Here is a 72,089-nt window from a genome sequence, read left to right as displayed (position 1 = left end):
GCAAAGTGCCCTGCCAAGCCACATTTGAAATATTTGAATTTTAATTTATCAACCATGTTTCTATTTGGCTTAGCTGCTCCAAAGTTCTTCTTTAACTTGAGCTTGGCAAATATTCTGGAAAGAAATGTAAGATGTTCATCAATATCATCCATATCATCTTGGCTCAAAGAGTCTTCATTTTCTGCTACAAGCCCCTGGCCCTTATTTTCACAGACCTTTGAAGTAGACTCAACAACTTCTATCTTCATCTCCTTCTCTTTCTCTAACTTAGAAACCAATGCAATGGACCCTCCTTTCTTTCTCCCTTTCTCCATTCTTTGATCTTGCTCTATTTCAAGCTCATAAGTCTTTAGAATGCCATACAGTCTCTCTAGTGTAAACTTCTTGTATTCTTGTGAATTTCTCAAGGAGACTGTCATTGGTTTCCATTCTTTTGGAAGGGATCTCAGCAATTTGAGGTTAGAGTCTTTGTTTTGGTAGACTCTTCCATGCAGCTTCAGAGCATTTAGTAGCTTTTGAAATCTACTAAAGATATCAGTGAGAGTTTCACCTTCTTCAAAGTGGAAATGCTCATATTGCTGAATTAGTAACTGCATCTTGTTTTCTCTAACTTGTTCAGTGCCATCACAAATTATTTGAATGGTGTCCCAAACCTCCTTGGTTGTCTTGCAATTGATGATTTTGTCAAACATGTCACCATCAACTCCATTGAACAGAATATTCATGGCCTTCTTTTCTTTCCTGACTTATTCAATATCAGGATCTGACCATTCATGCCTTGGCTTAGGAACTGATGGCTCATTTCCAGTTGCAGCTCTCATTGGTACATGAGGACCTCTCTCTATGCAATCCACATAGGCCTCATCTTGAGAAAGTAAATGAAAATGCATCTTTACCTTCCAGTGATGGTAATTATCCTTGTCCAGAAAAGGAATCTTGACTCCAACATCCTTCTTGTTCATCTTGCTGTTTGTTGTGATCTTTACACTCTTTGTGCTTCAAGAGCTTGCTCTAAAACCAATTGTTAGTCCCTAACAATACAACAAGAATTACAGAAGGGGGGGGGGGGTTGAATGTAATTCTGGCTACTTTTTGAGATTAATTAAAAGTGGTTCTAACTTAATAATATATAAGTGTTTGATTTCCAAAATGCGGAATGAAGAGTTGGATAAATCAAAACACAAGTAATTAAAAACACAAGTCTTTAAAAACTTTCTGGTGGATTTGAATATATCCACCAGATATATAAATATATATATATATATATCAAGAGAACCCTGTGAAGCTTGAATAGCTCACAGCTGCTTACAAATATGAACAACTAAACTTATAGAGAAATGCTACAAGATACAGCTTACAATTGTTTCTCTGAGAATGTATTTTCTTAGTCTTGTTGTTATTCTCTTTGCTACTCTTGGTTTATATATCACCAAGATTACATAGTAATAAGACAAGAAAATAAGACAAAACCTATCAAGTCTAATACCATGCTGTTTCACTACTCTATTCCAGCATCTTGAATATCTTCATGATAGCATGGAAATGGTAATGCTTCTTTGTTCTCAAAAACCCAGTTGAATAGGCTGCCATATTCCTTTTACAAACACTCGATGCATGTGACTGTGTTGTCACTGTCAAAAGATGTTTAAATTGATCATCCGTCGGGTTGCCTTGTTGATCATCCGTCGGGAGCTTAGTTGATCATCCGTCGGTGGCTTTGTTGATCATCCGCCGGGTAGCTATTTGACACTCAACTTCATTTCACTTATGCAGAATTACAAGACATCTTATATTTACAATTAATCAACCTATTCTGCATATCTAATTAAAGTCAACATGACTTATATGCTACTACAGAATCTATACAAAGGTGTTTACAGAAATGTGCTACATGACTTATTGTTACATAAGCTACTCACTCGATGGATGTCAAATCATCATCCATCGGGACTATATCGAGTCATCCGTCGGGACTATATCTGATCATCCATCGAGTGCTACATTTTTCACTAAGTTGAATCTACTAAGGTGTTTTGTTAATGTAATCATCAAGTTCACAACATATTACCAATATAGTACAAATCATATTATTCACAAATCATAAGTTATTACACCTCAAAAGGGTTTTTGAATAAATTTACATGTTCTTTTCCATTATAACAATTCATTGATATAGATAAGTCTATTACATCAAAGTTGAAATCCTAGCCTATGGGTAGCTCCTACCTCAGCCAAGCGGCATCAATGCCTACAGGAAGCTGCCGAACATTTCCAATTTGTTCGTGAATTGGGAGCTTGGTCATGTTCATCTCGCCTAGCTGTCGTTGTGTGATGAAGAAATGAAGCAAGGGTGAGCAAAACAGGTCACCAAAATAACATGTATATTATGATCAATAATATATGAGCATTCTCATAGTATTTATGAAAGTCTTGGTAAAGCAAAAATGAACAAAGTTGATATCTTAACGCGATGAAGTTGCAAAATACTCAATATATATATATATACTTTCAAAATATATATAGTTTGTTCAATACTGCAAAGTATCTTTATCGATAACTTTCTGAAAATATTTTAATGCATAAGATAATCATTTACTAGATATAAGTTTAAAAGATGAAGTTACAAAATACTCCAATATACGTGTATCATTTTCGAATACTAATTGAACTACCACTGTTCAAAGTATAATTAGTTTCAAAAGTTCATCACATAGATGAAGCTACAAGATAAAACTTGTATAGGATCAATCTTTGAAATAACATTTAAAAGAAATGAAGTTACGAGATACTTTATTATGTCCGTATATATATCTATATATCTTTCATACACTCCTTTAAAACCTCTGTTATGAAAAGTATAAACAGAGTTGTAATACCCAATGATTTTGGAAGGAAAAATCTTTGGCATAAACCCAATACCTTGCTGATCAGGCAAAGATATCCATCAAGTCACTTTTCAACTAGTAGATGGATGAATTCCTCACTGGTCATTACCCTGGCCGCATTAGGTGTGGCGCCCCAAAATCCGGGGTCAAGGATCTAGGAGGCCACACCATCTTGAATACTATATACCACATACCTCGCATCATAATATATAAATACTCAGACTTTACGATCCCACACTTATCACACACACACACTTATAGGTTATTGTCTTGGAAACGAACCATTCATTACTAGAGTAAATCAATCCACAAAGTGATAATTATTATAACCCAAAAGTAATTAAGTCTTACCAGGGAAATAACCTTTAAGAAAGGCTAGTCCGTCGGCCAAATATTTGTTTATTATTCATTATCTTACATAAGTCATACTTGTAAATAAGCCGGACTAAAAATAACTAAAAACCAATCCAGCTTATTCGGTCTACTTGTGGTACAACACCAAATATCCTACGGAACAGCTGGCAGTTTCCTACCTGTTTCCTCGCTGTGAGTTTCATGATAGGCATCTTGATTCACTGTTGTGTTGCGTCAATTTAAGAAAACAAGTGTGAGCTATATTGCCCAACATAAAAATGTACAGTATGAAATGACTATATGATAATCTCAAGTAAAATGTCATATATGATAAATATGTTTTATTCAAAAATAGTTTTCCTTGGTGATATACACCTTCTTTTGAAAACAATTCTTTAGTGGATTTATTATCCTGTGAATACCTTTATGGTAAACCCGACACTAAGCTTGGGTTACGGTATTGCATCACAATTCCAGTTGGAAGAATAGGACGTTCATTGGAGCCGCCGCTTATAATGATCAGTCGTAATACGGGAAATAGTAAGTTTTTCTACTAGTAGAAGGACGACACCTTCGTATCTCGGTTATCACCCTTGTCGCATTCGGGCTACGTGTCCCATTTTGGGTATACACATACTTCACAATTCCTGAGTACACAGAGTACGTTCACTTGCGGTACCTTTGGTAGTCTCCCTAGCACACATAGTACTAGAATCTACCCTTCCCTTGTCCTTTAAAAGAATTCTATCATACCTCGAGAACTCGAACCACATCGAAGTTCCCCCAAGCATTTTGCTTGTTGATAGAAACAGTTTGTTTTATTAGCGTATATATATATATATACGTACTTCCGAAATTTTCGGAGGAAGTACTAAAGATGTGAGTTGACCTTTGTCAACAGATAATTAAATAAGGGGGAGTTTCTTTTAAAACTATATTCAAAATATTTAAAATAAGTCAAAATAATATTCTCCAACGATCTGAAATTATTCGAATGATTTTCAGAAAATCAGAATGTATTTTAAATCTGGTTTTATGATTTTTAAATCATAAATAAATCATTAAAATAAATAATTAATAATTAAATTTTAATCGTTAAATAATTAAACCTCGAATAGTTATACTTTAAAAGAGTACTGAAATAATATTCCTCAATTTATTTATGTTTAAATAATTTAATAATCCTTAACATTTAATCGGGTTTCGAAATAAACAATTGTTAGAGAATACTTCTCCCATAATAAATGAATAGTTAATTAATATATATTATTCGAACAATTAAATATAGTTGAGGGAATACGATCTTTGGAAATCGTTAGAGGTTCGAGGTATTTAATGTTTCGTAAGTGGACGTTGAGTCTCTTAAAACGTAACTACTATGGACTTTAATCATCCTATAAATATCACCGGAATGATTCCCGGATTTTTATTTTAAAATCCCTACCGACTCTCAGTTTTATAATTATACGTCACGCTCGTCGCGGCGTTCAACATTTTATGACATATACATATCGTACAACATCGCTACATTATGCGAAAATTCAATTACTAAGTATCATGGTAAGAATGGTATTTATGTAATGATAATAAAAGAATCCTTTCACAACACAACAGTAAATGGAGTTGGGTTCGTAAACTTTCCTGGGTATCTCGAGGTGGAGGATGCTCTAGGTTCCGCTCGAAAGTCTATAACCATAAACACAAATCGTTTTGTTAGGTCCCGTTCTAATTTACGGTGACTCGCACTCATATGCTACTTATTATACACCCTCTCAACTTATATTACCCTTATTATTTCTTTAAGTCCTTATTCTCATTACGGTCGCTTCCTTTTTCGAACTATCTTAAGTCACATTTTCATTGTCGGCTCCGCTTATGGATTCTACGGTTTTCTAATCGCGCAGTCTCGGCTCTAAAATTTTTATAAAATTGAAAAATCATTAATTTCACTTGAAATATTTATGGAAGTTAAGTAACTATATTTAGTACTCTCTGTAAAAATTTCATGACTTATGAACATTCTTAAGTCGATCCTTTTTATTTTTAAAGTTCGTAATTCGTAGAAGTTTTTGTCGTGTAAATCACTTTTAGTAAAACGGCCATAACTTTTGATCCGTAAATCGGAATCAAGCGATTCAAGCGCCTAAAAGATCCTTATAATATTTTATATCATAATCAAGTGTTAGTTTTCAATAAACTACAGTTTAAATCTTCAAGACTTTCTGCAGAAACTTAATGTTATATTTTTTTCATTTTAGCGAGATTACGGTTACGATCCGAGTTTCGTTTATGCCTTAAATCTTTATACTACCACCAAAAATCATCATATCATCATCACCACACTAAATCCTCTAAAGAACATCATGTTCTTGAGGAAACAACCATCAACCTTAAATCTACTTAACTAAACATCAAGATTACAACATACATTCACCAAAATTAGGTTTACAACTATGTTCTTCAATATTCTTGAACTTAAATCTTAAGTAAGGATGGGTCAAATATTTATACCTTTCTTGAGAGCTTGAGATGTGTTCTTGATGATGGTGAAGTCTTGGGAGGTCTTTGTAGGGTTTATGGAACCTAAAACAACCATTTAAATCAAGAAACCAAAGAAAAGTTACTATTCATACTATTCACTATCATCTTTCTTGAATTTATTTCACCAATCAAACCTTGATAAAATGAGCTTAAACATTTATCTTACCTTAGTTTAGGAGGTATGAAGCTTGAAAATTAATGGGGGGATTTTTCCATGGGTAGAGCTTGGTGTTTGAGTTTTAATTTCTTCTTATTTTGTGATAGGGCCGAATGAAGGTTCTTGGGAGAGAGGGAGAGAATTTTGTGTTTGCTTCTTGGTTGCTTCCTTGAATAATGATTGTATTTGATTGTTTATTCTCCAGTATATGTCCTAGAATAGATTTATATTGGCAAATCCTCGGAAAAATCTTGCTAGCCCTTTCTAGATTACAAGCTAAGCTAGTAGTTTAGCCATTAGCTTTACTATTCTCTAGCCTTGGATGATCATCCTACAACCTTAGCTTACTATTTGATAAAGTAACCATGGTTATTTTTCTACCATGGTTAGTTAGTGTGATACGTTTATTTAATCGGTTACGCGTTTATTTGGTCGCTTAAACATTTTCGTAATAATTTCTCGTAAACGGTCCACGGCGTAAATCCTTTCATATTTATTCTTTATGTTTTGAAGTATCGTCCTTGGATATAAATCCGTAGGGTTTTAAACTCGTAAATATATTGTGATTCTCGTAATCCTCGATGATTCGTAAATATGGTCATTTTTCAAAGTTCGTTTTCTTCGAAAACTAATTGCGTTTACATACACTTATTTGGTACGTATAATCATAATATCAACTTCGAAACTCATTTTCTAATGCACAACATAGTGTGGGCTAAAAAGTTTTCCCCGTCTGTCAGGGTTACTATTCATTAAACGTTTTTACAAAGTTTCAAAAATTCGAGTTATTACAGTCTTCCCCTCTAACAAGGATTCCGTCCCAGAATCAATTGGAAAATAGGTGGGGATATATATTCATCATTGCATCTTCTAGTTCCCATGTTGACTCTTCAATGTTATGATTTCTCCACAAGATTCTAACCAGCTTCACAGTCTTGTTCCTCAGCACTTGTTCTTTCTGGTCCATTACCCTTACTGGATGCTCAATATAGGTCAGGTCTGGTTGTAAATCTACCTGCTCATATTCTATCACATGTCGCGCATCCGCATGGTACTTCCTTAACATTGACACGTGGAACACGTTGTGCACTTGTTGCAGATTAGGAGGTAAGGCGAGCTCGTAAGCTAAAGGTCCAATTCTCCTCAAATTTCAAAGGGTCCTATAAATCTGGGACTCAGTTTCCCTTTCTTTCAAATCTTCAGCACTCCTTTCCATGGAGATACCTTCAATAGCACTGAATCCCCGACTTCATATTCTCTATCTTTTCTGGTCTGGTCGGCGTACTTTTTTTGCCTGTCTTGAGCTGCTACCAGTCTCTTCCTGATGAGTCCTACCATTTCCCTGGTTTGCTGGACTAACTCGGGTCCTATTATCTTGTATTCTCCAACTTTATCCCAACATAGGGGAGAGCGACATCTCCTTCCGTAAAGAGCTTCGTACGGAGGCATTCCTATACTAGCGTGATAGCTATTATTGTAGGCAAATTCGATCAGGGGTAAGTGGTCATTCCAATTCCCTTTAAAGTCAATGGCACACACTAGCAACATATCTTCTAGGGTCTGAATAGTCCTTTCATTTTGCCCATCAGTCTGGGGTGGTAAGCGGTACTCATGTTTAGTCTGGTGCCTACACATTCTTGGAAGCTTCTCCAAAATCGGGAATTAAACCTTGGGTCTCGATCTGACACTATGGTTACAGGAACGCCGTGTCTCACTACAATTTCCCTCAAGTAGATATCCACCAGCTTGTCTATGGTGTACCTTTTGTTGATTGGTAGGAAGTGCGCGGACTTGGTCAGTCTATCTATGATAACCCATATGGCGTCGTGATTGGTTTTTGTTCTTGGTAGGCCTGTCACAAAATCCATGGCTATATGCTCCCATTTCCATTCCAGAATTTCTAGAGGTTGTAATAGTCCACTCAGTCGCTGATGTTCAGCCTTCACTCTTTGGCATGTCAAGCACTTGCTGACCCACTCTGCTATTTCTCTTTTCATGTTCGGCCACCAATAATATTCTTTAAGGTCACGGTACATTTTTCGTACTTCCTGGGTGGAGTGAATATCTGGAGTTGTGCCCTTCATGCAACAGCTCATCCTTTAACTCTTGCACATTTAGAATCCAAATTCGGGATGCATACCTCATGATCCCTTTCTCTTCCTTCTCGCATCTTACTTCCTCACCGGTCAATGTCCCCCTTTCTTCACTTATCTTCTTTTCCTGACACACTCGTATCTTTTCAGTTAGTTCTGGCACTAGCTTAATCTCAAATAATCCTTCTGTTCCTTTACCGGTCATTCTCACGTCAATTTCCATCTTCTTAAATTCTTTAATTAACTCCTCAAATGTCATTATCATTTTGAGTCTTTCCTTCCTACTAAGGGCGAGCCACCACATTGGCTTTACCCGGGAGATACAAAATTTCACAGTCATAGTCCTTAATCAACTCTAACCACCTCCTCTATCTCATGTTTAGTTCCTTCTGAGTAAAAATATATTTGAGGCTCTTATGGTCTGTGTAAATCTCTTATTTCTCATCGTACAAGTAGTGCCTCCAAATTTTCAGGGCAAATACTATGGATGCTAATTCTAGATCGGGTGTTGGGTATCTGATCTCATACTCCTTCAATTGCTGAGAGGCATACGGGATAACCTTCTTGTGCTACATAAGCACACATCCTAGTCCTTTATGCGATACATCGCTGTATATCACAAACTCTCCCTTTCCATCGGGAAGAGCGAGCACTGGTGCTAACACCAGTCTCTTTTTCAGTTCCTGAAAGCTTTCCTCATATTTCCCTGTCCATATAAACTTTTCTGTTTTTCGGGTAAGTCTAGTCAGTGGGCCAGCTATCTTAGCAAAGTCTTGCATGAATCTCCGGTAATATCCTGCTAAACCCACAAAAATCCTAACCTCTGTTGGAATAGTCAGTCTTTCCCAGTTGGATACCGCCTCTATCTTGGCGGGGTCAACTAAAACTCCTTTTCTACTCACCACATGCCCTAAGAACTGAACTTCCCTTAACCAAAACTCGCATTTCGAGAACTTGGCATATAATTTCTTGTTCCTCAAGATCTCTAAGACTATCCTCAAATGTTCTGCATGTTCTTGCTCTGTCTTTGAGTAGATTAGAATATCATCTATAAAAACTATGATACATATATCTAGGTACGTTTTGAACACTCTGTTCATCAAATCCATAAAGGTTGCGGTTGCATTGGTTAGTCCAAATGACATGACTAAGAACTCACAGTGCCCATACCTAGTGTGAAAAGCAGTCTTTGGTATATCCTCAAGTTTGATTTTTAACTGGTGATATCCTGTCCTCAAATCTATTTTGGAAAAGTGTACAGCATCTTTGAGTTGGTCGAATAGGTCATCAATCCTAGGGAGAGGGTACATATTCTTAATAGTCAGCTTATTCAACTCTCGGTAGTCTATGCATAATCTCATACTACCGTCTTTTTTCTTTATGAATAGTACTGGCGCTCCCCATGATGACACACTGGGTCTTATCATCCCATTATCTAATAACTCTTACAGTTGAGAAGCTAGTTCCTTCATCTTAACTAGGGCTAGCCTATAAGGGGCCTTGGATACTGGTGTCGTTCCGGGTGCTAATTCTATAGCGAATTCTATTACTCTGTCGGGTGGCAATCCTGGTAAGTTCTCTGGAAACACATCCTCGAATTCATTCACTATGGGTATGTCCTGTATGTTAGGAACTTCCTTCTTAGTATCCATCAAATAAGCCAAATAGGCCCCGTTACCTTTCTTTAATAATATTTTTTCCTATAGCATGGTCAGAAATTTCTGGGTCTGTCGTTGACCTCTAAACACCACTTCTTTTCCATTTTGCACTCTTATCGTCACCCTCTTCCGCTCGCAATCTATTTGCGCTCCATTATTGGATAACCAATCCATTCCTAATGCAAATGGGATTAGGTCAACCTTAAAGAGTTTTCCTTCTAATTTCAACTTGCATTTGGGGTGTACTTGATTCACAAGAATTATTTCTTTGTTTGCTATTTCCACTTGTAATACCTCACATAAGGGTACAGCGTTAAGTTTTAACTTTTTAGCAAAATCTTGAGATATAAATGATTAGGTTGCTCCAGAATCAAATAGGACATTTGCATGTTCAGAATTTAACAGAAGGGTACCTACTATCACGTTAGTGTTTCGGACTGCGTCCTGAACGGTCATGTTAAAGGTCCTAGCAGCTTGGGGCCGGTTGGATGCAGCTCTGCTCATCCCCGAGGATGGGGGCTTTAATGTCGGGAAATCCTTCATCATGTGTCCTACCTTTTCACATTGGAAACATGTCACGTGGGTCGGTTGTAGTGGGTGGCAAGATGTCTGGTTTGGTCACACCTATAGTATTTCAGAGGGGCTCTCGCTTGGCTACACACTCCAAGGTGTCTCTTTCCACATGTTTGACACTCCGGTATTGGGGCGCGGGGCTTGCTATAAAATGTTGCCTTAGATTGTCCTCCTCCCTGGTCAACACTCTCACTGGGGGCCTTTCTAAATCCGGGGCCTCTCGCAGGTTAGGACACCACTCCCCTGACGAACCTGCTTGGAAGGCTCCTGTTCCCGGTTCCTCCTCCTTGGCTTCCTATCTTCCTCTTCCTATTTTCCTTTTCCTTCAAACTTTGCTCACTGCCAGCTTCAACAATCGAGGCTTTCTGCACTAAGGTGGCATAGTTTGTCAGCTCTAGTACTGCCACTCGGTTCTGGATCCACTGTTTCAGACCAAGCTGAAACCTTCGCGCTTTCTTCTCTTCGATATTCACGAACTCAGGCACAAATCGTGACAGCTCAGTAAACTTGGCCTCATATTCTGCCACATTCATCTTATCTTGTTTCAACTCTAGAAACTTAATCTCCATCTGAGTTTTCATAAACCTAGGGAAATACTTGTCTAAGAACAATCGGGTAATTCTATCCCATGGAATTACAACATCTGTCTCAAGGGTTTGTTTGGACTTCCACCAGTAATTAGCTTCCCCTTTCAGCATGAAAGAAGCAAAAATGGTCTTGTGTCATTCTTCCACACCTAGTATCTCGAAGGACTTTTCTATTTCCTTGATCCAGGCCCGCACTTCAACGGGGTCGGCTGATCCTAGAAACTCTGAGGGTTTGAGGGATTTGAATACCCTAAAGGCAGTGGCCGCAGTCTGTTGTGCAATATGCGGCTGTGATGGAATGGGCTATTGGTTCAGATTTGCCCTTAATAGTTCTATAAACTCATTCATGGGGTTCCCTCCCTGATGGGTATCCTCGACCTCTTCTTCTACATATTCTTCCTCATCATACTCATTATAGTCTGTGTCTTCTTCACTTTCTTCATTCACTACGGGGTCAGGTCCATTCCGTTGTTGGTTAACAGATTCTGTAGGCTGTGCCCTGGTTCCTCTTCTACGGGGTGGCATCGTTCTGATAATGAAAATTTGTCAATATAGTTGCAAAAATTTTACAATTGGATTAATTTATTCATAGGTAAGCATGTCATTTATTATCTAGCATGATTTTATCAAGTGCAATAATATGGAAGTCAATTTCTTAATAAATGCTAGATATATATACCATAGGGTCTCCCAATTATATCTTTGGGACAAAACAACTATCCGAGTTCATACATGATCTGATTATAATACATCGCTACTTATCCTGAATACTAAATGCAATACATAAACCGTGTACCCTGAAGGGCTAGGAACGCTATCTACTACTAGCTATCCTATCAAAATTGGTGACAAGTCACCCAGCCCTCTTCAAGGTCCATAAATAGTCACTCGTCCCTCAGTCACTGTCGCTGCGCGTGAGGTCTCGCACCCTCCTCATCGCTTCTGCCAACATCAGCTCTGCGTCAACTACCAGGATGTATCCCCCCACCACCGTCATCCTCATCTGAACCCGGTTACGGAGCTCGATCCCATCGATCTCCCTGCGGGCTATGGCCGTGGAAATAGCTCTGAAGTCCCCTGGATATCCTAGCTTGATGGCTTTCTCAGCTGTCAGCGCCTGTCATAGCTCTACAATACGGGCAGATGCTGCGGTGAGATCAGTGTAAAGCTGAGCCACTATCCATTCGTGTACAGCTATATATATGCTCGTCGGGGATGGTAGAGGTGAGTCTGGGTCGCTAGAGGATATGTCATAAGCCTCGTAGGTCTTTCCATCCATCCCATCCTCCTCGTCATCATCGGTATAGGGCAAAGGACTCTGCATCTCTGGGTGTGGTATAGGAGAGTGAACAGTCGGGAGAGGGTACATCTCTATATCCCTCCAGCCTAAGCCATCTCCCTGGGGCATCTCAACGTCATCAGCTATGGGGACAGGAAGGTCAGTCTCCTCCTTCGGGGCATCCTCAGTAGGGTCATCATCTGAGTCATCAATAGGTGGGTCCTCCGGATCGGGAGTAGGGTCACGCTCAGGGGTCATAACATCATTAACATGGTCAACCTCCCCCATAGGCTCCACTGGTACCTGACATAATAGGCAAGGTGTTACTAACTTAGAGTCAAAATTCCCTTGAGGGTAAAACTGCCAAGACTACCCATGTAGCCTGACGACGAACTCGACTTGAGCTCTAATTGATTATTTACTATTCTTATGTCTACAAATTTTTTATATCCTGTCGTTTCCAAGATTTGATAACCTAAGGCTTTGATACCATTTCTGTGGCGCCCCAAAATCTGGGTCAAGGATCTAGGAGGCCACGCCATCTTGAATAATATATACCACATACCTCGCATCACAATATATAAATACTCACACTCAAACTTTACGACCCCACACTTATCATACACACACATTTATAGGTTATTATCTTGGAAACCAACCATTCATTACTAGAGTAAATCAATCCACAAAGTGATAATTATTACAACCCAAAAGTAATTAAGTCTTACGGGGAAATAATCTTTAAATAAGGCTAATCCGTCGGCCAAATATTTGTTTCTTATTCATTATCTTACATAAATAATACTTGTAAATAAGCCGGACTAAAAATAACTGAAAACTAATCCAGCTTATTCGGTCTACCTGTGGTACAACACCAAACATCCTCCGGAACAGCTAGCCGTTTCCTACCCGTTTCCTGGATGTGAGTTTCATGATAGGCATCTTGATTCACTGTTGTGTTGCGTCAATTTAAGAAAACAAGTATGAGCTATAATGCCCCGCATAAAAATGTACAGTATGAAATGACTGTATGATAATCTCAAGTAAAACGTCATATATGATAAATATGTTTTATTCAAAAATAGTTTTTCTTGGTGATACACACCTTCTTTTGAAAACAATTCTTTAGTGGATTTATTATCATGCGAATACCTTAATGGTAAACCCGACACTAAGCTTGCGTTACGGTATTGCATCACAATTCCAGTTAGAAGAATAGAACGTTCATTGGAGCCACCGCTTACGATGATCAGTCGTAATACGGGAAATAGTAACCTTTCCTACTAGTAGAAGGACGACACCTTTGTATCCCGGTTATCACCCTTGCCGCATTCGAGCTACGTGTCCCATTTTGGGTATACACATACTTCACAAGTTCCTGAGTACACAGAGTACCTTCATTTGCGGTACCTTTGGTAGTCTCCCTAGCACACATAGTACTAGAGTCTACCCCTCTCTTGTCCTTTAAAATAATTCTATCATACCTCGAGAACTCGAACCACATCGAAGTTCCCCCAAGCGTTTTGCTTGTTGATAGAAATAATTTGTTTTATTAGCGTATATATATATATAAATATATACGTATTTCCAAAATTTTCGGAGGAAGTACTAAGGATGTGAGTTGACCTTTGTCAATAGATAATTAAATAAGGGGGAGTTTCTTTTGAAACTATATTCAAAATATTTAACATAAGTCGAGATAATATTCTCCGACGATCTGAAATTATTCGAATGATTTTCAGAAAATCAGAATGTATTTTAAATCTGGTTTTATGATTTTTAAATCATAAATAAATCATTAAAATAAATAATTAATAATTAAATTTTAATCGTTAAATAATTAAACCTCGAATAGTTATACTTTAAAAGAGTATTGAAATAATATTCCTCAACTTATTTATGTTTAAATAATTTAATAATCCTTAATATTTAATTGGGTTTTGAAATAAACAATTGTTGGATAATACTTCTTCCATAATAAATGAATAGTTAATTAATATATATTATTCGAACAATAAAATATAGTTGAGGTAATACGATCTTTGGAAATCGATAAAAGTTCGAGTTATTTAATATTTCGTTAGTGGACGTTGAGTCCCTTAAAACATAACTACTATGGACTTTAATCGTCCTATAAATATCACCGGAATGGTTCCCAGATTTTTATTTAAAATCCCGACCGACTCTCGGTCTTATAATTATACGTCACGCTCGTGGCGGCGTTCAATATTTTACGACATATACATATCGTACAACATCGCTACATTATGTGAAAACTCAATTACTAATTATCATGATAAGTATGGTATTTACGTAATGATAATAAAACAATACTTTCACAATACAACAATAAATAGAGTTGGGTTCGTAAACTTTCCTGGGTATCTCGAGGTGGAGGATGCTCTAGTGTCCGCTCGGAAATCTATAACCATAAATACAAATCGTTTTGTTAGGTCCTGTTATAATTTATGGCGACTCGCACTCATATGCTACTTATTACGCATCCTCTCAACTTATATTACCCTTATTATTTTTTTAAGTCATTATTCTCATTACGGTCGCTTCCTTTTTCGAAGTATCTTAAGTCCGTTTACATTTTCATTATCGGCTCTACTTATGGATTCTACGGTTTTCTAATCGCGCGGTCTCGGCTCCGATATTTTTATAAAATTGAAAGTTCATCATTTTCATTTGACATATTTATGGAAATTAATTAACTATATTTACTAATCTCTGTAAAAATTTCATGATTTATGAACATTCTTAAGTCGATCCTTTTTATTTTTAAAGTTCGTAATTCGTAGCAGTTTTTGTATTGTAAATTACTTTTAGTAAAACGGCCATAACTTTTGATCCGTAAATCGGAATCAAACGATTCAAGAGCCTAAAAGAACCTTACAAAATTTTCTATCATAATCAATTGTTATTTTTCAAGAAACTACTGTTTAAATCTTCAGGAATTTCTGCAGAAACTTAATGTTACGTTTTGTTCATTTTAGCGAGATTACGGTTATGATTCGAGTTTCGTTTATGCCTTAAATCTTTATACTACCACCAACAATCATCATATCATCATCACCACACTAACTCCTCTACATAAAATTATGTTATTAAGGCAACAACCATCAACCTTAAATCTACTTAACTAAACATCAAGATTACAACAATACAATCACCAAAACTAGGTTTACAACTATGTTCTTCAAGATTCTTGAACTTAAATCTTAAGTAAGGATGGGTCAAATATTTATACCTTTCTTGAGAGCTTGAGATGTGTTATTGATGATGGTGAAGTCTTGGGTGTGCTTGGTAGGATTTTTGGAATCTAAAACAACCATTGAAATCAAGAAACCAAAGAAAAGTTACTATTCATATTATTCACTATCATCTTTCTTGAATTTATTTTACCCATCAAACCTTGATAAAATGAGCTTAAAGATTTATATTACCTTATTTTAGGAAGTATTAAGCTTGATAATTAATGGGGGAATTTTTCCATGGCTAGAGCTTGGTGTTTGAGTTTTGATTTCTTTTTATTTTGTGATAGGGCCGAATGAAGGTTCTTGGGAGAGAGGGAGAGAATTTTATGTTTGCTTCTTGGTTGCTTCCTTGAATAATGCTTGTATTTGATTATTTGTTCTCTAGTATATGTCTTAGAATAGATTTATGTTGGCAAATCCTTGGATAAATCTTGTTAGCCCTTTCTAGATTACAAGCTAAGCTAGTAGTTTAGCCATTAGCTTTACTATTCTCTAGCCTTAGATGATCATCCTACAACCTTAGCTTACAATTTGATAAAGTAACCATGGTTACTTTTCTACCATGCTTAGTTAGTGCGATACATTTATTTAATCGTTTACGCATTTGTTTGGTCGCTTAAACGTTTTCGTGAAAATTTCTCATAAACGGTCCGCAGCGTAAATCCTTTCGTATTTATTCTTTATGTTTTGAAGTATCGTCCTTGGATATAAATCTGTAGGGTTTTAAAATCGTAATTATATTGTGATTCCCGTAATCCTCGATGATTCGTAAATATGGTCATTTTTCAAAGTTCGTTTTCTTCGAACAGTAATAGCGTTTACATACACTTATTTGGTACGTATAATCATAATATTAACTTCGAAAATCATTTTCTCATGCACAACATAGTGTGGGCTAAAAAGTTTTCCCCGTCTGTCAGGGTTACTATTCATTAAACGTTTTTACACAGTCTCAAAAGTTCGAGTTATTACATTAGGACCTTATGCTGGACCATCACCCGGCCTCTTACGCATTGATAGACTGCCACTCAGCCACTTATACTTTGATGGACTACTCCTGAGCCCATGTCGCCTATGCCTATGTATTTTGATGAACTTACTTACTGAATGTTCGGAAAGTAATCAAAAACTTCTTTTATCAAATCAACAACCTCGTTGCGAATATAAAAACATATCATCGAGCCAGATTCCACAATTTTTTTTGAGCGAGTATTTAAGTCCCCTTCGAAAGGAGGATCTTAAATTTGAAAACGGTTTTTGGGATCCGCTCTAACTTTTTTAAAAACATTTTGAAAAATCGAAATTTTTTTTTGAACACGTTTGAAGTTAGGATGATTTAATAAAATAAATCAGTTCCAAAATATTAGAAAAATATATAACTATTATTCTTTAAATAATATTACAATATTGAATAGCTTTTATAAATATAAATAAAGTAAAAGTTTTTAAACTGATATTTGAAACGAATAACAATTAACAAAAGATATATTTATACGAAAGTAAAATCTTTATTTGAATATTCAAAAATAATGTTTGATTATTTTTCAAAACTATTGAATAAACCTTATCCGATTAATAGTTATAGAAAATTATAAATATATATAGATATACTCGGAGACATCGCCTCCTGGTTGAATAATAATATTCAACTTTGGGTCCCTTATACTAAGGGTATACGCAAATAATGTCTATCTCTAGCATAGGTATTATGCACCTTATAAGCAATTATATTGACAATTAAATAAGAGGATTTCAAAATAGGTATGCATATATATATATATATATATATTTATATATATCATATTGACATGATTCCTAACATATATATTCAACAAAATATCGTAAGATTTGCTAATAACAATCATGCACTTATCACAAGATAACGCATATATATATATAACATCACAACAATAGTTATGCGGGTAGAAAAAAATACATAAGCCGGAATTAATCCCCGGTCGCTTAAGAAACTGGACTTTATTCATTCATACCCTAACGCTCGCTTTTACTCTTAACGACTTACATAAGTCGCTCGCGTACCCTCAGCTCCATCAATTTATAAAAATTAACCGTTAAACGTTTTAAGGCAACTCATTCGCGAAGGCTTTACCAACCGTTTAATACGCTTTACATAATTGTTTCATATTCCAGTTAGTCTTTTAAGGGCCTTATACAAGGTCTCAAAGTTATGCGAGGGGGTAAGGGTTTGTTCACGAAATGTCATTCCTTAAAACGGTCGTTTCTCCTAAACCGTAAATCATATTTAAGAGAACAACATATCAAAACGAAGCTTACAACATAATCTAGCTAATCATTATAGTGGTGAAGTTTTGATAGTGAAGGTATCGGGTCTTATTTTCTAACATAACAGGTTAATAGAATTTAGGCATTACGACGACCATGTTTACATGATTTCCAAATTTTATCAATCCAAATCAATCCATTCCAACTACAATACATCCACAACTTTAAGATCCATCCCTAGACTAATGGTATTAGCCAAAATGATCTCAAGAATCTCAAACCAATCCAATATCATACTACCTCCAAAATCAACTAAACTACTTAATCAAACAAAGTTCAAATCATGCATATCATACAAATTAATACTTATCCATACAAACCATCTCAAATCTCAAGAAAACAAACTTAGTACTAAAGATTTTTGAAGTTTTATACCTTGATTTTTGAGTTGAAAGTTGCTAGGGAGCCTTAAAAACCTTGATCAATATTTATACAAGCTTGGATCTTACAAAAAAATCAAGAAATTACAAAGTTAGTTTCTTGAAAATATTATTTATCAAGAACTTTGATGAATTGATTAGCTTAGTAAACCTTGGAATCTAGAGGTCAAAATCATGGCATATCTAATCTATGAAATATGGATTCCAAAGAGACAAACCTCTTGTATGATTGAATGGAGCTTGAGTTTTGATTTTCTTCTTCTTGAATTTCCATGAAAAATTTGAAGCAAAAGAGATGAACGGGGAGTGAAATGCTTATTGATTTCTGCTTTATTGAATGTGTGATGATTTGTCCTTGGTTAAACTTAACCTTGGTTTAATCAAGGTCAATTTACTTGGCCACAAATGATCCTTGAAAAATATCTACTTAACTCGCTTACATCATCATGCTTACTTCATTCCCTTGCCACTTGTCATTATATTATGGTTTGATGATGTTACCTTATTTCTAGTCCACTTGTTTAATTTCCTTGCTTCGTGTACAAGCTTGACTCTTGGTCGCTTATTTGTTTTACGGTTCGCTTAACTCTTGTTCTCGTTAATCGTTTGAGAGGTCATATCCGGTATCTTATTACTCGGGCTTCCTTGAACCTTTCTTAATATCTTATATTTCTTTAATGACCCACTGTTACAATCCTTGTATTGAATTCCTTTTTAATCATAGTGCCTTATACTTAATTCTTTCGGTATCTGGTGGATTTTCGGGAAAAATCAAAGTGTTCGAATTTGAATTTTCGCGACCTTTACATACACTCATTTAATTTATGGAATACTAATCCGATCTCAGAATTTCCATAACAATACTCCTATATAGTGTGGTCTGATAATTTTTCCTCAATCACCACAATTAGCAAAAGTTACTATTTACCAGGGTTTCAAAAAATTTCAAAAATTGGGGTTATTACATCTATTTCCTTTCCTGGTGTTAGCAAATCTGCGCAGAATCTTGCAGGTCTGCGACCACTCTTTGTCTAGTGAATCTTGACCCTGATCTTGAATATTTCAAGCTGCTTTTGTAGATTTTCCAATTCAGTGAATGAATTGTTTGTTGACTGATAATCTTGAATCTTGAACTTGTCAGTATTCTGAATTTGAGATAGTATGTCGAGATCTACAATTATTCTATAGAGAAGTGACATATCGATAAGTATAATGACTTATCGATATAACTGAGTTCTCTATAGATATATTTGACTTATCGAGATCTCTAGTTTTCTATATGTGAAATGACTTGTCGATATCTCTGAGATCTCTACATGTAGAAGTGACTTGTCGATATCTCTGAGATCTCTGTATATACCATATGACTTATCGATATCTCTGAGATCTCTATATGAGAAACTGACTTGCCAAAATCTCTAATTCTTTACATCTTCATTTGACTTGTTGATATCTCCAGTTCTCTACATCTTCGTTTCACTTGGTTGATATTTCCAGTTCTCTACATCTTCATTTGACTTGTCGATATCTCTGAGACTTCTCTATAGTCATTTTGGACTTCTCTACAAGTCATTTTGAACTTCTCGAATGAATTCTCGATATACTTTGATCTGTGATTTGTTGATATCTTGACTTAGAACATTTTTCCTAAAATAGCATTATTCAACTCCAAGCTTCTACATCTTTTGTCTGAGGCATAATCATGACTTGATCTTCTTCCAGAGTTTATTCTTTAGCTTGAAACTATTCACAGAAAAATCCACCAGTCTAATCTACTAAAAAATTTTACATACTCAAATGATACAATTATAGAATATAAATATTTATTATCATACATCTTAATATTAGGGTGGTCAATATGACTTATTCTTTTTATTATACAAGCATGTATTGCACAACAAAGAAGTATCTATTCAAGATTTTATTCACCATAACTAAAAATTCGATATGCAAGCAATCAATCACGACATATGTATTTAAAGTATTGTGACTTAATTTTTTAAAACAATTCCTTAAAAAATAGTGACCTCTATTTTATCTTGTTCTATGGGTTTTCTGATGTGCAGATCTCTGCACTTCTGTTCAACACAGTTACTTACTACATGTTGCAGAGATGGTCATTCTTTCTGTTAATATCTTTGATAAAGAGATGTGCAACAAACCATGTAAATGTAGTCCCTGCCAAGGTCCGGAGGCTGGTGGATGTATAGTAATTTTAAAAATAAGAAATGATCAATAGGTATATAAGTATTTTTTTTATATAATTTAACCTTTTTTTGGCTAACACACAAAGTTAGAGACCAAAAAATTGAAGAAAGCTCGCATTCAAAATTTTACGTGATTAGTTGTATTTGACATTACTTCACAAAGATAATAACTATCATCAATTATAAAACAGGAGATGTATTAATAATGAATATTTGAATCATGTAATCTTTATGCGAACATAGAGCTTTCATGTTATCATGTTTCTCATAGTAAGGTGCAGTTTCGGTTTTGCCCTATGAAACCCGTAAACTTGAAAAAATTTAATATGCTGAAAAATATACAAGCTTTTAATACTAGATATGCACATAATCATTTATATTTGAATAGAACTGATTATATGAGGTGTGTTTTTATGTAAATCAAAAAATGGAGCTTTTAAATGTTATAATTTGTGCATTTTACATGATTTTTTTCTTTAATTTAGTTATTAGTGAATTGATGCAAAAGAAATAACAGCAAGAGCTTTGAATAATTATATTAAAGTTAATATGAGTAACACTCGACAAATGGGCATTTCCATTTACTATTAGCAAGCTAAAAAATTCTGTTATATTTTATTTCTGTAGGAAAAAACACTACAAGCAGTATAGAGAAAAGTACTACAACTATATGTTCAACTAGAAATTCATTAAAATGTGCAACCTCAACTTATTGACTTGTTATGTTCTATACTTGTTTAGATGAATCGTCTCTAGATGTTGGAGAAATATAATATTCACTTCTTTAATTTCCTATATAGATTTTTAATATAGGCAAATAAGATAACAAGAAAAATGATACCTTGGTTTTAATAATTTTACTTTCAAGCTCTTAATAATTCTATCAGTTGAAAAAAATAATATTTACAACCAAAATGGGGAAAAGTTATACACTAAAAGACAAATATTTGAAAATTTATAGACCACATATTATTTTTAACCTCAATTTATATGTATACCAACCGCCAAAAGTGAATATTTTATTTCGTCAAGAAGAAGATTCCACACATAAGGGGAAAAGTGTTCCACAACACACATAATATCATATGAACGAACAAAAAAATAAACATGTTATTTTTTTTGGTAAAATAAATATATCTGAACACGATGAAAATATTTGGTACCTCAATGTCGTTATGTTATAGAAAGGAAAAAACCTAATTAAGGGAAAATGACTTTTGCTCGTCTTTCCCATAGTTTGTAATCGTAATAAGAATTATGATTCCATTATATATATTGTCTATAGTACTGCTTCTTTAATTTGGATTTTAGGAAAGAAAGGTCGCACTCAGCACCACTTCACTCTAATACTTCCCACAAGAACAAGTTAGGATGACAAATTAAGATGCCATAACAAAAATCAATTACGGTATCTTAGAGGTCTTATCTGAGTTTACAAGATGCTTGGATATGAAGTTACTATTTTTTAATTAGATGAGGATACTTTTGATTGAGATCAGAATTCAAGATGGATTTGTTACCATAAAAACCTTCCAAACCTCTAATATCATGTTTTAACTACTATATCACCATAATGAACACGTATACAAGAGTAATTATGGCCTTCAAATTTAAAATCAGAGATATGGTCATAGAAGTACGGGAAAATGTTGAAGGAGAAGCACCAAATCATATTAGGAGCAAGAGAGAGCTGTAATAGTCATGGGCTTTCCAGTAAAAGTTTTCTCGCAAATAATCCTAATATTTCTGTTGTTGTGACACATCTCACTTCATGTTTCTAGGATAAAACAAGAAATATACAAAACACCATTATAAATAATAGTATGATACCTCGAACCAAGCAAATATATTCACATCCAATAACACCTATAAAACACTTGAAAATGGTCTTGTTGTCTGGCTTATAACACAAAACAATACACCTATAATATCATTCGCTCCCCTAAAAGAATTACTTAAAAATTTCATTCTGCATCCAAAGTTAAGGATTTGGTCATGCCTGTTAGGAATTAAATGTATTTTGTTTATGAACAAAATATATAGTATAATTGCTCATTAAATATTTGGAGTTGTCAACGACTAATAATCTTTATGGATAGTCGTTGACAGAATAGCTTATCAACTGATAAACTCTGTAATATTTTCTATTAGATCTCAGTACTAGTCAATGATGGAAATATTCATTCTGAAATCATGTTAACTCACTAGATAAATAGATAGGATGATTAATTGTAAATATGAAATATCATGTAATTCTATCCAAGTAAAGTGAGTCATCAATGTCTAAGGAGAAAAGTAACATCAATGGCTAATGGCCATCAATAGCTATAGTCTATCACGGCTAAGCCAATCAACTCATCAACATCTAGAAAAATACACTATCAATGGCTAAAGTAGCAAATAGCAATTGATAGTGAGCTAACAGAGCACAAATATTCAATATCACAAAGCACATGGGTTGATAGAGATCTCAATTTGAAGATGGAAGCCAAACACAAAAGTTTTATACTGTCTTGGAATCTGAATAAAAAGAAATATTTCATTTTCATGCATGACAAACTGGGAAGACATTCAAGGTTCAAGATTCAAGAACAAGAAATCCAATTCAGTCAAGGGCCACGAGATGGAGTGCAGAAACAATATTCTAGATGGAGATAGAGACATGCAATATTTTGTTATCTAGTAGAATTGTAACTTGGTAATATATAAACCAAGAAGTAGCAGTGTTTCAACCAAGAAAAAAGGTTAAAGACTTTTTCAGATAGCTAAATTGAGAGCATTATTTCTGAGAGAAACACTGTAAAAATAGCTGTGAAATTACCTTGTCATTTACATATATTATTTCTTCAATATATACTTAGGTGGTAAGTTCAATAACAAATTACCTGAAATTTTAACTCTTGTGTTTTTAAATTTCTGTTTTACAAATACTAAGTTTAAGTTTGAAAGAATTTTAATTTGTATCCAATCTCCCTACAAATTACATCACTGTTGATTGATAGCAAGTGTTAATGCCATTTGATAACTCTGTTTCTTCCCGAGTCTTCTCCTTTCTCACGTATGCTAGAGCCCAGTCCGCTGTAGCCAGGATGAAGTTAGCCTGCTAGGTTGGGGACTCTGCAAAACAGAACCGGAGGGGGGGTTGTTTCTCGCGGCAACTCCGGTGTGAGAATAAGAAATGGGGTTTCTTGAAGAAGAAGAAGAGGGAAGAATGAGCTATTCAAAATATGTATAGTGGTGTGTGTATAGATGTAATATTCGGGATATATCGTGTAATTATTTTTGCTATTATATAATTATTATGTGTGTTCAGTATCTATTCTGTGAGCTAATTGTTAAGTGTTATCTGTACTTGAATATTCAAATATAATATTAATTGAGTATTTTAATTTTTATATGTCCAAAATAAAATATAGATAATTGTCAAATCTTCCTAATTATTTTTATGTTAGTTTATGGATTTATAAGAATCATATGAAATTTCTAAAATCTTTTTCCGGGTAATTAAAATCTATTTTATAAAACCGGGAACCAACCGACGTCAACCGTTGTTACGTTTTTGGAACCCGAAACTCTTTCGAGAACTCCTTCCTAACCTAATTATAATATTCCGAGCATATTCCATGTTTCGACTTTTTCGATCCGGCGTACGGTTTGTCCTGCGTGGGTCCCGGCGCAACATTTTCGATACAATATTCGTTTCGGTAAATCAATAAAACCCGTATTTTCGATAAACGGGAGCTTTTTATTAAACTATCACAATTATCACTTCGTAATACGTGTAACCAGGCGCTGAGACCAAGACCGCAGTACAAATTGTACTGATATTGATAATTATCCCAAAAACCGATACCGTTTGGATCAGTTTTTACAAATAAACGTACCGTTTTATATCCGGAATGATCCAACGGGATACTAATTTTCCGTAATTATAAATAGCCTTTTACCGTATTTTATTTCGTATCAAAATCATTTGCAGAAAGATAATTATATAATTTTCAGAGAAAAACCCTAATTTCCTAAAACTGTTCTAAGAATCAAACAAGCATTTGGAGGTGTTATTGAATTCGGTTTGGAAAGCTCGAGTAACCAATCTGAAGGTCTTGAAGAGCTCTACCAGATTCTGTAATCCATAAACCTGCAGAAATCAAGGTTATTTTTCTAAAAATTTATTTATTTTTGAATTTATTTTATTAAAAATATGATTTTTTGTTCGGATGATTGTTTGTATGATTTGATGATTGCATGTTGTAGAGCTTGTTTTCCTGATGATTTTCATATGTCATACGTCTGATTTGGAGTTCAATAACATGTTCAAATTTGAGTTTGATTTTCGAATTTTAAAATTAAGGTTTATAACCCGTATGAATGTTCTTAATTGAAATTTGGGGGTTTCTTATTATGTGATAGATTGATGTTGTGTTATAGTGGGTTGTGTTCTCTGTGAAATTTGCAATCTAGTCGTATAAGTTTCATGAACCAACGAGGTCTGTAGAGAAGGGAGTTGTGTTTTGAAGATTTCCGATGTTCGCCGGAAACTGAAAAATTTCACGGCCAAATTCCGGCCAACTCAGGGATTGTTAGGATGAATTGATTGCATGGTTGTGTTCCTGGTGTTGTGTAGATGTGATCTGGAGGTGATGGTGGCCTGAGCATCCCTCGAACGTGTTCTCCGGCCATCCCCGACTGTTTTCCGGCGACCCCCTGGAAAATTACAGTTTAGTACCTATAGTTTTGAAAACGATGCAGTTTGGTCCCTGTAGTTTCCAGACTTTGCAAAAATTGGAATTCTGTTTTAAAAATGTTTAAAAATCATATTTCCTATTTATTTTTATTATAAAAATTCATTTTTAATTTCTGAAAATTCTAAAAATTATTATTTTAATTCTGAAAATTATTTTTAATTCACAAATAAATCTAAATTAATTAGTTAATTAATTTCAGTTAATTTCTAATTGATTAATTGGTCAATTAATTCGAAAATTAATTGATTAATTAATTTAATTAATTATTAATTGATTTTAATTAATTATTTAATTAGATTTAATTATTTAAAAATGATTTAAAAATTCTGAAAAATAGTTTCGAGCTTTAAAATATTATTCTAAATTATTTCCAAGGCTCGATAATTATTCTAAAATTATTTCGGAGCCAGAATTGGCCAACCGAACCCTGTTTATTAACCCGAAATTGATCCAACGACCCGTTTTAATTCCGAAAAATGTTTTAAAAATCATTTTAAATACCAGAAAGCCTATTTATGACCCGAGACTTCTTTATAAATAATATATCATTGATTACGTGATGTATTATGTGTTATATGTGACTTGTTAATTGACTATCGGTCTATATATTCGGTGTTTACTTGATTATTGCATAACTTTCAATCCGTTAATCGGATTTGGGTAAAACGAAGGGGAGATAGAAGTATGTGTTGAATAGAATTCCATGAGTAAATTATTGATAGATGCTTATGATATGTGAGCAGAAGAGACAAGACGTAGGAAAGGGAAACAGATAGTTGAGGAGTAAGACGCTTGTGATTGGAAGCGAGTGCAGTGTAGTAAGCTAATATCAGGCAAGTGTTCTGAACTTTCTCGAGATATTGTAGTATTTGATAGTCAGATTGATATTGCAAGTGCTTTGAAGCACTGAAACCTAAACTCTGATTCCAGTTATTGTTCTTGAGCCATAAACCTTATTCTTTCTAGACCATTGATTGTTGTATACCTAAACACAAATCTCAAGTATACGATATTACTCCACAAATACATGTAAACAAAAATCCCAAACACTGAACTGAATTACTTGTACATTCAATCAATGTATCCTATGATTTGAAAGCCCAAATCTTTGAAACCCTGAAATGTTGATTCCTTTATTATCCAGTTCTTTCATTACCCAGCATCCAATCTTTTAAATTGCCTTATTGATCCTTACAAATATTGAAACCCTTTCATTGTTAAACATTTATTGTTGTTAATGATTTCGGTTATTGTTTATTATTGCATATTCTGTTATTATGTTAGAATTGGATTGTTTTTATAAAAATTGTGGACCAGATTCGTGGTCAGACCATATAATGGTCAAGTTAGGCCAATGTGTGCCTTGGATCCAGTAGTTAGAGCAATGATGTGTGCCTTGCTCGGGGTTAGTGCGTGACTGATCAGCAGCCTAACCTTGGTTTTTAAATTAAAAGTATAATATCCAATTCTAAATCATAATCCATTGTTCACTTGATATCATAATCATATTCACCTGATGATCATTATTCTCAGTTTTGTCATTGTGACTTGCTGAGCTAGTTAGCTCATTTATGCGATGTTGTTTATATTCTTTCCAGTTAAAAAGGAACCAGTTGGTAGCGAGGATCCCCAGTCCAGCGCGAGAGCTAGGGGTTCAGGTTGAGAAAGCTGAGCTAGTAGGCTTCTTTTGGGATAATTTAAGTTTGTAAAAGTTTGTAATAATGTTTAATACTCAGTTTGAGTTTGAAATAGTTGGGATTTGAACGGTTTGTAATATATTAGTGTGTTTGGCTTGTGTGCATACTTTAACCTGTTGCGGTCCGTGGTGGTTGGTAAGTAGGGTCACTGCATATATTATTATTATCTTTATTATTTTTATAAGCAGGTTATAATTAAGGTGTGTGTGTGGACCCCAAACTTCTGACACGGGTTTGGAGGGCGCCACAATAGATGTGTAGCAGTCAAATGTTTTTCAACCCCTAAAACCCTCTTTTTGGAGCCTTTTATAGGTCCCAAGATTTAGGGTTTTTGGGGTTTGTACCTCTTCATCCTAGCCTTTGATCATTCTTGGTTGGTGATTGATCGGACGGTTTGGATGGACTGTGGGGTCAGGTGTCCTTCTTTCATCAGTGTTGCCTTGGGATCTTTGCACATGAATGGCTGGGATGCAATTGTTCCATTTTGGGTAATATGAGACAGTTGACTCTTTTGTCCTGTGCCACGTGGCACCGGGGACCACCCCAGTTTGGGCCTGGGGTGTTATCTCTTTGGGCTTCTGTTCCTTTATTTAGGCTTGGTTATTTCTGACCTATCATTTGCCTCCCACTCCCTTATGCGGGTTTTCCCGGATGGGGGAGTAGTCTTCTTTTTCGGAGCGTGTGTTTTGAGCTACGTGATTCAGAAATAATTTCATTTTTTCTTTGATTTGTGGCACTTATCCCCGGGGTGCTGTTGGGTACAAGTCCCCGGGGTTGTGTTTGGGTAGGCCTTCTGGTTTTTGTCACTTGGAAAAAAATTTCATTTTTCCTTTGATTTGTGGCCCGTAACCTCGGGGTGTTGTTGGATACAAGTCCCCGGGGTTGTGTTTGGGTAGGCCTTTTGGTTTTTGTCACTTGGAAAATTTTTTCATTTTTCCTTTGATTTGTGGCCCCTAACCTCGGGGTGTTGTTGGATACAAGTCCCCGGGGTTGTGTTTGGGTAGGCCTTCTAGTTTTTGTCACTTGGAAAAAAATTTCATATTTCCTTTGATCTGTGGCCCCTAACCGTGGGGTGTTGTTGGATACAAGTCCCCAGGGTTGTGTTTGGGTAGGCCTTTTGGTTTTTTGTCACTTGGAAAATTTTTTCATTTTTCCTTTGATTTGTGGCCCCTAACCTCGGGGTGTTGTTGGATACAAGTCCCCGGGGGTGTGTTTGGGTAGGCCTTTTGGTTTTTGTCACTTGGAAAAAAATTTCATTTTTCCTTTGAATTGTGGCCCCTAACCCCGGGGTATTGTTGGATACAAGTCCCCGGGGTTGGGTTTGGGTAACTGGGTGCAAATGCAACAGGTGGGTAGTACTTTAGCATTTTTCCGGGAGTGTCAGGTGGCGGTTGAGCTTCCTGTACGAATATATGTATGCATATATGTATATATACGAAATGTTGCAGTTTCCCCCCTTTTTTCTCCTCAAAAGTCGTGCCTGTTAAATAATTACAGTGGTGTAATCATTAACTGCGGTGGTTACTTTCTGGACGCTCAGGATTGTGCCACGTGTCTTCTTCCGACGGACACGATTGTGTGGCAGTTGAGTGGGTTACTACATTTGTGCCTATAAATACTCCACATTTGTCATTTCTTTTTCCTTTACGCGATTACAAACACCAAAAACCCTCCACTTTCTTTCTTCAAGAACTTCGAGATTTCTGCTCTTTGAAGCCATTCGATTTCTCCTACTTTCTTGTAAGTGCTTGAGCCCTTCTTTTCAGTTTTTTGCTTTTTTGTGACTGTGTTTGATTTGATGAATATTCGTAGTTTGAATCTTTGAATGCATGTGTATGAAATATGCGAGTCTGTTTGGTTTTTCTGTGTCGAGTTTTAGCGATTTGAATGTAGAATTGATGTTGTTCCTTGTTTAGAGTTTAGGTTTTTGGGTTGCATAAAAAATGATATATGTCACAAAGAACTGGATTTGTTATCTGGTTTCTGTATATGTAAGAAAAAGGGGTTTTGATTTATGCCAAAGATCTGGGTTCGTGTTTGCATGTTGGTGGTTGTGTATATGTGTATGTATAGGTTGTATGATGTATTTTGGTGTTTTGATTCTAAGGTTAACTATTTCTGAGTAGTTTTTTGTGTTTTTTTTCTTTTCTTCCCGAAATGGCATAGACTCCGAGGTTATATGGTCATGAGGGGTAGAAAGAAACAATTGGCCAACCTTAAACGTAGACCCGACCGTCCCCATTTTGGATTTCCCGAACATTCTTCGAGTGACTCTTCCCCGAAACCAGAAAATATGCCTCCCCGTCGCCAAGCTATAGTTGAGGAGTTGCCTACTTTCCTTTTAAACCCTGGGCAGACTTTGGGTAGAAGAGATGGGTTTTGGGTAGACATAGATCACTAATTTGGTCAAACCCGGGAGAATAGTCCCCTCCATGACTACTATTTTAGGGACCTTTCTAATGCTTATAGGCCCGGGGGGATAGAGCCTTACGATGGGGCTCGTATGGATCAACTTTTCTATAACACTCCCGGGACGGGTTATGTTCCACCTCCCCGTCATCCCGACCTTTCCGAGTATACCTTTGAGCAGATAGATGACGTAATGAAACCCGTTTTCCACTTCGGGGATGAGATGGAGTGGAGGTGGCCCGAGCCTCATGAGAGGGTTTATCACCGTCCTGTGGGTGGTTGGGTAGCTAGTCCCTTAGAGCATCTTCGTAGCATGAGGCCTAACCTTCACCAATTCACCAAGTCATTATGCCGTGATGTCTACGGGATACCTTTTACTCAGTTGGCCCCGAACTCTGTTAAGTGGGTGTCCTGGTTCCTTGCCTGTTGCCATATGAAGAAGTACCTTCCTACCTTCAAGCTTTTTCACTATCTCTTTAAGATTAAGAAGTCCACCCTACCTCCCCTTTTTGAGTTTACGTTCAATATAGACGGCTGCGGGTTTCCTGCTGATGCCAAGAGTGTGCCCGTCTTTATGTTGAACTCGCTCCGGGGCTGGCACCAAGAGTTCATCTTCGTCCGGGGTGGGGACCTGGAGTTTATGCCTGTGTACAAAACTGTTTTGAAAAATAACAGGTTCCCATCTGAGCGGCTCGGTGGAGATGCCTTGTTAAAGATGTACGATTTTGTGGTGGCTCTTGGTGCCCAGTGGACCGGGGACACCTTTTTGAAAGTGCTTTACTTTAGTAATAATTTTTTTTGTATTTTTTCTTGATGTATATCATTGCATTGGTGCTTCTTTTTGAAACCGTTGTTCCTTGTGCAGGTCTTCCGTTCCTTAACCCTTTCCATCACGCTGTGTCGCAACAATTCAAGGATTTGACTGGAAGGTTCAAAAAGATCGGTGGTACTGTGCAGTTGGACTCGGGAAAGAAGAAAGCTGGTGTGGGTAGTGGCTCTCAGGCCCGGGATGTTGGTTCCTCGGGAAATAGCGTAAGGCAAAGTGCTCCGGTGGTTACTACGCCTATTGTCCCGGAGCCCGAGGAGGTTGAGGTGCTGGAATTGGATGAAGAGGAGGTTGGATCTTTAAACCCTCGCAAGAGGAAGGCTACGGAGGAAGTTGCTGGTGGTTCCGGAAACCCCCAGCGTAGGAGGGTTTCTGCTTCAGGCCCTACCGAGGAGGAGAGCCAGAAGTTGGTGGAGGAGGATGCGTTGAAGAACCTCTTAGCCCAGATGACTTTGGATGATCATCGGAATGAGATGTTCGAAAACTATGGCACCCCTGCTGACTTCGAGTGTTATGCCAAGGAGGATCTGGATACCTTCCTTGATCATCTTATTCGGGATGTTTCGAAGGTAAGACTGTTCCCTTATCATTTTTCTTCCTACCCTTGCACTAGTACTAAGTCGTTTATTTTCAGGACAACGCTCGGATCATCGGCTGCTCTACCATTCTTTATAATTACCGCATAAGGGAGGCTAAGAATAAGGCCGCGGTGAAGGAGCTGTCTAAGGAGAAGGAAACATTCACCAAGTATCGGGAGGTGAAGGAGAGAGTCTCCCGTGAGGATAAGAAGGCTGTTGCCGAGGCGGGGAAGGCTCGGGAGGCTGCTAAGCAGGTGGTTGGATCCCTCCGGGCGGAGGTGGATAATTTGAAGAAAGAGCTTGCTGACAGGCCCTGAGCAGAGGAGGTGCTTGAATCTTTCCGGGGTACCCCAGCTTACTACAAGGAGCTCAACAACAAGATCTCTGAGAAGGACAACATCTGCTGGGATATTGCTTCTGCTTATCTGGATGAGAATTTGGGTGGTGACATGGACGGGTTCATAGAGCTGTACCTCATAGAAGAGCTTCATTGTGAAGAAGCCAAAGCCGCTGAAGCGGATAACTCCGGAACCCAGCCGCCTCCGCCTCCTGAAGAGGGTCGCGAGAAGACTCCTCCTCCCGAGAACTGAAGAATGAAGTCCCAGGCTTCGTACCTTGTAATTTGTTTTTCGTAGCTTGCTGTTATTTCAGACTTAGCCCTTGTGGCTTTTAGACTTGTTATTTGGATTTCGTATGACTCTTGTTTGGATTTTTCCGGGGCTTGGTTTGCCTCGGAAATGCATGTAAGTATATTTCCCTTTTCGTATTTGGTTTTGCTTTCATTCGTTGAAAATTTTCTAAGTACACGTGGTTCGTGTTACGATCCTCGGGATGGGGTTTAAAATTTTTACTGAATAAAATTTTGTAAGTACACATGGTTTGTGTCATGGTCCCCGGGATGGGGTTTAAAATTTTAACTGAATAAAATTTTGTAAGTACACATGGTTTGTGTTAGTCCCTTAACAATGTAACAAGAATTACATAAGGGGGGTTGAATAGAATTTTTAAAACTTTTTCTTGAATAAAAATATTGTATTTCAAATATATATATAAGTATGAATTGATTAGCAGAATGCGGAATAGTTACTTGAAATGAATCAAAACACAAGTAATTAAAAACAAGAGTCTTTAAAAACTTTCTGGTGGATTTGAATGATTCCACCTGAGATATATAATATATATCGAGAGAACTCTGTGTGCAAAAAGCTCACAGCTGCTTATAAAATGATAACAACTAAGAATGAGAGAAATGCTAAGAGTACAGCTTACAAATGTTTCTCTCTTGGTTGCTTAGTTCCTTAGTTCCTTAGTTACTATTCTATTGCTGCTTCTTGGTTTATATATCACCAAGATTACAAAGTAATAAGACAGGATAATAAAACAAAAACTATCAAGTTTAATACAATGCTACTTCATTACTCTATTCCAGCATCTTTGAATATCTTCATAATACCATGGAAATGGCAATGTTTCTTTGTTCTCGAAAACCCAGTTGAATAGGCTACCACATTCCATTTGCATACACTCGACGTATATGACTGTGTTGTCACTGTCAACAGATATTTGAATTCTTTATCCGTCGAGTTAATGATCATCCATCGGGTTGTTGATCATCCGTCGAATTCATTGTTGTTTATCCATCGGGTAGCAATCAGGCACTTGACTTCATTTCATTTATGCAGAATTACAAGACATCATCTACGTACAATTAATCAACCTATTATGTATATCTAGTTACAGTCAACATAACTTAGGTACTACTACAGATTCTAAACAATATGTATGCAGAAATGTGCTACAGACTTATTGTTACATAAGCTACTCATTCGATGGATAATAAGTCATCATCCGTCGGGACTGAAATGAGTTATCCGTCAGAACTATAATCCTTATCCGTCGAGTGCTACATTTTCACTAAGTAAAATCTACCAAGGTATTTTGTTCATGAAATCACCAAGTACACAACATATACACAACAATCTCCCCCATTTTATGCCTACTGGAATTGTAGCCATAAATTAAGAGATACTTGATGATAACAAAACACCCTAAAAATACAACTTTAAAAGAAAGTAGATAATACTGAAAAGTGCTTCAATTAACAAAATGTACAAAGTTTTGCTCACAGTCATTTTCAAGATGCTCCTATAGCCTGAGCAGATTTATCTAGTTCCTTGAAGGTCTGGATCTCTTTCCAAGATTACTGTTGTTTTCTTCAATCTGATTTTGAAGCTGTCTGTGGAATTCCAGTTCATCAGATTCTGAGAGATTTAGCTTTTCTTGCATTTCCAAGAGAGTCTCATTACTAGAGATGCTCAATTGGTCTTCAAATCTGAAAAATCTTCTCACTCCTTTGTCATCCATGAACTCCATCAGCCAGTAGGGCCTTAGATGCACTCTTCTCCCTGTTTAAGGGATGATTAGAGTCTTCGAGAGTGCATCTTTAGCTCTAACACTCCTTAGTTCTTCAATATTCTTCAGTACCAATCTTCTTGCAGTAACATTGAACCCAAAGTTCTTCTTGAAAGATGAATAAACCTTAATCAGTACAACTTGGCTTTCTTGAAGGATCCTGTGAAGTGGCCACTGAATCTCCTTTCCTCCCTTGTACTTGAACACTAAACTTTCAGGTAGGTTTCTGTATGCATCAATTCCTCTCACTTCATCTAGTTCATCTAGATAGAGATTTAGATCATAAAACTCCTTGATGTCACACAAGTACATATAATCTCCTTTGTTGACTTTAGATTGAGCTTTGACTAGAGATTTGGATTTAAGAGGTGACAACTTCACTTTCTTGACTGCTCTTGACTTTGTTCTCTTTGGCTTGTTAAGGATTGGCAAATTGAAGTCAGGAATTGGTATGTTCTCCCATTCTATTGGCTCATCCTTAGGCACAATAGGTTCACCATGAATGTTCCTGTAAGGATCCACTACCTTGATAACTTCAAATACCACAGAGGGTTTTGATGCTTGAGTTGTAGTTGGAGTGGATTCCTTGGGAAACTGATTCTCCAATTCCTTATCAACAATGTCCAGTTTCTTTTTGGTTCTTTTAGCCAATTCCTTGATTCTTGGAAATTTCTTCTGTTGTTAAACTTGCTTCTTTGGATCTTGAGATTCAATGATTTCAGATGGCTGGGCAGGAATTTGTTGTGATGAATTTACAGCATGAAGCTTGGCCAATATGGCAATTTGCTCTTTCTTTTGTTTAGCCTTTTTAGCATCTAGAGCAGATTGCTTCTTTTCCTGCTTCAATCTGGCCTTTTCTTCTCTCTTTGCTTTAGCAAATTGAGGGTGTCCAGCCACTACACAAATTTCTTTCCCATTCCTGAAAACTTTAGTAATTCTCTTTTTCAAAGCTGAATCAGCTAGATCTTTGTAGAAAGCAATTGACCTTGACATAAGCTTCTTTTCATCAAGCTTAGCTGTCTCATACATAGTATCCAAAGGGTTCTTCAATGATGATTTTGGATAGTTCACCCTTGGTTTCAGAATTATTGTAGCCTTTGGAGATTTGATGCAGGATGACTGTCCCCTTTCCAAATAGTTCATGCTCATCTCATTCAAAGAAATTTGCTTGACTTGAGAGTTATGGATGGCTGACTTTACTGGCTCCTTGATTAGTCCAAACTTCTGTTGTATATCCTCATCAATCTTCTCCCAGTTGATTGGCTTCAACTGCTTCATTTCTGTTGCTCTAATGTTGGCTACTGCTGCATTTATCATATCCATACTATCTGTAACTGGTGGCTTTGAGATAGTAATTGAAGGCACAATTACTTTACTGATTTGAATTTGAAGCTTCTCCCCCTCACTTGGTCCTTTCTCCCCCTTTTTGTTATCATCAAGTTGAGTAGAGGAGGGGGCTTGAGCAGCCACCAGTTTTTGAAGTAAATCTGTCTGTTGGGCTTCATGAAGATGAATGGCTGTTAAAGATGTTTCCATGGCTGACATTCTTGTATCCAAGGCATCTATCTTGGTTGCAAGATCATAATTTTTCCTTAATTGCCTCTTGATGTCAAGCATTGTGGCTTCTGGAAGCTTAGAATCCATTTTGTCTGAAATGGCCTTCTGCATCTCCTCAATATCACCATTGATGATGTTTACATCCCTAGCATGTTTGAAGCCTTGAATTTGTTGAAGTTGCAGTGAGGCTAGATGTGCCTGAAGGAGCTTCTTGGTGCTGGTATTTGTAGTGGTTTGAAGAGTAGTATTTGTCTGATTGACTAGTTGGATCAGGGTTGTCTTGAAGTAGTGCTCATCACAGTGCTTTAAAAATGCCCATGATGGCATACCTGATCTTGAACTGGAACCTACTTCTCCCCCTATGTCCATTGTTTCATCTTCACTATCCCCACTTTCATCACCAAAGAAATCAGCTGAGCCACCAGTCTCATAATCCACATCACCAGCTATAGAAGGCAAAGCTGTGATGTCATCCTTAGCTCGTATCATAGACTGTGTGGTATGCACCAGATTGAGCATCCTTTCTGCATTGTCATTTCCCTGTTCAGCTAGAAGTTGATAAGCTAGAACATGGTGAGTAAATGCCTCAGTATCAAGGGAGGTGGAATATATAACAGCTTTAGGTTGCTGAGATAGGCCCTCCCTGTCTGCATCTTGGACATTCATTGACTCACTAGCAATAACATCCATCCTTATAGCTCCAATACCTGCATTTCTCTCATTTTCTCTCTTTTGTTGCATCAGGGTCTCACCCTGGTTCCCCACTCTCACACCCTCACCTTTACCTTCTAAGGTGGCACTCCTCTCACTTTCTTTTGCCAATCCTGAAGAAATGGATTGCATAATTTCACTCATTTCCTCTCCTTTTTCCTAGGAGCAACCCAGACTCTCACTCAAAACACTCTTCTCTCAATCCTAATAGTGACTGTACAACCACTAATTCTTCTGTACTTGAAATAAATGAAGTTTTAAGCTGTGCATAGATACTCGACGAATGAGTGATTTCCATTGGGTGAGTGGTTTTGCTAACCGACGGGTATCTGCTGTTAAGCTTATCTGTCGGGATACAATCACTACTCGACGGATGAGCAATATCCATCGAGAGAGTAGAAATGAATGAACTAGGAATGGAAACTATTGTGGACTCTATGCTGATTGAAGATATTTTGGGCACAGATGATTCAACAGTTCCTGAAAGAATGGGCAAGTGAGCCAACAAATCATCTAAAAGATGATGCTCACTTGCACTAGATTTTGGCTTCCCCAACAAAGTTAAAGAAGGGGAATCAGGAATTGATGTGTTTCTCATATCCACATTCAGTGAGTTTGTGGGTGAGTTTGGTGTTTGAGGTGCTTCTATTACTAGAGATTTTGGCTGTGACTCCACATTTATTGGAGTCACATCAAACCATTTATTGGAGTCACATCAAACTGAATTTGTGAAGGTGCAGTGACCGTGTCTTTAGCACCAGTTTGCACAGTGTGTGTACCCTGTGCATCCCCAAGGGTTTTAGATTTCTTCTTTCTGGCATAAGTTTGGGGTGAGCTTGTGTCCCTAACCCTCTTGGCTTGTGCTCTTGGTTGAGAGCTTTGTTCAATAGCTACATCCTTTTGGGAGGATGCGGCTAGAAATGAGTTTTATCCTTTTTAAGCACTGCAGTTTGTTGGGAAACTGCAGTGTGGCTAGGCTGGGAACCACTTAACTCTCCATCCTTATCCTTAGGGTTTTTTTATATTCACCCCTTCCCTTACATGTCTTACCCACCTACACACTCCCCTCTTTGGTTTTGGTGGATTTCGCAACTGGCATCTTTTGAGAGATACCAGAGGGGGCTTTCTTTGATTTGGTTTTTGAAATTTTTGCAGGTTTGGTAGCTTGGGTAGGCAACTGTTGGGTCATTGACACAGTTTCCATAGCTACACTGGAACTCAAAGAAATTAGTGAGGTTGGAGTAGTAGTAGGGATAGATGAACTTACCTCACTTACCTGGGGTGCTTCCATTACAGGGAAATAGAACAGTGGCACCTCCTTGTGATGATTGGCCCTGTTCAAATCTGTAATGAGCCTTCTCTCTTGAACCCAACAATCTTATTTGTTGTTAGGGTTCTCAAGCACAATACCCTCAGAGAGATGGTTAGCTAACATCATAAAGAATCTAGCATAATACACATTCTTACCTCTCTTACTTAACTCTCCTAGTTTGAAACCCAGCTCAAACAAAACAAGGTCACTAAAATTATAGAACTTATCTGTAACTAGCATGTAGAGCATGTTAAGCATGGAGATATTGACTGAATAAAAATTACTGACTTTACCTGAAAAGACCTTTGTCACTACATCACACATAAAACTCCATTCTTTCCTAAGGCCCAGTTTCCTAATGTCACATAACTTAGAAGTAGAAAGAGCATAATTCATGGAATTAAGCATATTGATTATGTCAGTGTCAGTGTATGGTGAGGTCACAGTGTTATCAGGAATCTTGAAACATGCTTTTATAACATCACTATTGATACAGAATTCCTTACCTTTGATGGTGAGTGTGATTGTCTTATATGTTGAGTTGTATATAGCAGTGGTCCACATCTCTTCAACAACTTCACAAACGATTGTGGGTGATTCCAGCATGGCATAGCTAAGCTTGCAATTTTTCACAAAGTCCATCATCTTGTGATAGTCACCAGATTGCTGAATACCCTTGTTTACTAGTGCAGTGAAATTGTTCTTCTCATAAATAAACCCAGTTTGAGACATAATCTTGACAACGTGCGCAATTGTTAGAGAATGAGAGCTTGAAGAAAAAGAGTAAGTGCTTTGAAAAAGAAAGAAATTGAAGCAGTTGATTTGAGAATGATAAAAGAAAAGCAATTGAAATGAAATAAGCTTTTATACTATCTCAAAAATACTGCTAAAAATAATAAAGTAAAATAAAGTAACCAATTAAAATTGCCTAAAATAGCCGTTTAAAAAATAAACTGTAAAAATTCCACCCAGTATCCGTCGTGTTATGCGTACAAACTGTAAGTATACTCGATGGATAATGTTCAGGGAATTAACGGCTGAGATTAAGATAATTCGACGGATGAGGATAGACTTTTATCCGTCGAGTCATAAAATATTCCAGAAAAATAATTGATTTTTATTAGCAAATAGTATACCGACGGATGATCAAACTCGATGGATAAAGATCATCCGTCGAGATGTAAGTTTTTACTTAGCCAAAATTTCATCCAAGATAGAAAAATCAATTAAATTTCTGGCTGCATGTCAACTTGCAAATTATCTCATATAGATTTAAGAATAATTAAGCATACCTAACTCACTTACCAACCTTGAAAAGGTGGATTCATCCAGTGGCTTGGTAAAGATATCTGCAAGCTGCTTCTCACTTGGAACAAAATGTAGTTCCATAGTACCATTCATTACATGTTCCCTTATGAAGTGGTACTTGATATCTATGTGCTTTGTCCTTGAATGTTGTACTGGATTTTTAGTGATGGCAATTGCACTTGTGTTATCAAAGAAAATAGGAATCCTCTAAACTTACAAACCATAGTCTAGCAATTGATTTTTCATCCATAAAATCTGTGCACAGTAACTGCCAGCAGCAATATATTCAGCTTCAGCTGTAGAAGTAGAAACTGAATTTTGCTTTTTATTGAACCAGGACACAAGCTTGTTTCCTAGAAATTGATACGTTCCTGTTGTACTTTTTCTATCAATTCTACAACCTGCATAATCTGCATCTGAATAAACAGTTAGATCAAAACCAGAATCTCTAGGGTACCAAATACCAAGTTTTGGTGTTCCCTTGAGATATCTGAAAATTCTCTTAATAGTTATTAAGTGAGATTCTCTAGGATCAGCCTGAAATCTAGCACATAAACAAGTAGCAAACATTATATCTGGCCTACTAGATGTTAAGTACAGAAGTGAGCCAACCATGCCCCTATAACTTGAAATATCCACAGACTTTTCAGTATTGTTTAATTCAAGCTTAGTTGCAGTAGCCATGAGAATTTTTGCATATGTGCAATCCATTAGATCAAACTTCTTTAAAAGATCAAAAATATATTTAGTTTGACTAATGAATATTCCATCACTAACTTGCTTAATTTGCAAACCAAGAAAGTAAGTTAGTTCTCCCATCATACTCATTTCATACTTACTTTGCATCAATTTGGCAAACTTTTTGCAAAGTTTCTCATCTGTAGAGCCAAAAATAATATCATTTACATAAATTTGAACAAGTATACTAGAGCCATTAACATTTCTAAGGAATAAAGTTTTATCTACAGTACCTCTTGTGAAATGATTTTCTAAAAGGAACTTTGATAAAGTGTCATACCAGGCTCTAGGTGCTTGCTTCAATCCATAAAGTGCTTTCAAAAGATAATATACATGTTCTGGAAAAATTGGATCTTCAAAACCAGGAGGTTGACTGACATAGAATTCCTCCTCCAAATCTCCATTTAGAAAGGCACTTTTGACATCCATTTGATAGACCTTGAAATTAGCATGGGCTGCATAGGCTAAGAAGATTCTGATGGCTTCAAGTCTTGCAACAGGTGCAAATGTTTCATCAAAATCTATTTCTTCTTGTTGAAAATAGCCCTTAAGCAACCAATCTAGCTTTGTTCCTAACTACTATGCCATTTTCATCCATCTTGTTTCTGAATACCCATTTGGTGTCTATTGGATTCTTTCCTTTAGGTTTGGGCACCAGCTTCCATACATTAGTCCTTTCAAATTGGTTTAGCTCCTCCTGCATAGCTAAAATCCAATCAGGATCCAACAAAGTTTCTTCTACCTTATTTGGTTCTTCCTTGGAAAGAAAGGGGTTGTATAGACATTCTTCTTGAGTTGCTCTCCTGATTTGAACTCTAGAAGAAACATCACCAATTATGAGCTCAAAGGGGTGATCTTTTGTCCATTTCCTTTGTTGAGGTAGATTAGTTCTAGATGTAGAGGCCTCATTGTTGTCTTGATGTGTGATTGAGTTTTGATTGTTAGAAACTCCCCCTGAGTTTGTGGATCTTTGATTTGAGAAAGGGGAAATTTCTATAGGTGATCTATCCTGACTTTCTGCTCCTTTTGATAACCTGACGGATGGTGAATTTAGAGTACCGATGGATGAAGCTGGTTGTCTCTCGACGGATAACGCAGATTGCCTCCCGACGGATGAAGCATTATGCAACTCGACAGATGTAGAGTTTTGTGCTTCATTGGTAGTATATTTTTCTGCATTATCCTTTGATACTGTTTCTTGATCACTTTCATCATCACTGTCATCACTAACCATCTCCACATTGTCAAATTTGAGGCTCTCATGGTAATCTCCATCTTGAAGTCCTTCAATCTTTTTATCATCAAACACAACATGTATTGATTCCACAACAATGTTGGTTCTTAGATTGTAGACTCTATATGATTTACCAACAGCATATCCAACAAAAATTCCTTCATCTGCTTTAGCATTAAACTTCTCATTTTGATCAGTTTGATTTCTCAGTATATAGCATTTGCAGCCAAAGACATGAAGAAAATTTAGAGTTGGCTTCTTGTTCTTGAACAATTGATAGGGAGTCATGCATCTTGCTTGATTAACCAGGGAAATGTTCTGAGTGTAGGATGCAGTATTTACGGCTTCAGCCCAGAAATATGTTGGCAGTTTAGATTCTTCAAGCATTGTCCTTGCAGATTCAATAAGTGATTTGTTCTTCCTTTCCACTACTCCATTCTTTTGTGGAGTTCTTGCTGCTGAAAACTCATGCAGAATCCCATTTTCCTCACAGAATGCTCTCATGACTGAATTCTTGAACCCAGTTCCATTATCACTCCTGATTCTTCTAACCTTGAAATCAGGATGATTATTGACTTGCCTTAAGTGATTGATGATGATTTCACTAGCTTCATCTTTAGACTTTAGGAAATATGTCCAAGAGAACTGTGAGAAATCATCTACAATTACTAGGAAAAATCTTTTCCTTGAGATGGATAACACATTGACTGGTCCAAACAAATCCATGTGTAGCAATTGCAAAGGTTCTTCAATTGTTGAATCAAGTTTCTTCCTGAATGATGCTTTAATCTGCTTCCCTTTTTGACAGGCATCACACAGTCCATCCTTAGAAAACTCCACTAGAGGAATGCCTCTAACCAGTTCTTTCTTTACTAGCTCATTCATGGTCTTGAAATTTAAATGGGATAGCTTCTTGTGCCATAGCCAACTTTCATCCTGACTTGCTTTACTGAGAAGACAAGTAACAGATTCTGCATTAGATGAGTTGAAATCAGCTAGATACACATTTCCTTTTCTCACACCAGTGAGAACCACTTTGTTGCTTCTTCTGTTAGTCACAACACAGGCTTCTGAGTTGAAGGTTACTAAGTTGCCTTTATCACAAAGCTGGCTGATACTCAACAAATTGTGTTTGAGACCATCCACTAAGGCAACCTCCTCAATGATGACATTGTCCTTTGAAATCAAGCCATATCCCACAGTATAACCCTTACTGTCATCTCCAAAAGTAATACTTGGGCCAGCTCTCTCTTTGAGCTCTGTGAGAAGGGTAGAATCACCAGTCATGTGTCTTGAACAACCACTATCTAAGTACCAAAGATTCTTTCTATTTCCCTGCACACATCAAAATCAAATCAAGTTGATTTTGCTACCCAAGTTTCCTTGGGTCCTGCCTTGTTAGCTTTCTTTTTCTGTTTCTTAGGCTTTACCTCATTTGACTTGGGGATATCAGATTCATCCTTAGTCATTTGAGTTGAGCCTTTGAAAATATTCATTGCAATAGAATTATCATGCATATTATAATCAACAGGGAATGGCATGCTATTAGTGAACATGTTATTTCAGTAAGGCATGCTAAATGGCATTTGTGGCATACTAAATGCAGCATAATAAGGATTAGGTGCAAATGGCATATTAGCAAACTGTGCATTCATATTCTGTGTAGACATAGCATTCATAGGCATAAGAGGCATGGCATTCATGTTGGGGAAGTGAGGTGGCACAGACATGGGAGTAGGCATTGTTTCTCAATTCTTAATTTTTCAAAATTAATGAATTGAGACTCTAGCACATTGTTTCTCTCACTCAAAAATAAATTGTTTTCTTTGATTTTAGCATTTTCTTTAGTAAGAGACTTAAGTGTAACACGCAAATGATAAACTCTGTAGACATGTCATTTATAGCATCATTACACTCGGCTTTAGATAAATGTGCGAGGTTTGTAGTAATTACCTGATTACTTGATGAACTTGTTTCTGTTTCATCAGACTTGGCCATTAGGGCTAGATTGACATAGCTGACATCTTCATCTTCATCCAGACCATATGCTGCCCAGTCGTTTTCTTGTGTAATGAAAGCCCTTTCCTTTTGTTTGAGCAGTTCAAAGTATTTTTGCTTATAATCCACAGGCTCAAACTTTTTCTTGCTGGAATCTGACTTTCTACACTCACTGGCAAAGTGCCCTACCAAACCATATTTGAAACATTTGAATTTTGATTTATCCACCATGTTTCTATTTGGCTTGGTTGTTCCAAAGTTCTTTTTGAACTTGAGCTTGGCAAATCTTCTGGAAAGAAATGCTAAATGTTCATCAATGTCTTCCATGTCATCTTGGCTCAAAGAATCATCATTTTCTACTGCAAGCCCCTTGCCCTTGCTTTTACAGACCCTTGAAGTTGACTCAACAGCTTCCATCTTCATCTCCTTCTCTTTCTCTAACTCAGCAACTAGTGCAAGGGACCCTCCTTTCTTCTTTTCTCTCTCCATCCTCTCATCTTGCTCTATTTTAAGCTCATAAGTTTTTAGGATGCCATACAGTCTCTCCAAAGTAAACTCCTTATATCTTATGAGTTTCTCAATGAGACTGTCATTCGTTTCCATTCCTTTGGAAGAGATCTAAGGAATTTCATATTGAAGTCTTTTGTCTGATAGACCCTGTAACACCCCCAAATCCGGGGTCGGGGATCCGAGTTGTCACAAGTTCCATTTCCCTTAATAACACTCAATCTTTATAAACGACCAACTACTGCGTACTGTGACCCCACAATATCCACACACACCACAAGTTATAGTCTCAGAGATGAATACCAAAAATAACACAAGTCATTTTATTCCACAATTATAAACCATTACACCTTAAAATGGTTTCTGAATGAATTTACATATTCTTTGCCATTATTACAATTCATAAGTATGCATAAGTCTGGTACATCAAAAGTTGAAAGCCTAGCCTATTGGTAGTTCCTACCTCAGCTACAACGACATCAACGCCTACAGGAAACTACAGAATGTTTCCTATCCACTCACGAATTGGGAGCTTGATCCTGTTCATCTTGTCTATCTGTTGTTGTGTGATGAAAGAAGAAAGCAAGGGTGAGCAACAAGCCCACCAAAATAATATGTAGAATAATTAACAATATATGAGCATTCTCATAGTACTCATGAAAGTCTTGGTCAAAAGAAATGAACCAAGTTTGATCTCTTATGCGACCAAGTCGCAAAATATTCAGTATATATACATATATACTTTTCACAATCTTTGAAATCCTCTGACCTGTATAATATACACAGAGTTCCAGTTTATAACTATATAAAAATATCGTTGCAAGGTGATCTCATATATCTAACCTTGTCTCAACGTTTTTCTGAAAATCTTTGTCATGCATAAGATAATCAATAACCAGATATAAGTTGAAAAGATGAAGTTATAAGATACCCCAATATACTTATATCTTTCCCAAATACTACTTGAACTACCACCGTTCAAGTTATAATCAGTTTCAAAAGTTCATCACACTGATGAGACTACAAGATAAGACTTGAATAGATTCAATCTTTGAAATATCATTTGAAAGAAATGAAGTTACGAGATACTTCATTAAGTCCCGATATATATATATACACCTATATATATATATTTCATACACTCCTTGAAAACCTCTGTTATGAAAATTATAAACAGAGTTGCAATATCCAATGAATTTGGAAAAACAGAATTTTGGCATAAACCTGATATCTTGCTGATCAGGCAAAGATACCAATTAAGTCACCTTTTCTACTAGTAGATGGATGAATCCCCCACTGGTCATCACCCTGGCCACATTAGGGCCTTATGCTGGACTGCCACTCAGCCACTTTCGTATTGATGGACTCCCACTGAGCCACTTACACTTTCATGGACGCCCACTGAGCCCATGTTGCTTATGCCGACTCAATAGATGGACTTACTTCCCGAACGTTGGGTAAGTAATCAATTCATTTATCAAAGCAGCAACCTCGTTGCGAATATAAAATACACCACAGAGCCGGATACCTCAAGTTTTGAGCGAGTATTTAAATCCCTTTTTAAAGGAAGATCTTAAATATAAAAATGAGTTTTGGGATCCGCTCTAACCTTTAAAATCATTTTGAAGACTCGAAAATATTTTTAAGAATGTTTGGAGTAATGCTGATTTAATGAAATAAATCAGTCCCGGTATATTAGAAAATATCTGAATATTATCATTTAAATATTATTCCCATAAAGGATATTCTCTATAAAAATAATTGAAGTAGAAGTTTTAAAACTCATACTTGAAATGAATAATAAATAATCAAAGATATACTTATATGAAAGCACGATCTTTATTTGAATAATCGAAAATAAGTTTGATTATCGAAACATTATTCTTTAATAAAATAAAGAATATTATTTAATAAAATAAGCGGAGTCATAAGTCCTCGAATGAATATTCAAAAAAAATTTCATTTAATAAATTAAGCGGAGTCATAAGTCCTCGAATGAATATTCAAAATAATATTCATTTAATAAATTAAGCGGAATCATAAGTCCTCGAATGAATATTCAAAATAATATTCATTTAATAAATTAAGCGGAGTCATAAGTCCTCGAATGAATATTGAAAATAATATTCATTTAATAAAATAAAGTTATCGAATAAACCTTATTCGATTAATAGTTTTGAAAACTATATCTATATATATATTATACTCGGGAACATCGACTCCCGGTTTAGAAAATGTTCACCTTTGGGTCCCCTATACTAAGGGTATACGCAACTACTGCTTATCTCTAGCATAGGTATTATGCAACTTATAAGCATTGAATCAACAATTAAATATCAAGATTACGAAACAAACATACATATAAATATCATATCACATACTCCAATATATCGCAAGATTTGCTAATAACAATCATGCACTTATCACAAGATAATGCATATACATATATACATCACAACAATAGTATAACGGGTAGAAAACTTGTCTGAGTGTTCTCGGATAGACTTAAGCTTAGAGTGGGTCCGATAATCTATGAACAACAACACAAGTTAGAATTAAACCCCGGTCGCTTAAGAAACTAGACTTTAACCAATTAGACTCTAACGTTCACTTATGGTCACTTCTACGCTTAACGAATCACATAAGTCGCTCGAGTACCCTCGGCTCCACCATTTTTAATAAATTAACCATTAATAATTTTAAGGCGATTCTTTTCCGAGTACCCTACCAACTGCCTAATACACTTTACAAAATTGTTTCATACCCCAATTAGTCATTTAAGGGCCTTAACCAAGGTTTCAAAGTAAGTCGAGGTGTAAGGGTTCGTTCGTGAAACGCCGTTACTTAAAACGGTCGTTTGTCCTAAACCGTACATCGGATTCAAGCGAACTACATACCAAAATGAAGCTTACGACACAATATAGCTAAACATGGCAAAGTTACAGATTGGTCAGTGAGTTATCTGGTCCGAGACTCATGTACAACAGTCTAAGGAAAACGGGCATTACGACGGCTATGTTTACGAGTTTTCCAAGTTTCTCACTACACCAAAACCTCACCAAACAACCCACAATTATTAACACATCAAAACCTCAACTAAATAATACTATACCAGTCCTTATTCTCCAGATTCTTCATCTCAATCAACTACAATCAAGTTCTATTAACTATAACAAGATTCATTTACCAAATCACTCCAAATTCAAATCAAACTACTAATAATCAAAGATCATGCTTCTCATTTAGAAAACCAACCATCAAACTCACTAATAATCAAAGCAAAGGCTAGGGTTTGAAGTTTATACCTTCCTTGGGAGATGTTAAGTTGCTAGGAAGCCTTAGGGAGCCTCCTACAAGCTTGATCTTTCCAAAGAAATCAAGAACACAAAGTTAGGCTTTGAAGTTTCTAAAAGTCCAATTGAAAGAAATATAAAAATGAGGGTCTTAACATGCTTATTTGGACGAGACTTCTGAACAAGAGTTGTAGGTCATCTCAATACCTTTCCAACGAGCTATAGAACACAACATTTGAGTGAGTATTGAAGGAGATATGGCAGTTTGAAGTTGCTGGGTTTGTTTTGGCCGAGAGCTTTGTTCTTGGAAGCAAAAGTCAACTCTCCTTCTTTTTGTTTTATGAAATAATGTTTGGTTTCTTCTCTTTTTGTCTTAGCAAATGATATAAATTTTTTTACCATGGTTAATTTTGCATGGTCCAAAATCAACCAACAAAACAAAATCCCTTTATCATTCTTATGTCATCAAGCTTGTGTCATCTTTTAACACGTGTCTTCCCTTTGTGGTGTGATGACATCATCACCCACTAACCTCTTTGATTAACCCTTAATTACTTGGCTAATGACCGCTTATCTGTTATACGGTTCGCTTAACTTTCGTTCTCGTTCGTCGTATGAGGGATCATATCCGGGATCTTATTATTTGGGTTCCCCTAAACCTTTCTCAATATTTTATATTCTCTTTATGATCCTCTCTTATAATCCTTGAATTTAAATCCTTTTAATCATGTTACCTTATACTCAATTCTTTCGGTATCTGGTGGATTTTTGGGAAAAATCAAAGTGTCCGGATTCGAATTCTGACGACCTTTACATACACTCATTTACTTTATGGAATACCAATACGATCTCAGAATTTCCATAACAGTACTCATATATAGTGTTGTCTGATAATTTTCCTTAATCAGCATCATCAGCAAAAAGTTACTATTTATCAGTGTTTCAAAAATTCCAAAAATTGGGGTTACTACAGTCTCCCCTCCTTAAAAGGATTCCGTCCCGGAATCAGATAGAAAATAAATAGGGTTACTTTCTTAGCATTGCACTTTCTAACTCTCAAGTCAATTTTCCATATTGTGGTTCTACCACCAAACTCTGACTAGTTTGATAACCCTTCTCCTAAGTACTTGTTCCTTTTCGATCTATAACCCTTACTGGTTGCTCCATATAGGTCAACTCTGGTTGCATGTCTAGGCGCTTGTATTCTCCTATGTGTCCGACATTCGGATTATGCTTCCTTAATATTGATACGTGGAACATGTTATGAACTTGCTGCAGGTTCGGGGGTAGGGCTAGTTCATTTGATAACTTCCCAATACATCGTAATATATCCAAGGGTCCTACAAATCGTGGACTTAGCTTTCCTTTCTTTCTGAACCTCATCGTCCTTTCCAAGGGTTTCCAAGGGGATACCTTTAACAACACTAGGTCCCCTATTTCATACTCTTTGTCCTTTCGAGTCGAATCAGCATACTCCTTCTGTCCATCCCGAGGTTGCTACCAGCCGTCCTCTGATTAGATCCACTATGTCTTTGGTCCTTTGGACCACTTCGGATCCGAGCATCTTGCGCTCTCCAACTTCATTCCTATACAAGGGAGATCAGTATTGCCTTCCCTAAAGGGCCTCATAAGGCGCCATCCTGATACTGACATAAAACCTATTATCGTAAGAAAACTCAATCCGTGCTAAGTGTTCATTCCAAATTCTTTCAAGTCTATCGCACAGACTCTCATCATAGCTTCTTGCGCTATAGGTTTTTCTTCTCAATACCCACTCTTTTCCAGTTCGTAGTCATTACTATCTTCTGTACATAATACTATACTGGTTACACTTTTGCTCGTTAGCATTCTATAACCTTTTAATAATTCCGTCAACCTTAGTATCAAGAACGCGTTAGATTTGGAATACCACCGCACTGATACTACTTCCTTTCTAGCTGCTTCCATCTTCGAAAGCTTGATCCATCATATATAAGTAAAAGATTTTATTGAGAGATCACTATGATCATGAACACTTGTTACATCGCATAGTTAGTACAGAAGGTGGCCAGCCTTTAGTACATGACAAGCAATTAAACAATAGATGGTATCCTACTAGGCTTCTATCACACAGATAGATAGTCATTCGGCAATACCTCCCCTTCTGGAAGGGTTGTTCTTATCAGCTTATACAAAATAAAAAGGAGAGAAAAGAATGAATTGAAGATAATTGTATATATTATAAATATACTGCCACAAAATATCTGGCTTGGAAACTACCTCTGAACTATAGAGGTTTGTCATAGGAGAATAAAACATATACGTATATATATATATCAACATCAAGTATTATAGCATCGTATTTCACATGCCTAAATATTTTTGCTATTCCGTCCATCATTCTATGGACCCATGCTCTTGCTTGAGCTTATACACAATCACCTTTGAAACTCCCTCGACATCGAAAATCGAATCTGGGATTTCATTCTAGACATCATCGTCACTAGAATTCTATGCTTGCACTGCAACCTTCCTCGTATAGTAATATAGTTCTCTATTCATAAGAAGGAATAAATATTCCATAGGTAGATAATCGACTCAATTAGTCTATCAATGATAACTTATACATCACAACCCGATTAGTGGTACTCAATCTCAACATCCATTCCAATACAACTCTCACGGTTGTAATTAATCGGCTCATTACTCGCAGAATCATTCCTGCATTACTATGGTCCACCGTTGACCTACTATAGTCATTCGTTTTCTATGAAGTCTTAATAGCTAACCATACGGAGTCCATACATATCGTATCAAATCCTTCTAAGGAGGTAACATAATCACCATTCATGATTCATGAAGAACACTCCTGATCCTGACATACACACATGACATGAAGCAGATAAAATTGCAGAAGAGTTTCAATCAAAGCAACGATAGCAGGTTAATACCATTCTTAATCATATGCCTTCAATAGAAGACTTAACTCAAAGGTTTGTTTAGTTCTTTTTGAAATATGGTCCTGGCTTATTCTCAAGATAGGACCTTCTAAGATAGATAGCCCGCTCATGGCGATTACACGAATTAAACCTTTACCCAACTACTATTACGGTTGAGTATTGCACAGTCATCAGAAGGAATGTCAATCTTCCGAACCGTAATACAACCTTCCCGGCTTCAACCATCATCACTGTATTCCTCTCGCACGAGCGCCTATAATTATCCTCTTACATTTAAAGTGTCGGCCACCTCTTTGGTCTTTCCTGATAGTAAAATTTCCTTACAATTAATGTCATTTTAACCACCTCCAACTAAATTTTCTACCTCATTTTAATCACTGCTTATGTGAAAATGCTTTTCTTAAATCCTGGTGAGAGAAAAAAAATCACCATTTTTCCATAAGTCATTGCCTTAGTCTTTAGATGTGAACATTATCACGACTGACTCTCGATCATACTTAAGACATCTCTTATCTTGGGTCCTTCTTGTTTTCACCAATCTCGACCTTCATTGGGTTGATCTATACTTTCTCATGGTTCAACACGTGCCCACCTGGCATTATTATAATTACGTGATATTTCCTTCATCAGAATCTCTATTCTTGAGAACTTTGAATATTACCTTTCTCCTTATAAAACCTCTAAGGTTATCCTTAAATCCTTCAGAGGTACACCCTAGGCACAGGGCATATCAAGATACCATTTACTAATACCAGAATCATTGTCTATATACTTCTGAAAATTTCTCCACTGATCCTTAAAGGTTGTTGTTACCTTAATCTTTTCCAATTCATATTGTCAAAACTTATGCTGTCCCTATTAAGGGCGAAATGCCAACCCTTATACATTACCCTAGGGTTCATCTCAAGTTATTGAGGTTATATCCTTAATTCCACCTTTAAAAAGGTACTTGCATCCTTACATGGATAAATAAAGTCATATATCCCTGATAAGGGTACCTTATTCAATCATTTCCACCTCGATAGTCTATACCAAATTTCATAATAGCATCCTTATTCAAGTTGAGGTCAATCCATATGGCCTCCAAAATATAAAAATGGTTATCCGCTTTTCTTTCCTGATTTGGTAATAATCACATGGATGTTCTGGAAGATATTGGTCGTGTTCAACGTGAACTTCTTCTTAATAAATCCTTATTTACTTTTGTTGTTTATCTCAACAGTCATCTCAATATGGGGATATCTTTCATACCTGGCGTCTCCCTTTCTGGGTATCATGCCACCGGTCTTACACTTCACATTCTTGAAGGTCACTTCCTTCATCCAATTTTCCTAATTTCTTACTTTCTTGTCTCCTCAGTCTATCCGCGTCTCATTATTTATCCTTCAAACTATCTCAAGGTTTCCTCGAATCCTCCCAACTTACAGGGGATAAAATATATGTATCTCTTATGCCTTTATATTCCTTTCCAGTTCAGTTTTTTTTTATTTTCCTTTCTCTTACAATCATTTCATGAACCCACTAATCATTGACTTCAAACATCACGTCGTTCTGGGATTCTTGTCCTCAGAACGAATCCTTACAACTTTTAAAACTTAGATTCATAATTCATCATACTCGTCCACTTTTGTTCTGGCTCTAAAGCTTTTACACTACCTCCATAACCTTGGGAAGTACTTTCCCGAAAACAATTGACTGAACTTTAATCAGTTTATTATAACCTCTGGCTCCGTGCCTTTCTTGGCCTTTCACAGCGGGTGGCCTCTCTCTTAGGAGGGTAAGTGACAAAAACAGTCTTTTGTGATTCGTCAAGCATTTAAAATCTCAAATGATTCCTATATTTCCTTTAGCCAGGCTTTTGCCTCGACTGGGTCAGCTTGTTCCTTGGAACTCTGAGAGCTTAGCGACTTAAAGGTCCTGAAAGAATTTCTCACCGCATTGTTTCCTCAGGGTGGTGGTTGGGGATAATAGTATAAGTTTTGTTTAGGCAGATCCATGGATTGCGCAATAGGAGTACCATCCTAGTTCTTCTTATCTTGCTCGACTTCTGTTTTCTCATTATGAAAAGTTTCATCCTTCTCCCATAATCGGGGTTATTTTATACGTTAAAATCCTTGATTTCCACTTTATTATGATATGAGTTCCCTTTTTTTTTGGCGACCTCCCTGACTATCACATTCAGGTTTTATCTTAAATCTTATTCCTCGAACTATGGTTTTAATCTAAGATCCCGTCCTTAAGCTCTTGAACGTTTGGAACCCAAATTCTGTCGGAATACCTCATTATTCCCTTATCATCTTTCTCGATATTAATCTCTTCTCCCGTCATTGGATCTCTGCCTTCATTCATCACTTTTTCTTGGCACAAAATGATCTTTTCCAATAATTCGGGCTGCATTACAATCTCAAACAGCTTTTCGGTACCGGCTCCGGTTACCTTCACTTCTATTTCTATTTTCTCAAAATCTCTTACCAATTCTTCCGAAGACATTGTCATCTTGAGTCTTTCCTTTCTACTAAGGGCGTCAGCCACCATATTGGCTTTTCTTGGATGATAAAGAATCTCATAATCGTAATCCTTGATTAGATCTAACTACCTTCTATGTTGCATGTTGAGCTCTATCTGCGTGAAAATGTACTAAAACTCTTATGGTTTGTGTAAATCTCGCACTTCTCTCCCACAACTAGTGCCTTCAATCTTTAGGGCAAAACTATTTCCACGAGCCCAAACTCATGGGTGGGGATATCGAATTTTATATTCCCTTAATTGTTTTGACGCGTACGCGATTACCTTGATGTACTGTATAAGAAGCACCCTAATTCCTTATACGAAGCGTCATTACACATCACAAAATCTCCTTTTCCATCTGGCAACGCCAACATAGGGGCCATCACCAATATTTGCTTCAGTTCTTAAAAGCTGTTCTCACATTTCTCTGTCCATTCGAACTTCTCAGTCTTACAAGTAAGCCGCGTTAAAGGGGCTACTATCTTTATAAACATGAACGAACCTCCGGTAGTGACCGGCCAATCCTACCTCTGGTAGTCACCCTAACCATGGTCATCAATTCCTCAGTGGTCCTTTATTCATTCTTGTCAGGATCCTCCACGGGATCCTCCTCAGCAACAATCCCTTCTAGGACAACATCCTTAACCGCTACATCCTCAATATGAACATCATCCGGTCCCGTGTTAGGACGCTCTATCGGATCCACAATCTGATCTCCAATACATAATAAAACATCATCGTGTTGTTGCTCCTCAACCTTAGGGTTCGGAGTCCCGCTACCATATACGATAACGAACTACGCTTCTATCACGATATTTATAAGGGTTTTAACTGTCAGTACTACGTTAGGTAGTCCGACTATGAACTTGGAAAGAGTTCTTATTATCTTAGTGAACTTATTATTTTAACGTCACATCATCTCTGAGGTTTATAACGCTTAGCTCTGATACCATTTATGTAACACCCCCAAATCCGGGGTCGGGGATTCGAGTTGTCACGAGTTCCATTTCCCTTAATAACACTCGATCTTTATAAACGACCAACTACTGCGTACTGTGACCCCACAATATACACACACACCACAAGTTATAGTCTCAGAGATGAATACCAAAAATAACACAAGTCATTTTATTCCACAATTATAAACCATTACACCTTAAAAGGGTTTCTGAATAAATTTACATATTCTTTGCCATTATTACAATTCATAAGTATGCATAAGTCTGGTACATCAAAAGTTGAAAACCTAGCCAATTGGTAGTTCCTACCTCAGCTACAACGACATCAACGCCTACAGGAAACTGCAGAATGTTTTCTATCCGCTCACGAATTGGGAGCTTGATCCTGTTCATCTTGTCTATCTGTTGTTGTGTGATGAAAGAAGAAAGCAAGGGTGAGCAACAAGCCCACCAAAATAATATGTGGAATAATTAACAATATATGAGCATTCTCATAGTACTCGTGAAAGTCTTGGTCAAAAGAAATGAACTAAGTTTGATCTCTTATGCGACCAAGTCGCAAAATATTCAGTATATATACATATATACTTTTCACAATCTTTGAAATCCTCTCACCTGTATAATATACACAGAGTTCCAGTTTATACCTGTATAAAAATATCCTTGCAAGGTGATCTCATATATCTAACCTTGTCTCAACGTTTTTCTGAAAATCTTTGTCATGCATAAGATAATCAATAACCAGATATAAGTTGAAAAGATGAAGTTACAAGATACCCCAATATACTTATATCTTTTCCAAATACTACTTGAACTACCACCGTTCAAGTTATAATCAGTTTCAAAAGTTCATCACACTGATGAGACTACAAGATAAGACTTGAATGGATTCAATCTTTGAAATATCATTTAAAAGAAATGAAGTTATGAGATACTTCATTAAGTCCCGATATATATATATACACCTATACACCTATATATATATACATTTCATACACTCCTTGAAAACCACTGTTATGAAAATTATAAACAGAGCTACAATATCCAATGAATTTGGAAAAACAAAATTTTGGCATAAACCTGATATCTTGCTGATCAGGCAAAGATACCAATTAAGTCACCTTTTCTACTAGTAGATGGATGAATCCCCCACTGGTCATCACCCTGGCCACATTAGGGCCTTATGCTGGACTGCCACTCAGCCACTTTCGCATTGATGGACTCCCACTGAGCCACTTACACTTTCATGGACGCCCACTGAGCCCATGTTGCTTATGCCGACTCAATAGATGGACTTACTTCCCGAACGTTGGGTAAGTAATCAATTCATTTATCAAAGTAGCAACCTCGTTGCGAATATAAAATACACCACAGAGCCGAATCCCTCAAGTTTTGAGCGAGTATTTAAATCCCCTTTTAAAGGAAGATCATAAATATAAAAATAAGTTTTGGGATCCGCTCTAACCTTTAAAATCATTTTGAAGACTGGAAAACATTTTTAAGAATGTTTGGAGTAATGCTGATTTAATAAAATAAATCAGTCCCGATATATTAGAAAATATCTGAATATTATCATTTAAATAATATTCCCATAAAGGATAACCTCTATAAAAATAATTAAAGTAGAAGTTTTAAAACTCATACTTGAAATGGATAATAAATAACCAAAGATATACTTATATGAAAGCACGATCTTTATTTGAATAATCGAAAATAAGTTTGATTATCGAAACATTATTCTTTAATAAAATAAAGAATATTATTTAATAAAATAAGCGGAGTCATAAGTCCTCGAATGACTATTCAAAAATAATATTCATTTAATAAATTAAGCAGAGTCATAAGTCCTCGAATGAATATTCAAAATAATATTCATTTAATAAATTAAGAAGAATCATAAGTCCTCGAATGAATATTCAAAATAATATTCATTTAATAAATTAAGCGGAGTCATAAGTTCTCGAATGAATATTGAAAATAATATTCATTTAATAAAATAAAGTTATCGAATAAACCTTATTCGATTAATAGTTTTGAAAACTATATCTGTATATATATAAATATATATATATTATACTCGGGAACATCGACTCCTGGTTTAGAAAATGTTCACCTTTGGGTCCCCTATACTAAAGGTATACGCAACTATTATTTATCTCTAGCATAGGTATTATGCAACTTATAAGCATTGAATCAAAAATTAGATATCAAGATTACGAAACAAACATGCATATAAATATCATATCACATGCTCCAATATATCGCAAAATTTGCTAATAACAATCATGCACTTATCACAAGATAATGCATATACATATATACATCACAACAACAGTATAACGGGTAGAAAACTTGCCTGAGTGTTCCCGGATAGACTTAAGCTTAGAGTGGGTCCGATAACCTATGAACAACAACATAAGTCGGAATTAAACCCCGGTCACTTAAGAAACTAGACTTTAACAAATTAGACTCTAACGTTCGCTTATGGTCACTTCTACGCTTAACGAATCACATAAGTCGCTCGAGTACCCTCGGCTCCACCATTTTTAATAAATTAACCATTAAGAATTTTAAGGCGATTCTTTCGCGAGTACCATATCAACTGCCTAATCCACTTTAAAAAATTTTTTCATACCCCAATTAGTCATTTAAGGGCCTTAACCAAGGTTTCAAAGTAAGGCGAGGAGTAAGGGTTCGTTCGCGAAATGCCGTTACTTAAAACGGTCGTTTCTCCTAAACCGTACATCGGATTCAAGCGAACTACATACCAAAATGAAGCTTACGACATGATCTATCTAAACATGGCAAAGTTACAGATTGGTGAGTGAATTATCTGGTCCGAGATTCATGTACAACAGTCTAAGGAAAACGGGCATTACGACGGCTATGTTTACGAGTTTTCCAAGTTTCTCACTACACCAAAACCTCACCAAACAACCCACAATTGTTAACACATCAAAACCTCAACTAAAAAATACTATACCAGTCCTTATTCTCCAAATTATTCATCTCAACCAACTACAATCAAGTTCTATTAACTATAACAAGATTCATTCACCAAATCACTCCAAATTCAAATCAAACTACTAATAATCAAAGATCATGCTTCTCATTTAGAAAACCAACCATCAAACTCACTAATAATCAAAGTAAAGGCTAGGGTTTGAAGTATATACCTTCCTTGGGAGGCGTTAAGTTGCTAGGAAGCCTTAGGGAGCCTCCTACAAGCTTGATCTTTCCAAAGAAATCAAGAACACAAAGTTAGGCTTTGAAGTTTCTAAAAGTCCAATTGAAATAACTGTAAAAATGAGGGTCTTACCGTGCTTATTTGGACGAGACTTGTGAGCAAGAGTTCTAGGCCATCTCAATACCTTTCCAACGAGCTATAGAACACAACATTTGAGTGAGTATTGAAGGAGATATGGCAGTTTAAAGTTGCTGGGTTTGTTTTGGCCGAGAGCTTTGTTCTTGGAAGCAAAATTCAACTCTCCTTCTTTTTGTTTTATGAAATAATGCTTGGTTTCTTCTCTTTTTGTCTTAGCAAATGATATAAATTTTTTTGCCATGGTTAATTTTGCATGGTCCAAAATCAACCAACAAAATAAAATCCCTTTGTCATGCTTATGTCATCAAGCTTGTGTCATCTTTTAACACTTGTCTTCCCTTTGTGGTGTGATGACATCTTTTAAATAGGATATTCATGGCCTTTTTATCATTCCTGACTTGTTCAATATCAGGATCAAACCATTCATGCCTTGGCTTAGGGACAGATGGCTCATTTCTAGTTGCAGCTCTCATTGGAATATGAGGGCCTCTTTCTATACAGTCCACATAGGCCTCATCTTGAGAAAACAAATGAAGATGCATCTTTACCTTCCAATGATGGTAATTATCTTTATCCAGAAAAGGAATCTTGACTCCAACATCCTTCTTGTTCATCTTGCTGTATTGTTTTGATCTTTAAACTCTTTGTTCTTCAAGAGCTTGCTTTGATACCAATTGTTAGTCCCTTAACAATGTAACAAGAATTACAGAAGGGGGGTTGAATGGAATTCTTGAAACTTTTTCTTGAATAAAAATATTCTAACTCAAATATATATATAAGTGTGAATTGATTAGCAGAATGCGGAATAGTTATTTGAAATGAATCAAAACACAAGTAATTAAAAACAAGAGTCTTTAAAAATTTTCTGGTGGATTTGAATGATTCCACCAGATATATATATATATATATATATATATATATGTATATATATATATATATCGAGAGAACTCTGTGTGCAAAAAGCTCACAGCTGCTTACAAAATGATAACAACTAAGAATGAGAGAAATGCTAAGAGTACAGCTTACAAATGTTTCTCTCTTGGTTGCTTAGTTCCTTAGTTACTATTCTATTGCTGCTTCTTGGTTTATATATCACCAAGATTACAAAGTAATAAGACAGGATAATAAAACAAAAACTATCAAGTCTAATACAATGCTACTTCATTACTCTATTCCAGCATCTTTGAATATCTTCATAATAGCGTGGAAATGGCAATGCTTCTTTGTTCTCGAAAACCCAGTTGAATAGGCTACCACATTCCATTTGCATACACTCGACGCATGTGACTGTGTTGTCACTGTCAACAGATATTTGAATTCTTTATCCGTCGGGTTTATGATCATTCGTCGAGTTAATGATCATCCGTCGGGTTGTTGATCATCCGTCGAATTCATTGTTGTTTATCCGTCGGGTAGCAATCAGGCACTTGACTTCATTTCATTTATGCAGAATTACAAGACATCATCTATGTACAATTAATCAACCTATTCTGCATATCTATTTATAGTCAACATGACTTAGGTACTATTACAGGTTCTAAACAATGTGTATGCAGAAATGTGCTACAGACTTATTGTTACATAAGCTACTCACTCGATGGATAATAAGTCATCATCCGTCGGGACTGAAATGAGTTATCCGTCGGAACTATAATCCTTATCCGTCGAGTGCTACATTTTCACTAAGTAAAATCTACCAAGGTGTTTTGTTCATGAAATCATCAAGTACCAAACATATACACAACAGTTTGTGTTATGGCCCCCGAGATGGGGTTTGAAATTTTAACTGAATAAAATTTTTTGTAAGTACACATGGTTTGTGTTATGGTCCCCGGGATAGGGTTTAAAATTTTAACTGAATAAAATTTTGTAAGTACACATGGTTTGTATTATGGCCCCGGGATGGGGTTTAAAATTTTAACTGAATAAAATTTTGTAAGTACACATGGTTTCTGTTATGGCCCCCGAGATGGGGTTTAAAATTTTAACTAAACAAAATTTTGTAATATGGCGACAGTAATCATATGACAGTAAGATTATCCTGAGCTATGGGGTGCTCGAAGTGAAGTTTTCATTTAAATCATAATAAAGCAAAAAATACATTCCAGGGCAAACGTTGAAAGTTACATCAAGTTGTCATAGCCTAAAAGTAGAGGAGATCTCGGAATGTGCGCCCTATCTTTACTGCCTTGTCTCGTACTTCGTCTAGGAGCTCCAGGTTGGTCTTGAGTCCTTCGATGTTTGAGATCTCATCGAAGTTGATGACCCTGTGGGAGGGGGATCCGGTTTTGATTGGTATGCGAGCTTCGGTGCCGTATGCAAGCTTAAAGGGGGTTTCATTGGTTCCCGTCCTGGGGGTGGTTCTGTAGGACCACAGGACTTTTGGAAGCTCATCAGGCCATGTTTTCTTGGACTCCTCTAGTCTTTTTTCCAGGCCCCGGAGTATGGTTCTGTTAGTTACTTCGACCTGTCCATTTCCCTGAGGATGCGCAACCGATGCCCTTTTGTGCTTGATTCCGAGCTCTTTCAAATATGCTTCAAAGTCGGACCCGACGAACTGTGGACCATTGTCGGAGAGAAGAATTACCGGGTTCCCGAACCTCATGACGATTGTATCCATAAATTTGATACAATCTTGTTGATTGATTGTTCAAATGGCTTTAGCTTCTTCCCACTTTGTCATATAATCAATGGCTACCAGGACATAGCGGAGGTCTCCTTTTGCCAGAGGAAAGGGACCCATGATATTTATGCCCCAAACGGCAAATGGGATTGGAGACAAGACCAATGCTGGCAGGTAGGGGCTTTATCTGGGAACATTGTTGAACTTCTGGCACTAAGGGCATTTCTTAACATAGGCGATGGAATCGGCGTGGACTGTGGGCCAGTAATATCCTTGCCTGATGACTTTGTAAGCCAAAGCTTTGGCTGCCAGGTGGTCTCCGTAGATGCCTTCATGAACTTCCCGGAGACAATAGTTCACCTCATCCGGATCCAAACACTTCAGGGTGGGTGCTGAAAAGGTTCTTCTGTATAACTGACCATTTTTCAGGAAGAAACGAGCAGCTTTGTGCTTTAGGTATCTGGCCTTGTTCTGGTCTTCCGGGAGCGTTCCGTCCCTTAAGTAAACTATGTAAGGGGTCATCCAGTTGTCCGTGCTGCCGATGAACAGGACCTCAGATTGCGCCATGCTGGGTGCCTCAAGCTCTTCGAAGTACACTGAACTAGCAAGGTCTGAAGTATTCTGCACGAGCTTGGACAGCTTATCTTCCTTGGAGTTCTCCTCCCTATTGATCTGGAGTATGGTGATGTCGGGGGTGGTTCCTAGGATGTTCTGCATCATTGTTTGATATTATGCCAATGTGGGATCTTTCGCAATATATTCTCCATTGGTTTGCTTGACCACAATCTGAGAGTCACTGTAGACGACCATCTTCGAAATGCCAAGAGATTTTTCCAATCTGATCCCGGAGATGAGTGCCTCGTATTCAGCCTGATTGTTCGTTGCCTTGAAGGCAAAAGTTATTGCTTGTTGAATGGTGAACCCCTCCAGGCTGATTAGAATGAGTCCCGCTCCGGACCTCTCGGTCGTAGATGATCCGTCCACGTAGAGCTTTCAGCATCCGTTCCTGGGTTGGCTTCTTCTTAGGTTAACTCGTGGGAAGCAGGTGGTTGCTGCTCCGGGAAGGTGCATTCCATGACAAATTCTGCTAAGGTCTGGGCCTTTATCGCTGTCCTTGGCACAAATTTGATGTTTAATTGGCTTATTGGATGGCCCAGTTGACTAGCCCTCCGGAGCCGTCTGGCTTGTGGATAATCTTCCTGAGTTGCTAGTATGTGACCACTCTAATCTCTCGGCATTGGAAGTATTGTCTTAGCTTCCTGCTGGAGTGTACGAGGGCCAAGGAGAACTTTTCCAAGTTTGGGTACCGAGTCTCGGCGTCCTTGAGGATTTGGCTGACATAGTAGATGGGACTCTGTATTCCTCCTTCCTCCCGGACTAGGGCCGAAGAGACAGCCTTGGGGCCGGCGGCGATGTAGAGGGATAAAGGCTCACCGGGCTTGGATTTTGATAGCACCGGGGGGTTCATCATGTGTCGTTTGACTTCTTCAAAGGCTGTAAGGCATTCTGGGGTCCAATCTACTAACCTCTTGTTCCGAGTACCTTTTAGTAAGTCGAAGAAAGGGAGACATCTTTCTACCAACTTCGGGATATCCTTCTGAGTGCGAGGTATCTTCATTTCTATTATGGCATTGATTTTCTTCGGGTTTTCTTCTATTCCTCTTTTGCCGATCAAGAAACCCAGGAATTTTCCCGAAGGTACCCCGAATGCACATTTCTCCGGGTTCAACTTCATGTTGTATCTCCTCAGGTTGTCAAAACACTCCTTGAGGTCTTTTATATAATCTGAGATCGTGAACGACTTGGAGATCATGTCGTCTACATAAGATTCCATATTTCTCCCCAGCTGGATTTTGAAAATTATGTTCATCATTTTCTGGTAGGTGGCTCCGGCGTTGATGAGCCTGAAGGGCATCATGATGAAGGCGTAGACTGCCCTATAAGTGATGAAGGTTATTTTGGCGATATCTTCGGGATTCATGCGGACCTGGTTGTACCCTGAAAAGGCGTCCATAAAGCTGAGCATGACGTGGCCCGAAGTTGCGTCGATTAGTTGATCAATGTTGGGGAGGGGATAGGAATCTTTGGGGCACGCAGCGTTGAGGCTCGTGTAGTCGACACACATTCTCCACTTTCCATTCGGCTTCTTGAATAACACCACATTGGCGAGCCAGTCGGGGTACTTGATTTCGCAGATGATGTTGGCCTTGAGCAACTTCTCTACTTCTTCGTCTATTGCTTCTTGCCGCTCCGGGGCAAAGTTTTTTTTTCTGTTTGATTGGCCTCTTCCGAGGGTCTACATCCAAACTGTGCATTGCCACGGACTGGTCGATTCCGGGCTTATCTTTTGGTGCCCATACGAACAAGTTAGCATATTCTTTAAGCAGCAAGATGAGTTCTTTCTGGAAGGATGTTCTCAGGCCTTTTCCAATTTTCAAATTTCGGGTGGGGTCCCCGGGCTCTAGCTCTACCTCCACAGTTTGTGCGGCAGGTTCCATCTTGGTTCTTTCTTTTACTTCCACAAATTTCTGTATCCGGGCATCGGTGTTGGTCACGTTGTACCCCGAATCCTCTATCATGTTGACGTCCAACCTTGGTCTTTTGCTGAGATGTTCGCGATGCTTCTTGCGGCTTTGGCCTTTGGGTAAGGCCATTGCCTTTAATCTGTTCTCCGAGTCAGTTTTGGCCATGACCAGGGCTTGTCCATAGCATTTTCCAAATATGCCCCGGTCCCCTCTGAGTTCTACGATGCCTCCCGGCGTGGGGAATTTTAGCTTCAAGTGGATTGTAGACGGGATGGCCGGAGCTTGGTGATTGTGGGCCTTCCCAGAATCATGTTATAAGAGGATGCAACACTTATCACGTAGAACTTCATGACATGAGATACCTGTCGGGGTGCGACACCAAAGACCATGGGGAGGTATATTATCCCGCGGATCGGGATCATATTATTTCCGAATCCGTAGAGGGGGTCTTCAAGGCACGGATCTATACGAAGGTGTCCCAACTTCATCCTATTAAGTGTGTGCTCAAAGACAATGTTAGCTGAAGAACCATTGTCAATCAAAATTCTTTGTACCTCATTATAAGCAATGTCGAGGGTCACGACCAGGGATTGGTTGTGCTCGGGATCTAGGCCTTCATAATCGGCGTTAGATAAATATATGGGCTCATCTTCGGCAGGCTGGATCATCATGATATCACTGTCTATGTCTGGGCTCCGGGGAGGGGAGTTGGTTCCTCCGAAGATCACGTTGACCATGTGCTTGCCACCGCTAGAGGGCTTATCTTTGTCATTGAGTCTTCTTTGTAGGTACTGGTTCATGTTGCCCTTTTTGATCTGGTCTTCAATAAACATCTTGAAAGAAAAGCAGTTCTCCGTGGTATGGCCGTGATCCTCATGATATCCGTAATATTTGTCCCTCGCCCTGTTCTCGGGGGGTGCTAGGAGTGGCTTTGGGGGGTAGTAAAAAGGTTTCCCCTTGATCTCCCTTAAGATGTCAGACCAGGATCGGTTGAGCGGTGTCCATTCGGGCTCTAGCTTTGGCTCCCTTTTAGGCTTGGGCTTTCTTTGAATCCTTTGAGGTCTGGAGTAGTCGTCCCGGGGTGGGGTTCCCCGAGACTGCTGTACATAATTGGTATGCCTGTCCGCCTTGTGTCTCTTTTCTTTCCTGTAGGTGGAGTGGCGTTCTAGAGACTCGTCATCATCCCGGATTCGCCTGTTCATCTTCATCGAGGTGAGGAAGTCATTTTCCTTGATAAACTTTGAATCCATCGCATAAGCCGAAGCGAGGCTTTGGGGCTCCCTATGGATCAGGTCCTTCACGTAGCCCTCGCATGAAACCGGCTAAAGTTTTAAAAACAACTATCTTTGGTAACTCCTTGTTTTCTTTCTGATTGTGCTTGTTCTATCAGTCATATTTTTAATTTTTTTTTCTCATCCTTTGTTTTTTCCTTTCCATTCACTCGGATCTCTTCCGTTTCATCGATTTTGTTATTTTGTATATATTATAAAGTGGCACAAATTCTGGGAAGAACGGAAGTTTCAGATTTGTCGAGAAATGAAAATTGGATTCATGGAACAGGAGAAAGATTTCCCATTCCTTAGCCGGAAAGTTATGTGTCCCATTTATTTATTTTCGTCAGTTATTCACTAGAGCTATTATGATTTTACACAACTAAACTGCTAATTTAATTAGATTTCGTATCTGGTCCAACGGAATTTAAGACTCAGCCAGTATACACTACATTAGTAGTAGAATAGAGGGGGATCTGGAAGTCGTAATAGCCCTTCCTTTTTCCTCAGGATCCTTTCAAATAGAAATAGAGAACGAAGTAACTAGAAAGGTTGTCATAATCATCTTGGTTCGAGTGGAGATAAAAAAAAAGAATTGAACTAAAAATATTTTCTGGAGATATCCATTTTTTTATAATATTAAATAAGGTCCGTTGAAAAATAAGTATACACCTACGGCATATCATGATATGGATACTAATGGGGGGGTATGGGACAAAAAATAAATCCACTCGGTTTCAGACTTGGTACAACCCAAAGTCATCATTCCCTTTGGTTTAAACAACCAAAAAATTATTTCGAAGGTCTACAAGGAAAATTTCACCTTCAATCATATTTTGCTGAGGGAGCAACTCCCTTTTTCACCTTGAATTGGTGGAGATTATGCCGAAAAATATTCACGGCTTCCTTCTCCTCAAGGTTCGAGAGCTGGTTGACTGATTCTTGAAACCTTTTGATGAATTCTGGTAGAGTTTCTCTGCTTCTTTGTTGAATCATTTCCAAATGGCACATCCGGAGCTCGTTCATGTGGTTCGCCCTGAACCTCTTGAGAAATATCTCCCAGAAGTATTTCCAAGAGTCGATGCTCCGGGAGGAGATTCTGCTGAACCATTTTTGTGCTCCTCCCTTTAGTGTTGAAGCGAAGAAACGACATTTGGTGAGGTCATTGTAATCATATATGTTTGAGATCTGTTCAAACTAGTTGAGATGTTCTTCGGGGTCGGCAAGCCTGTCAAAAGAGTCAAAGTTGAAGTGTTTGAGTGTTGGTTCCCTGGGGTGGATTCCAGCTTTCTGGTGAAGGGCATGGCTGCTGTTCTGACTTTCACGTCTCCTTCCACTTTTCTTTTGAGATCCCGGAGAACCCGGGCCATTTGTTCCTGCTTAGATTCCTTCTCTGGATCTGAATCTGAAGAGACATGAATCTGGCGCGTCTTCTACTTTAATTTTGCTTCCTCCTCTTGGACCTTCTTTTCAATGTTGGCCTTTGACTTGGCCTCTTCTTCCTTCCAGATGCGGTCCCGGAGTGTGGCCCTCTTGATCTCGTCCCGGGTGTCCTCTGACGGCCTCTTAGTTCTGCCAATTCGGTCCAAGACTGAGCCTCGAGATTCTTCCGAGTGCTCTTCCTGGTCCCCAGGACGGGTTTCAGGAGCCTTGTTCTTTTCCTTCCACAGGTCCATAGCCGCATGAATCTGCTTCGGGGTCATGTTTCCCCTAGGGTTTGTAGAGGTTTCAGCATATTTATGGGCTGCTTTCTCTATAGTTATCCTCTGGTCTCCGGGCTGGAGCTGAGATGAAGCACGAGTTATGGGGGCTCTTCTCTAATATCTTCCATCTCGCCGTCCCTGGGCGGGACAACGGTGGGCTGGATAGTTCCGGAGATCGAAGTTTTGCTTTTTCTCGTGGTCATTAGTTTTAGAACATATTATGGGAAATAATAACAAGGGTGCACCAGGGTGTGTGACTGTTCTGGAAGGAAAAATAAGGAAAATGAGCTGAGAAGAGAGTGAGGGTTTTGTTTTTACCTGCGAGGGGGTTTTCTTGGCTCTTGGAGCTGTGTAATGTAACTGGGGATGGCACCACACCACCGAACGTTCGAGCCCTCCTTCTAGCGCCAATGATAACTCTGTTTCTTCCCGGGTCTTCTCCTTTCTCACGTATGCTAGAGTCCAGTCCGCGTGGCAGCCATGATGAAGTTAGCCTGCTAGGTTGGGGACTCTGCAAAACAGAACCGGAGGGGGGGTTGTTTCCCGCGGCAACTCCGGTGTGAGAATAAGAAATGGGGTTTCTTGAAGAAGAAGAGGGAAGAAGGAGCTATTCAAAATATGTTTAGTGGTGTGTGTATAGATGTGTAGCAGTCAAATGTTTTTCAACCCCTAAAACCCTCTTTTTGGGGCCTTTTATAGGTCCCAAGATTTAGGGTTTTTGGGGTTTGTACCTTTTCATCCTAACCTTTGATCATTCTTGGTTGGTGATTGATCGGACGGTTTGGATGGACTGTGTGGTCAAGTGTCATTCTTCCATCAGTGTTGCCTTGGGATCTTTGCACATGAACGGCTGGGATGTAATTGTTCCATTTTGGGTAATATGAGACATTTGACTCTTTTATCCTGTGTCACGTGGCAACGGGAACCACCCCAGTTTGGGCTTGGGGTGTTATCTTTTTGGACTTTTGTTCCTTTATTTGAGTTTCGTTATTTCTGGCCTATCGCCAATAATAGATAAAAGTGAAGCAGGAGAATGGCATCCTATATTTATTCATGAGCATTGATTTTGAGCAACCACACAAGAGAGAGTTGCAAAAGATTACGTAATAGAAGTTCTCTCACAAATAGACACAATTTTTCAACCAGTTTGGACACCTCACTTCTTGAACCTAGGTAGTTACAAGAATATGATAAACACCATTTAGAAAAATAAGATGATATCTATGCAAAACCTGTATATTACACTTCTAGTAATTTCCTACAAAATATATATTAAGGTTTTTCATATTTGCCTTCGAAAGTCCCAAGCAGATAGATATCTATACAACAAAGTTTAACATGGGTAAAAGAAATATTTGAAATGCATAAAGGATCAGGATTCCAATATGCAGTACAATTGGTCAATCAACTGTGTAAAAGGGTTAGGCTGTACAAAGTTAATTTCAAAGGTATAACTACAAGATATCGTTAGTTTGGTGCATTTTAAAAAAATATGGAGATCAGATAGTTTGTAAAAAATGGAAATCTTCATACAAATAAAAGACAGTGGGCCAGAGAGTTATACACTTAGACATTTTTTATCAAACAGGTTGCACCATACCACTGCACATTTAGTAATTAGTATTTGCAGAATTCTCAAATAGAAGCACATGATAAATAATTTGTTTCAGAGGAAGATGAGTTCATGTTGTCCAGAAGATATCGTATGTGAATTAGTTAAACATGTGAGTACTGACAAGCCAAATTCTGAAATGCAACCACATAAGCGCACACACAAAAAGCACAGATTAAATATAAAGAAAATATAATATGTGTGCACAAAAATAATGAGGGGTTAAACGTATATTATGGAGAAGATGCTCATTCGATAACATAACTAAGGCGTTCGAGGACAAATTCACACAAACGATTTTAGTTGTGAAAGTGAAAAACAGTTGATGTTGGAATAAAATGGCTCACCATTTTTGTCTGGATTAAATTGTCACATGAATTTTTTTTCCCGAGTACAAATTCACACAAATGATTCTACATATAGCGGTGAAAAAATGGATGTGGATTTAGTATATGATGTGTCAGCTGAGCGCTGAGCTGGACTAAAATGGCTCCACATTTTTATGATTATATCTCATAATTTTTTCTATTACCTCACGTTTGGCTATTAATACCATAATAGTAGATAATAGACGCGGAAAGTTATTTTTCCGTCTCTATAAATTTCTAAAAATAGAAATATGAAAGCTTGGTTGTTCCCGAACAAACTCGTATTGGGTTCGGGTTTGATTCGTTTATAAACGAATCGATCTTGAACATATTTTTCGGCTCGGTTATTAAACTCGGCATGACTCGTTTTTAAGAAAAATTAAGTTCGCCTCGACTCTATTCGTTTGCAGTTTTAAGTTCTAGGAGCCTTTAATCCTCTCGATCTACTTTTCCAATTTTGTGAATATTTTGAATTGTTAAATAGTAAAAATAAATTTTATCTTATATTATTCCAAACTTTTTACTTAAATAAAAAAATTATCATCCCCTAAAATTTCTTTTCAAGTCAAAATTATCATAATAACTTTCTTTTCAAATCAAAGTTACGATTTCAATATTTTCTTAACTATCAAGTTCTCAAATTTGTCCATCTTCCAAGTTAAAATTAACGTATTAATGGTATCTTAAACTCTCTTTTCAAGTCAAATTTCTTATTATAATATTTTTCTAATTTGAAGTCATAAAATTTCTTTAACATTTTATCATTTTAATATTTTTTATAAACATTTTTTCAGTTAAACTTAACATCCTAGACATACCTAAATTTTAAAAAATAATATTTAGATCTTTTATCTTGTAATTTCTAGAATAAGTAATAATTGTACAAAGATATTGATTAGATTTCATAAATTAAATTAGTCTTTACAGATATTTAAATTAAATTTTATGATATTATAATGTTAATTATTCATTAATACATGATATAATTTTATGATATTCAGATTTGTGTAAAAAATAAACAGGTCTTTAAAATTTTAAACTAAGGTGATATTGTAAAATTGATTATTAATTAATAAATAATATACTTTTCTGATATCTAAATTTGTGAATAATGAGAAAGCTGCTAAGTGTGGTGACAATAAATTTTATAATTTTTTTTAATGATTATTCTTTATAGAACTTAAATTTTCTATTTATATTTAAATAAATTTTAATTTTAATTTATAATATGTATTTGAATTTTGTAAATTTATATTAAGTATAAATTTATAATAAAGGGTATGTATTAACTATTAATAATACCCGCACAGGTTTTAATTTTTGACTATTATAATAATAATAATAATAATAATAATAATAATAATAATAACAATAATAATAATAATAATAATGAATGGAGCTCCCGGCAAAAAAAACAAAAAGGCACGGACCCAAAATTCATGTAATCTTATCTCAACAAAATTTCGAAGTTTGGATAAAATAAAGCTCACTCTCACACTCTCAAGCTCCCTGTCCTCCACACACACAAACACACTACTGGCTTCTCAAATGGAAGCTCAATCTCTCTTAACCAACCCATCTCTCTCCCGTCTTAAACTCTCCCATAAGCTTCTCTCTCTCCCACTCTCTCTCTCTTCCAATCTCCGCCATCGTCGTACCACTCATCCCCTCCGTCTCAGCCTCTCCGTCGACAACCAATCCCCCTCCTCGCAACTCAACTTTCAAGACTACAATGAGGAGGAAACTTACGGGGAAGTCAAAAAAATTATTGGGAGCCGAGCCGTGTCGAACACTATGGAGTATTTAATAGAATGGAAAGACGATCATGCGCCTACGTGGGTCCCGTCCGAATTTATCGCAAAAGATGTAGTTGCTGAGTTTGATTCTCCTTGGTGGGAGGCTGCGAAGAAGGGAGATGAGTCGGCTCTTAGTCGACTCATCGAAGACGAGGATGAGAGAGATATTAATGCAATTGATGAGAATGGTCGTACCGCTTTAATATTCGTCTCCGGGCTTGGCTCGGAGACGTGTGTGAAAATATTAGCTGAAGCGGGAGCTGACTTGGACCACAAGGATACGAGTGGCGGCTTCACGGCTTTACATATGGCAGCCGGCTACGTAAAACCAAGTGTGGCTAAAATGTTGATCGAGTTCGGGGCTGATGCTGAAGTCGAAGATGAGAGGAAACGTACACCGTTGGATTTGGCGCGAGAGGTTTTGAAAGCTACCCCGCCAATGCAATTTGCGAGAAGATTAGGGCTGGAAAATGTAGTAAAAATATTAGAAGGGGCAGTATTCGAGTACGCGGAAGTGCAGGAGATTATAGAGAAGAGAGGCAAAGATGATAAGGTGGAGTATTTAGTGAAATGGATGGACGGTGGAGATAATGAGTGGGTGAAAGGTGAGATGATTAGTGAAGATTTGGTTAGAGATTTCGAAGAAGGGTTAGAATATGGTGTGGTGGAGTGTATATTAGAGAGTAGAGATGGCGAGAATGGAGTGAAAGAGTATTTGGTGAAATGGATGGATATTGATGATGCGACTTGGGAGCCTGCAGAGAATGTTGATGCTGATTTGATCAAAGAGTTTGAGGTTGTAAAATCATAAGATTTTGGCGGGATGGAAGATAAGTAGAATTTGTTCAAGTGTTATTTACTTATCAATTACTTTGATTATGTTATCAATATTGGGTATTTTACATCTGATATTTCAGGAAAGTGCAGTCTAACAGTTGATTTTTTTATAAAGTTTAATTGGTTCATAATTTCGATTATTTAGTATGCTTGTTGATCTAATATTTAAGTGACATCAAATAATTAACAGAGAGTTGATGGCTTCGTGCCTTAAATGGTCGAAATTCCTGTAAGTAGTCACTTCCTTTGAGGAATGATATGTGAGATGTGAGATTTTCATACGATTTAACGGTCATTTTATTCGTTAGTTTTTTCTGCTTGAAAACCAGAACCATGTCATTGAAAACCAGAAAGATCATAATTCAACGTCTCCAACGAGTGGGATGGAGGAGACATACAAATATTGTAGCAATCGAGCAAGCAATATAATCAAGATATAATCAAGAGTAATTTGCGGTTTGTGTACCTGAAATTTCAAGTTTCTGCACTTTATGTACTCATAGTTTGATTCTAACAAAGTACATGCTAAAGTTTGTCTATGTTCGGATATTTCAATTTTTGTTATTGAGTGAGATTGAATATTATATATATATAAATTTAATAAATTACTTAGTAACATTTACGGTAATTTCATAATGTTCTTTTATTAAAATTTACAATAAAACATGTGTTTCCTTTATTGTTATAAAAAAACTAAGATAATAAATAAAAATCGGTGCTTTATATCATTAAAAAATATACTTGCTCGCTTCAGTTTTTACCCGTAAGCTTCAAACACAGTATCCATAAATATTTTTCAAAATCACTGTTTTAAATCATGCTTCTAAATATATTCGATATTTTCTAAGATTAATCCTGATTTTCCCATTGGTATCTCTACCCATTAGTTCAGGTTATGGATAATTACAATTTTGGTTAAAACTTTTTTTTACATTCGTAAGTCCCTCAAACATGTGCATTACTTTTTGAAGTTTAAATTGTACACGAAGACCAGTAAAAATGATAATTTAATACTAATATAAATATAACACAACAAAATTATAATATCTTATACTCTTTTGATCCCATCCAATTTCTTAAAAGATTGGAGAATTAAAATCACTGTCTTATATCAATATAAATAATTATTACAAGATAAATTTACTGAAAATATTATATTTTAAGAATAATTTATTTTTTTTTAGTTGAATATAGTGCTTTGAAAAATTTAAAGTTATATATCATTTTGTAGTGATAAGACCTTTTTTGGAATAAGTCATATAAGACTTAGATTTATATATTTAATTTTTGTTAGGATATAAAAATTTTCATAATTATTGTTTAAATACAACACATATACATCCTTGAGATTTTTGATAAATAATTAAGAAAAAGTAAAATTTTGCAAATTTACTATTGATTTTTAAAAGAATTTGCAAATATACTATTTTTTTAAAAGTTGCAAAAATATGGACATATTAATTAGGCAGTTAATCACTTATCATTCAACCTCTTTTATCACTTTTTTCTGTACAAATCCTCTTAATCCTCTCTCTCAACCACAACTTCGAAGCAATACAGCATCAAAACTTCTGAGAATTCATCACCGGAAAGCATAAGAGGTATGTTAAAATCATTAATTAATTGTTAAAATTACGTTCAAACAATCAGATCTAACAATTTGAAATAGTAATTCTTCAAATAATAATGTCGTTGAGTTGTTTAACTGTATTACGATCTATAAGTAGAGGTTGTTATCATTGTTATGAATCGATTTTAGTATATATATTTGACAACGATGACTTGTAGTTGATTTATGTTTCTTAGTACTCTGTTTTAAGTTGATTTATGTTTTAATTTGATTTTAATGTGCTAGCAGTAATATACTATAGATTGTTATAGATGTTATTCGTTGATTTTAGTAGCAGATTTGTGAAAAATGAATTGTATTTGATTTTATATTTTTATTTTGATTTTGAGGCTTTACGAGCCATATCATACAGGCTGTTATAGAAGAATTCAGTTGATTTTGGTAGACACACTTGTCGATAGTGACATGTGGTTGATTTTTAGATTTAAGTTGATTTTGACGTGTTTCGATCCATAATGTACAGTCTGTTATAGATGATTTCAGTTGATTTTCATATTGAATTATAGTTGATTCTGTATTTTATTTTCATTTTTAGATGTTACGAAGCATATCATACAGGCTGTTATAGATGAATTCAGTTGATTGTAGTAGACAAATTTGTCAGTAGTGGCTTGTGGTTGATTTTCTGGTTTAATTTTATTTTGACGTGTTACAATCCAAGAGTAGAGGTTGTTATATATGATTTTAATTGATTTAAGTAGCAAATTTTGACGATAGTGACTTGGAGTTGATTTTGAAATTTAAGTTGATTTTGAGGTGTTACGAACCATATCGTAAAGAAAGTTATAGCTGAATAAAGTAGATTTTGGTATACATATTTGTAGATAGTGACTTGTGGTTGATTTTCTGTTTTAAGTTGATTTTTTCGTGTTACTATCCATAACATAAAGGCTGTTATATATTATTTTAGTTGATTTTTGGTAGCAGATTTTTCGATTGACACTTGGAGTTGAATCTCTATGTTAGGTCACACACACACTGTAGAGGGGGTGAATACAGTGTATAGTACACTCAAATCGAACTTTAAGAACTTAAGTAACAGAAAACAAACTTTATTGAAACAATAAACTCTGTTACAGTATGGAACTGTTACCTCTCAGTGATGAACAATATCACGAGAGCTGCTAGGGTTATAATGAATAATCTTCTCGAATAATGATAACACTTATAGTGTAAACCCTATGTCTATATTTATATACTACACAGTTACAAGATAATCGCTAATTGATATGGAATATAATTATGCTTCCTAAAATATATCAATCAGATATCTTTTCTTCCAAGTATTCCATTCTTTACAGAATTCCTTCTTCATGCATATCCCTTCTTATGTTTATCTTGATCTTCTTTCCTTTAATCAACTACTGTCCTTATCTGATCGTCCTTCAGCACTTAAGTTCTGATATCTATCTTCTGATGATTATCTCCTGATAACATAAGTACTGATATCCTTAAGTCCTGACTTCCAGTATAAGTACTGATCAACAGTTAAGTACTGATTTATCCTGTTCAAGTAAGATCTGAAAGCTAAACATAAAACATATTAGCCATGACATTATCAAATATATCTAACAATCTCCCCCAACTTGTAAATTAGCATAATATACAAGTTTAACAGATATTTGATGATGTCAAAAACATTAAGTACAAATGCATGAGAATTAGACTAGATAACTACAACTTACAGTCCTTAAAGCTTTACCAATATTCAACTTCTGATAACAACTTCAGTCTGTATAAATATCAGAATTTTAGCAGTTGTAGATCTTCGACTTGGCTTCATTATTTTCTGATCTCTCTGATGTCAAGAGTTGTTCTGAGATAGTTCTTCAACAAACATTTCTCAGCATATCTGAGTTCATCAATCATTCTCCTTTTGACATCTTTAAGCTCTGCAGTATCTTCACCAGTTTGAAAGATTGCAGCTCTGAGATCATTGATCTTTGCTTTTCTCAACTCCTGATCTAGTATTATGACATAAGCTTTGTCAGACTCCAGATTGAATTCAAGTCCCTTAATACCAAGATATGTTCTGATCTGTGCAGTATTAGGCTTCATATCAACAATATCACCATTGTGATCTCTGTACTTTGGAACATATGTGATGTCAGACTTAACAGAATAAAGCCTTTTCTGACTCTGAATCTGTTCTTTTAAGTAGTTTGCAGCAGTCCCTGTTATTCTGTCATCCACTTGAAGCAAGAAAAGTACATGCTCCAATTCTTCAAAATACTTCAATGGAATGGCATTTTGTCTTATATGATAAACCCTACCATCTGTCATGAAATACAACATGATGTATTCTTTCAAGTAGGTATGGTAAACCATCTATACAGATTCCAGTTGATTCAATCTCTCAGGAGTTGCTCCAATACCCGGTTCACTCAAGG

General features: G+C 36.7%; 2 protein-coding genes across 2 annotated transcripts; one reads left to right on the top strand and one right to left on the bottom strand.

Annotated features, from left to right (window-relative positions):
- Nucleotides 1–57,477: 57,477 nt before the first annotated feature.
- On the bottom strand, nt 57,478–57,939 carry LOC141674444 (uncharacterized). Its single transcript, XM_074481153.1, has one exon. It carries the CDS (start codon nt 57,937–57,939, stop codon nt 57,478–57,480), a length of 462 nt encoding a protein of 153 aa, XP_074337254.1.
- An 8,970-nt stretch (nt 57,940–66,909) lies between these two features.
- Nucleotides 66,910–68,153, top strand: LOC141672438 (signal recognition particle 43 kDa protein, chloroplastic). The gene has a single exon (XM_074479042.1). The coding sequence runs from the start codon at nt 66,985–66,987 to the stop codon at nt 68,041–68,043; it is 1,059 nt and encodes a 352-aa protein (XP_074335143.1). The 5' UTR covers nt 66,910–66,984; the 3' UTR covers nt 68,044–68,153.
- Nucleotides 68,154–72,089: the final 3,936 nt, after the last annotated feature.

The sequence above is a fragment of the Apium graveolens genome, chromosome 7 (genome assembly GCF_009905375.1).
Source record: "Apium graveolens cultivar Ventura chromosome 7, ASM990537v1, whole genome shotgun sequence".
Taxonomy (NCBI): Eukaryota; Viridiplantae; Streptophyta; class Magnoliopsida; order Apiales; family Apiaceae; genus Apium; species Apium graveolens.
Note: the sequence above shows the minus strand (reverse complement) of the source record. Positions and strands in the feature narration are given on the sequence as shown.

What these genes read in the sequence shown, in the direction of transcription:
- LOC141674444 (XM_074481153.1), bottom strand. Translation starts at nt 57,939, where the DNA reads ATGAGGTTCGGGAACCCGGTAATTCTTCTCTCCGACAATGGTCCACAG.
- LOC141672438 (XM_074479042.1), top strand. Translation starts at nt 66,985, where the DNA reads ATGGAAGCTCAATCTCTCTTAACCAACCCATCTCTCTCCCGTCTTAAA.